The 72,089-nt window shown below is 38.8% G+C and overlaps 3 protein-coding genes across 5 annotated transcripts in view; all 3 read right to left on the bottom strand.

Annotated features, from left to right (window-relative positions):
* Positions 1-3,753: 3,753 nt before the first annotated feature.
* Positions 3,754-17,284, bottom strand: LOC108707913 (zona pellucida sperm-binding protein 4). The gene is made up of 12 exons (XM_018246008.2): positions 16,780-17,284; positions 15,446-15,567; positions 14,536-14,632; positions 13,764-13,919; positions 12,586-12,773; positions 11,685-11,782; positions 10,720-10,847; positions 8,821-9,010; positions 6,507-6,648; positions 5,788-5,866; positions 4,833-4,922; positions 3,754-4,445 (listed from the first exon to the last, which is right to left on the bottom strand). Exons 1-12 carry the CDS (start codon positions 17,045-17,047, stop codon positions 4,300-4,302), a joined length of 1,704 nt encoding a protein of 567 aa, XP_018101497.1. The 5' UTR covers positions 17,048-17,284; the 3' UTR covers positions 3,754-4,299.
* A 3,957-nt stretch (positions 17,285-21,241) lies between these two features.
* On the bottom strand, positions 21,242-32,887 carry tmem30cp.L. The gene is made up of 7 exons (XM_018245669.2): positions 32,542-32,887; positions 28,780-28,890; positions 28,104-28,214; positions 26,104-26,197; positions 23,357-23,500; positions 22,474-22,680; positions 21,242-21,449 (listed from the first exon to the last, which is right to left on the bottom strand). The coding sequence occupies exons 1-7, from the start codon at positions 32,752-32,754 to the stop codon at positions 21,259-21,261; spliced, it is 1,071 nt and encodes a 356-aa protein (XP_018101158.1). The 5' UTR covers positions 32,755-32,887; the 3' UTR covers positions 21,242-21,258.
* Positions 32,888-40,379: 7,492 nt separating this feature from the next.
* The window catches only part of cmss1.L (cms1 ribosomal small subunit homolog L homeolog), a 220,009-nt gene continuing 188,299 nt past the window's right edge, over positions 40,380-72,089 (bottom strand). For all 3 annotated transcript variants that reach the window (XM_018245186.2, NM_001094082.1, XM_041581036.1), the window contains 9 exons: positions 60,278-60,372; positions 52,696-52,758; positions 50,579-50,708; positions 48,594-48,653; positions 46,239-46,341; positions 45,938-45,998; positions 43,364-43,451; positions 41,836-41,924; positions 40,380-40,591 (listed from right to left, as the gene is read on the bottom strand). In XM_018245186.2, coding sequence (XP_018100675.1) covers positions 40,508-40,591; positions 41,836-41,924; positions 43,364-43,451; positions 45,938-45,998; positions 46,239-46,341; positions 48,594-48,653; positions 50,579-50,708; positions 52,696-52,758; positions 60,278-60,372 — 773 coding nt within the window. In that variant the 3' untranslated portion in view covers positions 40,380-40,507. The remainder of the gene's footprint in view (positions 40,592-41,835; positions 41,925-43,363; positions 43,452-45,937; positions 45,999-46,238; positions 46,342-48,593; positions 48,654-50,578; positions 50,709-52,695; positions 52,759-60,277; positions 60,373-72,089) is intronic.

Consider the following 72,089-nt stretch of genomic DNA (forward strand, 5'->3'; position numbering starts at 1 on the left):
TTTCTGTTCAGGCCTGTCCTATTCAACTTCCAGGCTCTAATTCAAACCACTGCCCAGCTGCTAGGTTAAATTGGACCATAGCAACCCCAATAACTGCTAAAATTCCAAATGAAGAACTGCCAAATAAAAAAAAAAGGCTAAGTATTAAAAAAAAAACATAATTAACTGCAAATCATGTCAGAATATCACTGTCTACATCATGCGTAAGGTTACTTTAAAGGTGAATGTCCCCCTAGAATATGTACAAGTATGAAATCCATTATCTGGAAACCTGTTATCTAGAAATCTCTGAATTATGGGAAGGGCAACTCCCATAGAATGCATTTTAAGCAAGTAATTCAGATTTTTTTAAAATGCAAACTATGCATCTGAGGTCCCAAGCATTCTGGGTCATAGCCCACCATATCTTTACCAAAATTAATGGGAGGGGTGCCAATTTGTTCTCTACTAAAAAAAAAACATCTGGCCCAGGGTATTGGGATGTACGGTGAGGCACAACCATTTTCTTTCATCTCCCAGGAATTTCTTGAGCAGACTTGGGCTGAGCTGAGTACATTCACAGTATAGCAATTATGGGAAGTCAGACTCAGTTCACACAAGGAATAACACCTGACAAATAGAATATTATGGCATCATTGTGCTCACCCTGAGAACCTTCCATATATAATGTATGTGTGTTATTCCATTTGGTCCAGTGTCTGCTGAGGGACTTTTTTTTTAAGAAAATAGTTTTTTAAAGGAATATTACAACAGGATATAACACCATGACACTGATGAGAATCAGGCTACTGGTGTGCCTATCCAATACTGCTATAGGGCCTTATTTTCAATTAAAGTGCATTTATTTGATGAACCAACATTTCATAATTCCATTGCTCACTGTACATTTAGATATGGTCCCATTTTATGCTTTTCATTTACGTACCTTCTATAGGACTGAATGTATATTGCATTTACTATTTTCAAGGAACTGGGGTTAGCTCATTTAGAAATCAGTTATGGAGTAATAAGGGCTCTTACTGACAAGTGGTTGTAGCTGCGCTCCCCTGCGTTCCGTTTTTCTGCGTTCAGCCGATGGGGAGCGCAGGAATAGACAGACGCATTAAGTTTTTTCCAATGGGGCTGTACTCACACAGGCGCCAAACGCAGGAAAAATGCTAGCATATTGCGTCTCAACCTGCGTTCGGCGCCTACACGCGCCTGTGTGAGTACAGCCCCATTGGAAAAAACATAATGCGTCTATTCCTGGGCTCCCCTGCAGCTGAATGCAGAAAAAACGGAACGCAGGGGAGCACAGCTACAACCGCTCGTCAGTAAGAGCCCTAAGGCAGCGACATCAGTAATCCATGTCATCAATCAAGGATATCCTATCCAGCTCTGTCATTATTTCAGATCAAGCTGCAGTTTACATCAAGGCTGGATCATAAGTTCTCTACTAACAAGCAATTGGTGGACATCTGTTTTCAACATTGTTTTTAATGAACCAGATAATGTTTTGCTTATTGGTGTTATTTCAGTGTTTTTTCCCTTGGAAAAGTAGCAGGGCAAAGCACATTTCTTGGGTTCACTAATCTGAGACCCTGGGCTACTCACAGTATTCCCATTAAGATTAGAAGTGAGCAAAGATGATTCTCAGAGTTTTTTTAAAATACCCACTGCCAATAGTCTAAGGCCAGGGATTTTAACCTATGGGTTGCGGTTTAAAAAAAATGGGTCTGCGTGGTGTGTATAGTTCCCTGCTAATAAAGGGAAATTACTTTATAAGGTTAGGACTACACAAACTATTCTGGCGCGATCTGACACGCTGCGACAAAATGCATGCCTCAAAAATAAGGTTTGTCGCATGCGTTTTGTCGCAGCGCGATGGATCGCGACGGAATCATTTGTGTAGTCCTACCCTAATAGTTTCACAATTTAATTGCTACTAACTGTAATCAAATGCTTTGGTTGACACCAACAATTAACCTGGTGAGGAAACCGTTAAGAAACCGAATGGGAAAATGGTAGAGCACATATAGTATAATTTGTGCATGCAAATTTGAATATGCAAATTAGAGGTAGGAAGGGAAATCACACTTTTGGTCACAAACAAGGACGTAAACAATGTTTGTTTTTTTCCCGCTTCCCGTCACTAATATTATTAATAAATAATATTATTATTAATAATAAATTAGGATTCAGTTTTGTTTACAGCCAAATCTTTCATAAAGGATTCTGGGATTCAGCTGAATCCTGAAATAGTGGATTTATTGCATCCCTACTTTAGAATGATCCACCCAGCAGTCACACAAGTAAATGATGCAACAAACCAGTCATAATTACCAGCTGACCCAATAGAATGGACACGTAACTCAGAAATAACTGGAGATCTACAGGTTGTCTATTACTGCATAATAGCTAAACCAAACAGGGCTTTACCCAACTACTCCTAGTATTACTTATTTATTTGGTCTGTGGTTACTCCAGCAGATAATTATATTGTCACCTAAACACTCTGGCTTTGGGAAGATCCTAGTCTTTTGGAGTGAAGTTTGGTTTTCGGTGAAAGCTCATATTATCACTGGATTCTGTTCCTTGCATTTTTTCTGCAAGTTTTATTTAGGCCTACCCTAGTTAAAGGGATTCTGTGATTTTATTATGTCGTTTTTATTTCTAAATTACACTGCAAATAATTCACACTACCATGTTAAATGTCATTCCTGAACCAACAAGTGTATTTTTTTTAGTTGTAATATTGGTGTGTAGGCGCCATCTCAGGTCATCTTGCCTGATCATGTGCTTTCAGAAAGAGCCAGCACTTTAAGATGGAACTGCTTTCTGGCAGGCTGTTGTTTCTCCTACTCAATGTAACTGAATGTGTCGCAGTGGGACCTGGATTTTACTATTGAGTGCTGTTCTTAAAGGAGAAGGCAAGGTTAAAACTAAGTAAACCTTATCAGAAAGGTCCATCTAAATATATCAGTAAACCCCCAAAGTAATGCTGCTCTGACTCCCCTGTCAAAAGAAACACTGCATTTCGTTCCTTCTATTGTGTACACATGGGCTTCTGTATCAGACTTCCTGCCTTCAGCTTAAACCTCATTGCGCTGGGCAAGAGCATGCTCAGTTTGTTCCTCTTCCCCCGCCCCTCCCTTCTCTGCTGTAATCTGAGCCCAGAGCAGGGAGAGACTCAGGCAGGAAGTGATGTCACACCACGTTAATACTGCAGCTCCTATCCTAAACAAACAGAGAGTTTCTAGAGCTTTTTACTCAGGTATGGTAAAACATTCTACAGAATAAATATAGCATTCTAGCTTGCACTATTGCAGCTAATATATTGGCAATAAAATGCCTCCGTAGCTTTCCTTCTCCTTTAAATCTACCAGGGAGCTGTTATCTTGTGTTAGGAAGCTAGTTACCTTCCCATTGTTCTGCTGATGGGCTGCTGGGGGGATGATAACACTCTAACTTGCAGTACAGCAGTAAAGAGTGACACAAGTCACACGACTGGGGGCAGCTGGAAAACTGACAATATGTCTAACCCCATGTCAGATTTCAAAATTAAATATAAAAAAAAAATCATTTTTCTCTTTTGAGAGTCGGATTTCAGTGAAGAATTCTGCTTGTGCAGCACTATTAACTGATGCATTTTTTTAAAAAAAAAAAAAAGGTAACCCCTTCCCCATATCAACTTTGGCTTCTGAGAGTGACCATGAAAAAAATAATTGCTCTTCTTCTCCTGAGCCACCTATCTTATGAAGAAGATCTGCTGGACTGTGACCAAACAATTTAATTTTATTTTTTGTATAAGATTAATTGACATCTTTATTGCTCTAATACCAGGCTTCTTTGGCAGGCAAGCATTTATTTGTTATTAGTATAGGTATTCTGGGATTACAAACAGAAATTGTGCAAAGAGAGCAGCACTCTAGACTTCTAGTAAGAAGACACTAATAGTTGTATATATAAAAATAATTTCTGACGAAAAAAAAACAATTATTCAAGGGTAAATGCATAGCAACCAGCAAAACAACCTTGGGAAAGTAGACAGACACCCTTTTAATCTTGTGCTATAAATGCCTACTCATTTTGACGGCATCTCTAAACCTTTGCTCATCTCATTTGAGAAAAGGGATTTGTACATGGTTTGGGTTGGTTTTTTTCCTGACTAATTCTTAGCAGTTTACCCGTGTCTTCATTTTGTTCTCAATCATGATTACTTTACATATCATATTAATAATTAAAAAAAAATTAAATCAGCTCCATGCAATTTTAGTTCTTCATTCATTGACACAAAGAAATGTGGTTGGAGTGGTTTAATTAAACATGTTGATTTGGAGTTCTAAAGCGTGTTTGTCTTCTTAATGTCCATACTAAAATGATGAATCCAGTGATGCTTCCAAATAATAGACCAACTGCAGCAACGGCACACTCTGTTCTTGTATAATAACCGGAATGAACAATTTCTAGAAGAGAAAAAGTGATAAAAACAAGATCACAGAGCGGTAAAAGCCAGGCAATATGAGGCATTTGGGGTCAGGCTTAGAAGAGATTGCCGTTATAAACCCAGGCATGTCTAATTGGCTCTGGACCATCAAGGTACCGTTCAAATTTTTTTTTCCCTTAACTAAAAGGAGCTTGCTTTGGATTGAGTCCACTGACAAGTCTACTGGCTGCCCACATTCAGCTGCATCTTTAAAAAAGAAATAGTGTAATATATAGTATATAATAATAGAGTCACTGAGACTTTAGCCTGATAGTAAGTTGTTGTAGAACTTTGTTTCGTCCATTATTACAATAAGCTTCATGTTTCCCCAAACTCCCCAAAGTAAATACACAAATACAGAAAGTACCTTTTTGCTTATGTTCATAGCGATGGAATTCAATCGGTCCCTCTACAGATATAATACTCAGCTGTTCCAAGCTATAGGCACTTCTTTTGGCTGTCAAAATATACACCAGCAAATTAACTCATGTTCACCAATGCAAAAATACCTGTTTATTTGAATTGTGCACTCATGCTTGTATCTTTTTAATCGAATGGCCAAATTAGCAGCAGTTACAAAAATAGAAGTTCACCTATAAATAAAAGTTTATTTTGTTATAGATTGGACCTATTCCAAGCAACTTCTGACTTGGTCTTCAATTCGTTTTTCTGATGTTTTTTTTAATTATTTGTCTTCCAATCCTGCTGTTTTCAGGCCTGCAACTATCTGGTTGTCCGGGTCGCTGACCCCGGCAAAATAACAAACAAACAGCAAGGCTTCTATTTTATCATTACACTTTTTTATTGCTAGTTATTTCTAATATTTCTTATCATTAAGAATATAAAGGTTAGCTGCAGTTTATCATAGAATATCAAACAACCCTATAGATCCCCATTTCTATTGCCAGACCTTAGAATGATAGAGGGGAAATACTGTGATTTATTCAAGAAACACACCAGATTGTATTACAAGGTGGGGCAAAGGGCAACTGCTTTGGAGAAAGCTTGGCCTGTGTTGGTTTCCCCAACTATGGAGGTGTCATTTAGCTTACACTGTATACATTTCCATTTTCTAATTTGCAGCATAGGGTTACAAGCACTTAGGAGCAATGACATCACTAGCAGTATACTCTTGCTAGTTTAATATATACAAAAAAACACTTCATTCTTGCACATATGAGAAATTAAAACAAGGTAACACAGGGGGCAGTACCCAACAGCAACTACCTTCTGTGGGTAAAAAAAAAAAAATGCATGGGTGCATAGTTGCCCACTGTTAGTAAATAAGAGACTTATTTTATATATCTTGGGGGACCTCTTACTCCTTGAAGCTGTGCAATTATCCATGCAGGAGTCCAAAGAGGAAGGTGTACAGGTGGATGCACTGCAGTGTATATATACCTAGAAAATAAACAGGAGATTAGTCTGCATGCAGATTGTGCCGTCCACATCTCCTGTGTACAATTAGGGGATCAGGAAATCAGTTATCCATAAATCTCCAAATTACGGAAATGCCGCCACCCATAGACTCAATTTTATCCACATAATCCAAATTTTTAAAAAATGATTTCCCTTTTCTCTGTAATAATAAAATAGTTGCTTGTACTTGATCCAAACTAAGATATAATTGATTGTTATTGGAAGCAAAACCAGCCTATTGGGTTTAATTAAAGTTGGAATGAATTTCTAGTAAACTCAAGGTACGATTATGGAATGATCAGTTATTTGACAAACCCCAGGTATTCTGGATAGCAGGTCCCATACCTGTATTAAATAGATACTAGAAATTAACAGGGCTGAAATGATATAAGAAGACTATGACAAACACAGCCCTCAGAAATCTCTTTTCTCCGCTAAACACATGCAGCTCTGTTGCTCTTTTATTCCTTATTCTAATCAAATGTGCTATGATACAACTTGCTTTGAATGCAAGTCAAAAATCATCTTGTTTTCCCTATGGTGAATGAAATTCCAGCATCCAAGCAACAGGATAGGTAATCTGATTGATCATCAATGTAAAGAAGCAGATCGTTCCACTTACCAATCCGTCTAAAACTTGCTGTGAGATAGGATTAACAAACGTGAAGGTCCTGACAATGAATCGTTTATAATAGTAAGGAAAGTCTTCTCTGCCACTTAATGGGAGCAGTTCAGTTTTGTAATTGTCCCCAGCAGATGGACACCTGAAGACAGAAATGTGAGTAACTGATCCATATGCAAAATGAATACAGGTGGAGCATGCCTTATTGAAGCATCTGGCGCACACAGCAGCACCCTTTTTCCAGTTAAAATTAATGGTTGCTGTGAGGTCACGGTACATTAAGGGGTAGATTTATCAAGGGTCGAATTGAAAATTCAAAATTTCTAATTTTTTATGGTCAATACTGTCAAATTTGGCTAGGGAGTTATTCAAATTCTATTCAAGTTTTTTTAAAAAATTTGAATTTGATTTTCAAGATTTATCATACTCTGGCCCTTTAAGAATTTGAATTAGACTATTTGCCACCTAAAACCTGCAGAATTGGGAGAGGTCCAGGGATCAATCTGGAGCTATTTGCAGCCTTCCTGAGATTCAAGTTTTTTTGGAGAAAAAACTCAAAACAAGTTTTTTAAATTCGAATCAAATTTGATTCAAATTCAATTCGAGTTTTTGGCCCGATTCAGTTCATCCGATTAAAAAAAATAAATCAATTTTATTAATAAATTTTGAGTTTAGGGGAGTTTTTAAAAACTCAAATGAATGTGAAATTCGACCTTAGATAAAATTGGACCAGACTATTAGAGGCCCATTTGTCAAAGAGTTAAGGTGGCTATATATTAAGGCACAATTTTTTTCTCCCAGCGTCTATTTTGACGCCAAAAACCCCAAAAAGATGCATTTTTTTGTGATTATGCGTTGAATCTGTCCCAAGTCCAAAAAAATATTCCCATCTAAAACCTGCCACATTCATGTAAATGTCAATGGCTTTCTGCAAAAACTCGATTTTCCGTGGTTTTCAGGCATCAAATGCAAAAAATTCGGGTTTGCTGTAGTCAAAATAAAAAGGCTTAACCAACAAAGAAATGGAAGGGGGAAGGGAAGTATACCCAAAAAATTTGTTTGGCTTAATTAATCTTTAAAACTTTTAGCATTTACAACAGTTATTACATATTGTTTCGTTTCAGCCCCCTAACTTAAAAGACAGGAGCTAATTTACTAACATAGCTACTAAATTGCACCAATGCAGTTGCTCATAGTAACCAATGAGAATTCTGATTGTTTGCTATGGGTAACATAGATAGCAATTAGTAGCATATATATATATTAATAAAATAATTTTGTACCAGAGTCTTGCATCAGAGTGCAGCTTTAATTTTCAGCCCTCGTGCAATATAGCACCTGGTAATAAATCAGTGCTAGAGTATTGAAATATATAACGTGGAAGAACTTTAAAGGCTTTATAATAATTTGCATTGGAGTCCATATAAAATATCCATTCAGGGATTTCCTCTGAATATCCACAATGTTTAAGGCAACATTATCATGAGCAAAAATAGGTCATATTGTTACTCACATGAGCTAGCCCGTGTGGGGTCTCCTCCCCCTACATCACTGATGCATTCTAAAAAACCAGAGAGGTATAAGGTCACGTTCCAGAGGCAAATCTAAACAGCGCAATTCTGCAGATTAACAGTGTAACCAAACTGTTCTTATTTTGAGAGGCGCTAAGAACAATATACTATGCATTCCTAGGAGCTGATTTTCTGGGATTGACACTGCCACCCCCAAAAATACATGAATGAACCTGGAAAGTTAGTTTGTTGGACTTGCATAGGGGAATACAGAAATCTACTTGACTTCCTAAGTTACTGTACATAAAGTCAAGTGTCAAAGTTTGGAAGGATCTACAGCTGGAACACGCGTTTCAAAAAAACAAAAAACAAAAGCAAGTCATCCCTAGAAAATAAGGTCTCGGGTTGATATATACGTATCATCATGTCAGTATCCCTTTAATTCTCACATATCTTTGGGTATACTGTCCCAGAGTGAGAATGAAAATGAAACAAAATTCAACACCTATCTTCATCATCCAAACGGTTTTCCAAAACATGTACAGTATCAGTTATTTGCATAGTGTTACAATGAAATCAAAGCCTTATTTTTGGGTATACTTTCCCTATTTATGGAATTGGCAAAAGGAAATAAAAAAAATTCAAAATCTCTTTTCAAAAACTAAAAAAGGCATAAGAGTAGTTTTACTGAATCTCCTTCAGAATTGCATGTGTGCATTTAAAGCCTGTAAAACTTTGATGAGTACCGGAATGAAACAGCATATTACAGAGGTTTTAAATGAAGGATTTATTTTAGAACTCACCGGCTAGTTAGAATTGGCCACTGGGGTTGCTGTAAAGGATTTTCAGAAGGGTTTGCCCAGCAGTGTTCCAGAATTAATGTCAGTGCTGGGTCGTTCCTGTGAAGGATACGAACCTCTACAAAGATAGGATCCCGGAGAACTTTTCTGACAGGGTAATCGCTTACTGTATAGTATTCCACATACTGCTGGTCTGAAAAACAAGAAGCCAAAGAATTAAACCTGCACAGGTATGGGATCTGTTAACCCAGGAAACCTATTATCCAGAAAGCTTTGAATTATGGAAAGTTCATCTCCCGTAGACTCCATTTAATCCAAATGATCCACATTTTTAAAAATGCCCCTTTTCACTGTAATTATAAAACAGTGCCTTGTTATTTATCCAAAACCAAGATACTTAATCCTTATTGAAGGCAAAACAATCCTACTAGGTTTAATTCACGTTTAAATCTAACTTTAGAAGACAAAGTATGACGATCCAAATTACGAAAAGATTTGTTATAGAGAAATCCCCAGGTCCTAAGCATTCTGGATAACAGGTCCTATAACTATTGTGTAACACACACGCATTACAATACAAGTGATATCTATTAAAGGGGAATATTTGTGATACTAAGGGCTTTCCATAAAAGGAGCCTCGCTCTTAAAACATTTAGGGGCAGATTTATTACGTTTCGAGTCGTGTTTTTCACTAAAATTAAAGTTTTCAAGTTTTTCAGTCAAAATGCACATTTTCGGATGAAAAAAAAACAACAATATTTTTCGAGATTTATTATACCTCGACCCTAAAAAAATAGCTTGAATCCGAAAATACACCATCTAAAACCTGTCGAGTTCATGTAGGAGTCCATGGCAGAGGTCCCTTGAACCATTTGAAGACGTTAATAGCCTTCATGCTATTCGAGTTTTTTCAGAGGGTTTTGCCCGAAAACTCGATCAACTCGAGTTCATTCAGGGTATATAAAACTCTTCGACCTTTGATGAATAACCCTCTTAAATGTGGAATTCAATACAATATCATTATTTTGTCATAAGCATTGATTTGTTTTCACTTTGGTAACCTTAAGTAAATAGTACTGGGGTTGATTTACAAACAGTGGGGCAAAACATATGCCTCCATGGGGAGGGGGGGGGGGGAAGAGTGAGAAATACATAGGAGTCTATTATCTGCCTCTCTCGTGATAACATAGCATGGCAGATTCTGGGGGCCTCATCAAAATGTACCCAATGGCGCGAAATTCTTTATGAGGGGGGCTCAGACACCTCTGTTATTAAATTTTAGTCTTCTAAGCACCTAATAAATGTTTTTATGTGTGATATTGCCAATTTGTGTTGTTCATTTTTCAAAAATTATTATGCAGGATCTTGAGCGGACGCTGTTGTTCACACATATAATGACTCATATATTTGCTCTTATTATTTATAGAACTATAGTCAGAGGAATAAAACATCATTATGTGCCGATTTGTTCTTTATCTATGCGGATTACTTTGCCGTGTACAGCTGAACTGCCCATGGATATTACTAAAGGTTAGTTGTGGCCACTGTATTAGATAACTGATATGGTATTGGTATCTAGCAGAGACAGATATATCTGTGTATATAGTTTTCAAGGGGGCTTTGTTGCTGTTGAGTCACAAGATCCACTGTAAATTAGGATTATTTCATCTTTCCTGCACTTATGGAGCAAAATCTGTAGAATTTGTTTCCCTGCTACCTGAAAATACCAATAGTAGTTTTGTGACTTTTCTCCCATCTGTACTTTTTGTAAGCAATTCTAGCACCTGAAACATGAAATTAGCAATTCAGTTACTTGAAAATTCACCACTATTAGATGTATGTGCAAAGAGTGAGGGCACAATATGCAGAGTAACGCCGCGGCAGATAGAAGTGAGCAGTTACCTTTTGCTATCCTCATTTCCAATGTGAGAAGGCCAGAGCTAGAGGCCGGAAGGGGTGGTGGGGGTGTATAGACCACGACATTCACAGGCACAAAGCTGGCAGCGCTGAATCTGCACTGAATGTACAACCTAAATCAAACACAGGCGTTACGCGTGTATAATCCATACAGTATGCTAGCTAGTTTTTAGAATTGTTGCTTAAATACTGTGTAGAATATTTAATTAGGGTTTCTTTAATTAGGGTTTCTTTTTATTAGAACCCGTGTTAGGTATGTTTATCCCATAATAATACACAAAAGGCATGAATATCTTGTAAATTTTATCCTTATAAATCCTTATAAATGGTGACTAGTGATGTCATCAGTTATAAACCGTGAGTTTTTGAAACATACTTGTGTATTATAATAGATAAAGTACTCCTTGTTGGAAAATATGAGGATATTAGAAGTCACCTGTATAAAAACACTTGTTCTTTAATATGGTCAAGGAACTCCTCTGTGACTTATAATATCCTTATATTTTACAATAGGGGTTACTTTATTCACTATTTATTAACAGTGTCTTTTACTTTTCCAGACAACAAGCATTTTATAATAAGTAGAAACTAAATGATAGATAATACCACCCAGTAGGACTTATTTCCTAAAACACTTTTAATAAATATATATCTATATCTTAAATACACAAAAGCCATGAATATCTTGTAAATTATATCCTTATAAACGGTGAGTTCTGATGTCATCAGTTATAAACGGTGAGTTCTGTCACATGACTCACTGAAACGTATGTATTATAATAAATAAAGTACCCCCTTCGGCCTCGTGTTTTTATATGGTCATGAAACTCCTCGGTAACTTATAATATCCTTATATTTAACAAGAGGGGGTACTTTATTCACTATATATAACCATTTATTAGTCAAATTAGTAAAGTTACGAAATTAGTAAAAGTACGGAAGAAACGCACCTAAAAGTGCTGTCCCGGGATATTGATACTCCATTCCAAGTAGAAACATACTTTTCTGCCATCAGATTATTCTCATAGATTATGGTTGATCCATCCTCCTGTTAACAAAACAATTCATCCTTTTTGATGGTGTTAAAATTAGCCAGAGACTCCAGATAAAATATCCATAAATACAAATATCATACTAAATATGATTGTGATGTTGAGATCCTGGTGTATATAACAAAAAAATACTGGGTCCAAAAGCAGTCACAGATATATGTGGCGTGCAAATCACATTATGAAATCAAATCATACAGTTAGAAAATGTGCGACATATTGGGTCCGGGGGATGACATAGAAAGGACTTTTAAAACTGTGTCAGTATGGCTTTAAAGAAGCAAAATGGTGCGGAACAAATAAATCAATAATAAAATAAGGTGAAATACATTCATTTAGGACTGACCCATGGCTGTGAGTTGATGGTGTAATTTTTAAAGGAAAGTTTACAGAAATATCTGTCTGGGAGAATATCAAATATTACTTTTATCACCATTATCCAGAATGCTCAGGACCTGGGGTTTTCCGGATAACAGATATTTCTGTCATTTGGATCTTCATACTTTAAGTCTAATAGAAAATCATGTAAACATTAAATAAACCCAATAGGCTGGTTCTGCTTCCAATAAGGATTAATTCTATCTTAACTGGGATTAACAACAAGTTACTGTTTTATTATAATTAAAGAAAAATCATTTTTAAAAATTTGGATTATTTGGGGTGTATGGGAAACTGCCTTTCTGTTATTCAGAGCTTTCTTGGTAATGGGTTTCCAGATAACTGATCCCATACTCGTATTTAAGTTAGAAATGTATTGATTGTAGCCAGAAGGATAATGTCATTTTATCAAATTCTGACTTACATTACGGGTGGTACCACAAGCTGTCAGTGGGAACTGGAATAGGAGGAATGCATTATTTTGGGCCACTGGGCTGCATGCGACACCGGTTCCACGTGGAAATCGCACAGAGTTGAGAATAATCGGTGGCTGTGTCAGATATTTGCTGATAGCAAGAGAGAACACTCCATCTCTTGTGCACTGAGCAGTAACTGCAAGGCAAAACAAGAATTAATGGAAATGGATCGAACTGGCATTAGTCTAGTCGAGAAATTGTCCCCCACTATTAGATTTTCCCCCTTTTTAGAGTAAAGGCACACATATTGATTCCAGGCATTTAGTCGGAATGAGTAGTCTGCCTATCTATCTATCTATCTATCTATATATATATATATATCTATCATGGCAGCATTGTATTACGCTAAGAAATTGGTTGTGATGGGTTGGCTGGGAAACAGCACCCCAACAGTTGCCACTTGGATTAATTTAATTAACAAAACCTTACCATCCCTTAAACTCACTTGCATTGTCTGGGGCTGTCCTGCCAAATTTGAAAGATATGGAACCCCTGGCTAGACACTAATCTGGTAGAGATGCCTAGTTAATCCCATTGGCTAACTAGGTGTAACCTATTCCCCACCCCGGTTGAGATATGAATGATGCAACCTGCCATGAACAATGCTGTATTTGTCTTACTTTTACAAATACAATTGAGGAATCTCTGTATACTATGCATTTTGGATATGAACCATGTGTTACGTGTTATTACTTGTTTTTTTCTCCCCCCCTCCCTTGAAAACTTAAATAAAAACCTTTAAAAAAAATAAATATATCACGGGCTAGCCCATGATTAAGTGCCCTGGTGGGTACAAAATGCGTAGAGCGGATGGAGATGCAAGTATAGATTTTTAACTTTGTAAAATAAAGATATATTTTTTAACTTAAAACTTTTCTAGTCCTGTGGCTCAGTTTTAGTGCCGAAACAGCCCTGTTCTTTCTTCAATTTTTCTGGAATGCTTTAAACAGACCTAAATATTACTTCAAGAGGACCTTAACAGGGTAGCCGGACACAGTGTAAAGTGTATATAATTATCCAAGCTCTAAACATTATTTACATTTTTTCTTACCAACATATGAGTGATAGCAATCTGTATGCGGCTATTTCCTATAGTCTACATTAGCTTAAGTGAGTTTTTCCTTACCTTTGTTATTATAATAACATGGAGTTACAGAGTCATTTTGGTCATAACAGCAGCCCCTTTGATGACAGAAATCTGATGAAGAGGTGGGGCCGGCACAAGGAAATCTATCCGACTTCGGCACATCAGAGCACTTATTTAGGGCAGGAGCGTCCATTGCTAACGAGGCAGAAAGGACACAGTATATAAAATGTTACTTAACATAATGAAATAAATAACATTTTAAGAAAGATGCAAATACATGCTGAAAAAGTCAGCTGTGACATTTCGGTCTCTGGGCCAAATATCTGGTTTGTAACATTGTCGTCCTAACTGGAAATCAGCAGCTTATTGACCCTCCAGACTAGATATAGACCAGAAAGAGTTTAACCAATAATTGGTCTGAGTTTGGGCAGATATTGATTGTGGAGTCTGGGAATCCCAGTGAACCACATCAAGGTGAGGATACAACCCCTTTCTGATGGGTCTGCACAGGCTTCCCATGTGATCCAATCAGAGGCTAAAGATTTGATCAGCATTATTTTATCCCACCATCTTTATGGAACAATTAGGCAAATACCCCTGGGCTTCCCCCTCCCCCCAACAACACGTTTTTTTCATGGCTATTGTGTATATTATTATTCATAATTTATGTGTGTGTGTGTATTTTATCCAACTGTGAAGCATATTAAAAATCACAGTCACATAACATGGGACTCCAGTGACAAGTGCATGTTTTATACCATTTAGGACAATGTTAAATAAAGTTTAAAACACTTTGTAGAAGAATCTTTACCTTGACAAAATGGACATCTCAGATCTTCCTTCTGATACACCTCCCACTCTCCTGTTGTATTGTGTTCTATAAATAATGTCATCCCATAGTAATTACCCTGCCGTAAACATTAAGCACATTTTAACATTCCATGAACAGCAACTAGAGGGGGGGGGGGTGGTGATAGAGAACCTGGGTGCTAATCAAATATAGAGTAAAAATGCAAAAGCCAAATTTCTCTGTAATAATAAAGCAGTACCTTGATCCGAACTAAGATATAATTCATCATTATTGGTGCCAAAAACCATCCTATTTATTTGTTAACATGATTTTCTAGTATACTTAGTAGACAGATCCAAATTACAGAAAGATCTGTTATCTGGAAAACCCCAGGTCCCGAGCATTCTGGATAACTGGTCCCAAACCTGTATATGTATTTTGAATCAGGTGAAGTACACAAAATGTGACTTTGCTTTGAATATAAGACAGTCCCAGGGTTGACTGGAGCATTTGAGATGCATGATTAGCAATAAATATTTAACAAGAATTCAGATGGGAACCCATTACTGAATTCTGATTTTAATGAGGTCTCAGAGTCTGTCTTGATGGCTAACACAATCGGCAATACGTTTGATCAGGAGTATTCTAGAGAGGTCCAACATGAGAAGTGGCTGCTGAAATGCCCTTTCCAGTATCTGCTCTTGTGCAATGGAGTAGATGTCCCCCTGATATGCTGCCAGTTTAGATAATAATTTGGCTTGGCACAGACTCTAATGATAAGTAGCTGTATGAATGAAGAAACACCTGCCCTGGGAGCCTTTGAGAACTGAACTAGAAACCCGTTAATGCCATCTGTTTTGTTTAGTGGTACATGTCTCTAATACCCTATACTCGGCAACATACAGAAGTGGCTCATTGGTTTTTTATTTACCTGCTTTTTAATGTAGCAGCCATCATAATACATGTCTATGAGCAAAGAGCCATTGGAATTCGAGGTAACCCAAATCCCACAGCTGGAATCATTTGCCAGGATTTTCAGCTTCCCATCATGTTCTGTGAATGAATAGACAGTTTTACATCATTCTGCAATTGCCAGTACAGCTTCAAGTACAAAAAAAAGTCTCCAACTCCATTACAAAGACAAAGACTTTTTCCCCAAAGAGCACTTATTACAGACAGAGATTAAGATCTGGGCCAATGGAAAAGTGAAAGCGGGGTTATCAGAAGACTGGTGATAGGCAATGTGTCCCATGATGACATGCATCTGTTCATATTTGTGTCTAAAACCACCTGTCATCACTCAGAAGTCATCTAAATGATAGGTAGAGACACTATCTGGAATATGCCAGTGAAGAAAAGTTTCATGGAGTTACCAGAATAGAAGAGATTACGAGCAAAAAAAAAAATAGTCCCAATTCACTTTCTGCAGGAAAAACAAAGAATATATAAATATTATCAGCAAAATATATATAACCGATGCACGCAGGGCTGGGCATTAATCAGAGATGCTAAACTGCTGGCAAGAAGTCCAGCCCTGAAGCCTGAATTTTTAAAGTTGTTCCACTGTGCAATGTTTTATCTAGTCTGAATAAATACACAGTGCATACAAACATGTATTTTAAGGACAGCTCAATTATATAGATTATAGTAGGTAGGGATCCCTCTACATGCACACCATATAAAGGTCTCTACTAAGGGCAGCTAGACACCCTCTGGCATACCACCTGTTGCAGAACTAAAATTTGTATTAAGGATGCAGGGTATGTAGTAATAACAGTTTAAAGGGTGCCCTTTTGTCACCCTAAATTCGGGAGCCATTCCTCAGCAAAGAAGATTTAGATGCAGTATAATTGTATGAATAAGAATGAGCCCTATGGCTGTGTGTGCTGGATGCAAGAAAAAACAGAATATAGGTGTTATTTCAACCCTAGTGGGTGCAAAGCTAATTTAAATGTTAACCTTTTTTTGCCCCATAGATTTTACTAATCGGCTTCTCTGTAATATTTGCTGTGTCCAAGCAATGCTGTTGCTTACAACAGAGAGTTCAGCACAGAGTTGTGCTCAGTATAATCAGGTGCCTATAGTTGTTGGTAACCCTAGCTCTGTATTAACAGGAGGTCTGGTTATGGTGCTTCCTATTCACAGGTGCAACATGGAGTGTTGCGCTTTGTTTTCAGGCTCTTTAAGAGGAATACGTTGTTTTATTACAATGTAAAGAATAGAAAGCTTTTATATTATTTGGTAAACGTTACTGCAGACCCTTACCTTGTACTAAGATCCTTAAGGAAGCATTCGGCATGGGTGAAACACTATACTCCATACCCTCATCTCCACAAATCAGGTCTGGGTCATCATAAAAAGAGTCGTCTGTTGTCGTTAAATCCTGAGCAAGAGAGACAACAACTCCCAACACTCCCAGTAAGACGGCTCTCCAGCAGTAGCCACAGTTCCAGATTACAGCCATTCTGCTTAGATGAATAGCAGAGCCGAGCAGAACCACTCCAGTGTATAATGGATAGGGGGCAGGCAGCATTAGAACTAGAGGGCTGTTACCTCATATCCATACAATTAGCCCTGACTCATCTAAATGTTGTATTGTAGATCTGTTGCCTTATGATCCAAGCAATGATCCTAAGCAATGAGAGCCCCAGAAAGGGCAGAAATTCACAAATTCAAAGTAATTTTACTCCAGAGTTGTAACTTGTAGCAACCAATTAGCACTTTGCTCTGTTGCAAAAGTCTAACTGGTCACTATGAGCAACTACACCTTACACCTGTTTGTAACTAGTTCAGGTGCCTTATTTTACACTAATCACTAATGCACCTTAACGGATTAACAGCCCTTAACCCTGCTGTCCCAGCACTTCTACTTTCAAATATAAAGCAAAATCTAGGACCCTGAAGCCATGGGTATTTCCGTATACTTTTTAATTGTTCATTGACTAGGAAAAATGCTGCATTGTGGGTAGAAAAACATGGTAAATTGTGTCCATAACTGCACTTTGCACACTGAACTTCATACATGAGCCCTATTGTTATTCAGATGAACTACAATACCCAGCATCCTCTGCTATTGCTCAAGGATATAAAATAATTTGTAAATAATAATTTGTTTTCATTGTGTATATAGCTACTAAAGGAGATGATCACCTAAAAATTTGCTTTTTTTTTGTGGTGTTGAAAATGACGTTCTAAGATTCATTTCTGCGCTTCATAACTTTCTAAGGTTTTAATATGCTATTTGATTGCTAGGGTCACTTACCCCAGACCTTTGTTTGAATGACAAAAGAAACAATAAACAAGAGCCTAAATGAAACATAACAATACAAATCAAGTCCCACAGGTATCCTAATTTCTAGTTGCCAAGGACACTGATGCTAGTAACCAAATAACAATTTAAGTTTCACCCTAGATGTTATGTTTATATACTTCATAAAAGTGTTAAGAGGCCATTTCTATATTTGTGTATACTGAATGTAACATTTGCATAACTGCATACATTCCTATCAGAAACCTCAAGAAAAGAATATTAAGCTAGTCTTCGAATTGGCTTAGAATTTATTGAATACTGTTGTGGAATTTTAGTTCGATCCCTATCCATTGGTGCATTTCAGTTGTTAAATGTTTGACCATACTTTGCTGCCTTTGGATATAAAATGTGTTGCTTGTATCTGTGGTTAAAAGCTTGGCCATATTGTGCATACCATCTGGTGCGATGATCCTAGGGATGAGGGCTTTTATCATTAGAATTTATCCACTACATCTTTTTAATTGTATGTAATGCTGTTATATTGACCATAACTCATTGTCACGGTCGGCACCCTAAATCAGAACTAGTGCCATGCTCCATGTCTCGGCTTCACCAGTAGCGTGACTGCCTTTGGCTTCAGGAGGAGCCCTCAGCGTACTAAGATGCCACCTGGACGTTACGAGAGGAGCAAGGCGAGGAGTTCTGGCAGGCAAAGGGGCACGACAGTTATTAAAGTCAGTTAGGCCGAAGGTCACGGTACAATGGGATAAGGCAGAATCGTAGTCAGGCAGGCTGGGTCGAGGCAGGCAGATAGCAAGGATCTTCAAACAGGCAAAGGGTCAAAAACCAGGTGATCAATCAATCAATCAAAGCAGAAGAGTAGTCGTAGGCAGGCAAAGGTCAGGATACAGATAGTCAGGAAGCAGGCTGGGTCAAACAAGGATAATCAGATCAGAATTCAAGCAGACGCACAAGGCTCAGGAAACCACAAGAACAAGTTCTATCACGGGCAATGTCTGAAAGCCTTTACTGGCTATTTATACATTTAAATTTGGCGCCATTGTGCGCTGGCGTTATCAAGAAGGTATTTAATTCCCACCATGCCTTGCTTAAATTACACTTGATAAAGGGTTATGCCCGAAACATGTAGTGTGCCTACACTGCTAAATCAACACATTGCAGTTTAAAATTACTGCCTGAAGCTGTTTTGATTCAACTACTATTCTTAAATTAGGAAAACTGGGCAGGATTCCCTATGATTGACATGGCCATAGGCGATAGCCCCGCCCCCGACATCATGATCGCCCCCTCCGCGACCTGCCCCCTCTGAGTCATAGGTCGGGTCTCCATCCAGCTTAAAGGTGGCAACCCTAACAGGGTATAGTATGTTTAAATTAGGTAACTTTATGAACTTGAGGTGGAGAAGCATTTTGACAAAGGTTTTAGACCAAAACAGAAACTTTAATGGAAATGTATTTTTACATAATCGAATAAAAGGAGAATTTATACTTGAGTGAGCACATTCTCTGAGCAAATATTTTACACACAACTTAGTGCTGCACCCTGAACTAGGCCAAAGGATCTTGAGAGTGCGGACTGCTTTGGTAATATATATACTGAATATGCTATTGCCTATGATCACATCACACCAAAATTGTTCTTTTAACATGACCAGCAAACATTGGTTGAGTCATATATAGTGAGTAAAGTACCGCCGATTGCAAAACATAAGGATATTATGGGGCAAATTCACTAAAGTGCGAAGTGACTAACGCTGGCGAAAATTCGCCAACGTGAAGTCATTTCGCAACTTCGCAAATTTACAAAATAGTTGAAATTTTTTCTAAGTCCCAAAAAACGCTAGCGTCTTTTCCTTTTTTAAGGGTGATAGGCAGAAAAAAATCATAATTTTTTTTTGGGGGTACCCTCCTTCCCACTACATTTCCTAACATATGGCACCTAAACTATACAGTGGGCACATCTATAGGGCAAAATAACAACTCTATTTTATTTTATGAAGCTTTCCCAGCCCCAGGCTTGTGTAGTGTAATGTATTTGCTGCTACATATCCGTTCATTTTGTACTTTAACTTGGCGCCGTATTCAAATGAGGCATCGCTATCATAAATTCGCTTTGCTTGACTAATTAACGCTAGCGCAAGTTCGCTACCATTCGTCTCCCTGAGTGCAAGTTCGCATTTTAGTGAATTTGCGTAGCGCAGGCGAAAATCCGCCTGGCGAAGTGCGGCGAAGCTGTCGCTGGCGCAACTTCGGATCTTAGTGAATTTGCCCCTTTGAATTACAGAGGTGTTCCATGAGCATATAAAACCACTAGGCTGAATGCTGAGTTCTTATACAAAGGTCATGAATTCTGTGGTGACTTCTTATATCTTCATTTTTTACATCAGGGGGTACTTTGTTATAACACACAAGTTTACGTGAGACAGATATTAAATCTGTAAGCACCGATCATAACTGATGACATCACTAAGCACCGTTTATAAGTATATAATTTACAGGATATTCATGGCTCTTGTGTATTATAAGGGGGGGTATTTACTTGAACTCAAGTTTCTCATTTTATCAATAATTCTTCTCAAAAAAGTTGGAGCAAAAAAAACAAAAAAAAATCGAGCTTCCATTTGCATCGTACGACTTTTTCGAATTGACAATACAAAAACTTGACATTATCGAATTGTTTCAGCGAAAATTTATCATATTATCGGACTAAAACCAGCGTGTATTACGTAGTCAAAAAACATCTTCATGGACATCTGCCATTGACTTCTACATGACCTTGACAGGCTTCAGATTCGGCTTTTTAGCAGCTTTGGGGTATAATAAATTTGAGTTTTTTTCCTCTAAAAATTTGGGGTTTCCCTTTTAAAAACTTGACCAGAACCATTTGAGGTTTTAATAAATTGGCCCCTAAATGTATTATTAGTGAACTCGTTGACAATAATGAATGTAGTATGAAAATAATAATTACTGATGATGGGCCAGATTCAATTCAGTGAGAAAAAGGTTGATCACGGGAATAGTCATGGATAAGATTCAATTAGAGAAGCGTTTCAATTCAGAAAATCTTATCTCATGGTTTATCACTTGAAAACTTTATTGAAGTCTATGGGAAAAAAACTGGAACTGAACTTGGAGAAAAGTTTTTCTCCTTGAATTGAGTCTCATCTATGAGTTTTCTTGTGATAAACCATGAGATAACTTTTTCTCACTGAATTGACTCTGGCCCATTATTTCTAATAATTACTGTTATATATAATACTATGTAAACTATTCATTAGTGTTGTCATTTGCGGTGACGCCAAATAAATCCACAAGCTTTGTAGCGTGACGTAACTGAGCCCCACCAAATCTGCAGCTGTCCTAATATAATTCTGCAACGAGCACTTACACTTTTATAAATAGCACCAGCTCTTGCAGGACAAACTCAGCACATAGTGAACATGCTCACACACTCTAATGTTCTTTAAAATGTATTTATTGTGTAGAATAACGGCTTTTTTTCTTCTTTTTCTTTAAGTGCACAGCTAGCATGGCGACTGCCACCAGTACAACAACTGCTCCCGTCACTGTGTATGCGATTCCCAGGAACAAGTTCTTCCCTCCACACCAGGTCAGTGTCGTCAGGTATAAGTACTTCTGGCCGTTGAATTTAGAGACTGGAAAATCTGGGGGTGCAAGTTAAGGTTCTGAACAGCAAAAAATAGTTGGAAACGATAAAAACAATGACCGGACCCCTTGCGCTGAAATGCTGAGCTAACAATATCCTGCAATTCACAGTGGTAGCCATCACGAGGGGGGTCCTTTTCCAGCATTATGGGTCAGTATTTCAAATGATCTCTACTTGAGTAAGGATGAGTATCTCAAGGATTCGGTTGTTCTGGACAATATATCATATACAGTAGAACTGACATTTGCCAACACATTATATTTATATATTTTAAATTACAGTATGTAGCATAAGGCCATTGTTACTGTTCTAGTTCATAGACATGGCAAACCTATCACTAAAAGAATCATAGTTTTGATACTGACGTTTTCTTATTATAGTGGACCTTATTATAGTGCATTGTATTTAGTTGTGATTAGACATTGTAACTACTGGAGTATGCCAGAACATCAAGAATATCAAAATAAATACATAAATATAACCCAGGGCTTCAACTAGGGGTAGGCAGAATAGGCTCGTACCTAGGGCGGAAAACGTAGGGAGCGCCAGGCATGTACCTTTTACTGCTGCCTACCCCAGTCCGGTCTGCAGAGTCCAACTAGCTGCGATTGTTTACAAGCATGCGCCCGCATACGAGCGGTGAGGGGGGTAATACTGTTGGTCATGTATGCATGGGTGGTGGAGTGGGCGATGTGACCGGCCGGGTTGCCTGGGGTGCCTGGCCGGCCTGGCTCGGCCCTGATATAACCCATTCTTTTAACCCACACAACAAACAATATGCTTTGCACCTTGTACCTTGACCAACCTACAAGTTTGCAAGTTTGATTAAACAGGAAAAACTACTGCCTGTCATTTAGGAAGTTCCCATTATCTAATATAGAATTTTGATAAATCTGCCCCTAAATAAGATCAGACAGGGGAGCCTTGTAGCTTATGGTTTTCACCCCCTCCCTTTTAAAATGGGCAACTACAATAAATGCTGACTAAAACCATCTACACACAACCTCTGCTGCCCAGGATACTGTAGTCAATGCTGTAGCTGTAATTTCCTGCTGGAAGGCCGTTGGTAAATGGCTGAATACGAGATAGACGCCGATAGAGCTTTCGGAAGTTTGGGAAGGCAGCGACTCTCATCCATATAATAAAGTCGTCATTTTCATAGCCGTTGTTGTAAGGGTCGGAATCAAGTAGATATGGAGGTTTCTGCCAATAAGGTGGCCTGACACTCCCTATAGAAAGGAAGAAATAAATATAGTTAACTCCACCACCCTCCCCGAGGTTACATAGTTAAATTGGGTTGAAAAAAGACAAAGTCCATCAAGTTCAACCCCTCCAAATGAAAACCCAGCATCTATACACACACCCCTCCCTACTTTTAATTAAATTCTATATACCCATATCTATACTAACTATAGAGCTTAGTATCACAATAGCCTTTGATATTATGTCTGTCCAAAAAATCACCCAAGCCATTCTTAAAGGCATTAACTGAATCAGCCATCACAACATCACCCGGCAGTGCATTCCACAACCTCACTGTCCTGACTGTGAAGAACCCTCTACGTTGCTTCAAATGAAAGTTCTTTTCTTCTATTCTTAAGGGGAGGCCTCTGGTACGGTGATCCACTTTATGGGTAAAAAGGTCCCCCTGCTATTTGTCTATAATGTCCCTAAGTTACCCACATAGAGGCCAATCATTTACAATATCTATGCACCCAACCACCACCCTCCTCCCATTTTATATATATCTCCAGTGCTGGGAGCTTGTTTAGGTGTTCTTGAACACAGCTCACTATAATTGCATACCACAAGTGATAAAAAATCTCCCTTTTTTATGTAGTGTAGACCTGCTAAGGGTTGAAATGCTGAACAGTACAATAGTCTATAGCCAACGAGTAGCATTACCTGCAAATGCTTGGACCAGATTGTTTCTTGGCTGCGGATTTTTAAACTTGATGTTCTTATCGGACCACCAGGTATTTCCTGTTCTCAGGAGAGGAACTTGGATTTTTGTAGTTGCGGTTGGATAGTAATAGAATGTTATAGTGTCTGCAGAGATAAAACAACCTCTATAAATGGGGAGCAGGATCATAGAAGGTAGGCAGAAACCTAACCTGCCCAAACAATAGAAGGTAGGCAGAAACCTAACCTGCCCAAACAAAAAAAGCAAGACATATATGCTCATGCCTCTTTGCAAAAATGTTTTTTAAACCCTTCATTACCAACATTAAAATGTGCCCAGTGTAAGTAAATACACCTTAATCTTTTGCCCTGGTACCCCTGTCAATCACATCCAAAAAGTTTGCACTCTGATAGAAAGCAGATGAGGGCTGGGGAACAGTGGAGGTGGACTCGGGCTGTACTAGGGAAGTAGGAGCTTTCATGTAAAAAAAAAACGGCAACAATTATTTTCTAGGCTTAAACAAAGCTTAGCTATTGGAAAATATCAACGTCTGGACAAAACTATTTTATTGGTTGCTTGGTTTATACTTTATCTCGTTGACCAAGTGCCAAGGAAAAGTGATTGCCTTGTTCTGCTGGCAAACTACATTTGCAAAATAACAGAGCTCAGATGGCTTTTATTAGGGTAAATGGAACATCATGAGTTTTTCAAAAGAGCTTTTTCTTTAATTCTTTCCATAGAAATATAATGTTCTTTCGTCCCAGGAGAAGGATTTGGGTCATCGTGGGCATTTTATGATTTCTCTCTAATTTCTCTTCTGATCATTGAAGAGACATCAGTCTCACTAATATATATTGTGAGGAATTTAATAAACTGAGCATTAAGTAATGTTAAAAATCCCTTGACAAGTCCCTGCACAAAGAGAAGTTTAACTTAAAAGGGTTGTTCACTTTCCAAACACTTTTTTCAGTTCAGTTGTTTTCAAATTGTTCCCCAGAAATAAAGACTTTTTTCAATTGCTTTCCATTGTTTATTTACTGTTTTTCCAAAATCTAAGTTTAAAATTGAATCTTCCTGTCTCTGTTGTTTCACTCTGGCAGCTCAGTAATTCAGGTGCAGATTCGAAACACTTTTGCAACATTTAGTTTATACATTTCTCCGCAGCATCTCTGAAGTATTAGCAACTATTGTATCAATTCTAACAGCTGCCTGTAATGAAACCCAGGGATTCTGCAGGGACAAAGGTAAGAAATGTTTCAACTTAGAACAGTTTACAGGGTCGGCGACCCCCTTCCCAGAGCTGCTTTAGAAGATGAAAAATTACACTTTACACTTCAATATTAAATAAACGGTGACACATAGAAAATAGAAAGTAATCGGAAAAAATTGTTATTTCTGGTGATCTGTATGAAAACAACTAGTTATTTGAAGGTGAACAACCCCTTTAAGGTGGTTCACCTTTAAGTTAACTTTTAGTATGTTATTGAATGGTAAACAACTTTTCATTTGGTCTTCTTTATTTTTTTATAGTTTTTTGTTATTTGCCTTTTTCCTCTTACTCTTTCCAGCTTTCAAATGAGGGTCACTGACCATCTAAAAAAAACCAAATGCTCTATAAGGTTACAAATGTATTGTTATTGCTACTTTTTATTACTCATCTTTCTATTCAGGCCGTCCCCTATTCATATTCCAGTCTCATTCAAATCAATGCATGGTTGCTAGGGTAATTTAGACCCTAGGAACCAGATTGCTGAAATTGCTGAACAAAAATATACAAAAAATAAAAAATGAAAACCAACTGCAAATTGTCTCAGAATATCACTCTCTTCATAATACTACAATTTAATTTAAAGGTGAACAACCCCTTTATGAGTCGTTTATATTTCAGGGAATACTTTTTTAAAATGAGACTGACTTATTGAAATATGTCAATTTAATATTTGATGCTGTGCATTTAGTAAAGGAAGCAATGTCAGGCTCTTAGCGGTTAGTAAAGGAAGCAATGAGTAAAGGAAGCATTTAGTAAAGGAAGCAATGACAGGCTCTCAGCAGTTAGTTGTTAGGCAGGGAATCCCCTTGAGAAGGTTCTAGATCAGGTGCCTCTCAGTATTATTCAGGAAGTAAGGGAATTGCCTTAGGTAGTGTATAAGGAGTAGAACAGTTGAGGCTCTACAGAGAATGAAGAAGGTGGCCAGCACCTGGTGGTACCTTGCCAGCCAGGGGCACAGTGAATAGGGGTTGAGTTAGAGAGGTCCTGTAGCTGCAGAAGTGACACCCTTGTCCCGTGCCAAGAACCAGGGAGCCATTAGTGACACCCAATCGGAAAGAACAGTATCACAAGGAGAGTCAGCAGGAAGGCCTACACTGCCTAACAATCCTTGTAAAGTGTTTCTATTTATGATATCAGGAATTGTATGAGGGAGGGGGTTGGGGCAGGGGTTCTGGAAATTGTCTTTTAACCACAGCTGGATGGATAAAGGTCAAGTATTTCAGGCTTTGTACCATACTCAAAAGAGGACTGACTATGCCTCTAATAGTCGTGGTGATTTCAGCAATAATGATCATTGACCCAAATCCAAACAATCAGATGTGCATGATGGGCAGTAGTCTATAGGATTTTTTTTTTCCAGAACTTGGTACCCGTTGGTGTTTTTGTGTCATCATTTATTCTAGGATTAACTGGTGTTTTGCACGTATGCTGCTGAAAATCCCACAGAAAAAAAGTTAAAATATACGTATGAAAACTTACCATTGAACAAACTGTTGGCAATTGCGCCACAGGGAGCCATTGGGGTTCCATTGTTATAGGTGGAAAACGGCGCACAGTAAGATTTCGATATAGTCTGTGCAGAGATATAAATAAAGAACGAGAATGCTTCCGTTTTTTCTTTTGTATGATAATCACCTTCATTACAACGGCAGAACTCTGCTTATCTCTAAACTTGTTTCATGCAAGAACAATGCTGTTTTTATGTTTACATTTATAGAATAGAAAACCTGGTGAAACCACAACCAGTCAGAATTCGATTTTATACACCTTCTTAAATTCTACAGCCATAATAATGCTTTGCTTGCATGGTAATATGAATGTTGCAGTATATTTGAGTCTCTTATAGTCATGCACAGTCTCCTATTTTTGGAGAACCATACAAGGGAGGGCCTTTTACTAATCTGGCCTGTAAAAATGATGCTTGATGCCAATGATATTAAATAAGGAAGAAAGCTTATATATAGGCACTCTGAAGACTGCACACTAACCCTACCATTATTGAACCTTTTTATGGCCATGTCCACCAAGGAAATACCCATAATAACACTCTCCATGGAAACTTTTGGCTTCCCAGGTCGTTCTCATGCTACTGTAACTTGTGCAGAACTGCAAGCCAATCTGTATCTCACATAACAATAATGGGATCTTCTTCATGGCTTGACCTCTTCTTTTGGGGTCAATTTCACCTTAGGATGTACATTCACATATCTACCACACTTTGTTTTTTTGCTGCCCAGTTTGAAATCTCACTCTTTTTCATGTTACTTTAGCTTGTTCAAGACTTAAGCCCAATCTGTATCTCCCATAACAATAATGGGATCTTCTTCATTGCTTGACCTCTTCTTTTGGGGCCAGTTTTGCCCCAGGATGTACATTCACATATCTACCACCGTTTTTTGCTGCTCAGTTTGAAACTATTTTCTCTTTTTCATGCTACTGTAGCTTATACACAACTTTAGCCAAATCTATATCTCACATAACAGTAATGGGATCTTCTTCATTGCTTGACTTTTTCTTTTGGGGCCAGTTGCGCCCCTGGATCTACATTCACATATCTACCATATTGAGACTTTTAGGCTGCCCAGTTTGAAACCTCTCTCTTTTTCTTGCTAATGAAGCTTATACAGAACTTTAGTCCAAGACTTTCTCACATCTCAGTAATGGGAACTACTTTATGGCTCAATCTCGTCTTTTAGGGGCTTATCCCATATACATTAAAGGGATACTGCCATGGGAAAACATGTTTTTTTGAAAACACATCAGTTAATAGTGCTGCTCCAGCAGAATTCTGCACTGAAATCCGTTTTTCAAAAGCGCAAACAGATTTTGTTGTATTCAATTTTGAAATCTGACATGGGGCTAGACATATTGTCAATTTCCCAGCTGCCCCCAGTCATGTGACTTGTGCTCTGATAAACTTCAATCACTCTTTACTGCTGTACTGCAAGTTGGAGTGATATTACCACCTCCCCCCCCAGCAGCCTAACAACAGAACAATGGGAAGGTAACGAGATAGCAGCTCCCTAACACAAGATAACAGCTGCCTGGTAGATCTAAGAACAGCACTAAATGGTAAAAGCCAAGTCCCACTGATACACATTCAGTTACATTAAGTAGGAGAAATAACAGCCTGCCATAAAGTAATTTCATCCTAAAGTGCAGACACAAGTCACATGACTGGGGCAGCTGGGAAACTGACAAAATGTCTAGCCCCATGTCAGATTTCAAAATTGAATAAAAAAAATTTGTTTGCTCTTTTGAGAAATGGATTTCAGTGCAGAATTGTGCTGGAGCAGCACTATTAACTGATGCGCTTTGGAAAAAACATGTTTTTCCATGACAGTATCCCTTTAACAAATCCATCCTTTACAAATGGGTGAATTCTACTGTGCGCTGCACAAAAATATATTATAGAAACTGTCAGTCCTCATAGACAAATACAATAGATTTGCAAAGGAGAAGTAAGTACTGCTTTTCACCTCAGAAGTGGTCACGTTTCTCCCAAGCAACTGAGTGTCATATCTGGATATTACATAACGGCGATGGTTCTGGAAAAAGTTATTGAGTCCATAGTATAGAAACACATCCCCCTGCGGTACAAAAAGAAGACACAGAAAACATTAGCGCAACGTGCATGGGTAGGGGCTTATCCATTATGAAGCTTATATAGGTGTGTGTGTTCATACATAACATACTTTGTGCTGGTGCCATAATTTGCACATATATGAGCTCACATAACCAGAACTGAACCCAGATCCAGTAGCAAATCTTGGAGAGGCAGGGACAGAAATAAGAAAATGCTTTAGTGTCATGGTTTTTAGCTGTTGCAGACACAGAAGTCGATTGGTCATAACAAGGAGATTAAAGTGTTCTGCAGTATGATTGCCCATATATTTTTATTATTATTAGCATAGTTATTGATATCATTATTTTTACCAATGGTTTATCAGTGTCCAGGGGTAGTTATAATTACAGTCTGATGCTAATCAAACTGGGTAGATACTTCAGTGAATTATCCCCAATAAATGCACTGACTGTACTATATAACTAATAGGGTGGTCTGGGAGTCACTTATAAAATGAAGTTCCGCTGGGGCAGGCATAACTGTCAGGTACTGGAGTGTGGGGGGCGTTAGTTTGCTCTGGTTCCACCTACCTGCAGTTCCTCGGGCACTGTGAAGTTCACAATGCAGTTACAGGGTTTCTCTGAATTGGAGGAATTTTGCCGAAGCTCCGAACAAATTGTACAGGCGTTGGAATAATTGATCTGTGAATACAACAGAACAATACATTTATTTGTAAGTGATGCAGTTACATATTTTCCCAATTTGTACTATGTTGTATGGTTATTATAAGCAATTGCCTACGTCTCTAATAGCAAACTGTCCCCCTTAGGGCAAGAAAAGTTCAAATGCTATCACTAGTTGTTTTCACTATAGAAACTGGAGGGTGGTTTGCCTGCTGCTATGGAGGTACAACTTCCAACCACTGCTATGGGGGCATGCTGGCAATTGTAGTTTAACAACTGGAGGGTTACAAGGTGGACATCACTCGTTTTTATCAGCCTTCTGGAATCCACTCCTTCTCAAACTCTGGCCCTGAAGTAAGACTTATGCATGGTTTACAATAAGTACAGTAGAACCCCCAATTTATGTTTTTCATGGGACCATAAAAATTGTGTAAAATCTGAGAAAATGTAAAACCAGGGAAATGCATTATGCATAATACATAGGTGGGGCCATAAAAATGATGTAAAATGAAGGGGAACTTCCCAAAAACATACCTTTAGATTTTTGAAAAGTAAACATAATTTCAAGCAACTTTGCAATATACATTTATTAAAAAAATATGCAGACGTTTCATGATTTTTAATGGTTTCTGACAGTTCCTTAAGCTTAGCCCCCTGCTCTCCTGCTGATCTGTCTGACTACTTTGCTGAGCTGACTGACTACTGTTACTTTGTATCAACAGCCATCTGTCCTTAGCCTGCATCCTCCAAACCCCACAATTCCCTGCACACGTGATTTCAATAAGGAAAGGAACATCACAGTGCAATGCATTGTGGGTTATGTAGTTCCTGCATGCTGTCTGTAAGCTGTGTTTTAGCGCTCCCTTCCCTGCCAGGATTTCAAATGATGCAGAAAGAGAAGAACTGTTAAACAGCTGGATTTCAGCATAGAAAATGCAATTTATTCATACTTTTTGAAGAAACATGTATCAGTGATGGCTATATTAGGGGTTTGTGTGTTATGTGGGCCTCTTTATCAAATTTTGGTTTGGAAGCCGGAGTTCACCTTTAAAATTAGGGGATGTAAAATGAAGGTTTTACTGTATATACAATCTGAAACTTGCACTACTTGCAGCAACAGACAGGGGGCAGCAATCCTGGCATAAAATGCAATTCAGCTGGTGTCACCAATAAAGGCGGCATTGAAATATATTGGAATGTGAAATATTATTTTGAGCCATAGTTATGTTAGTGTTTCTATGGTAAAAACATATATTTTGACCATATCTTGTTACCTACCGATTTATTCTTGACATTTTTCTTGAATCCTGATTTCTGAAAAACCCTAGAAACATCTGTAGCAATTTATAGGGCTTCCTTCCATAACCAATGAAGTTGTTTACAAGCAAAACAAAATCAATGGTCGGGATTCTGAGATCATGACGTGAGCAGGTTCCAGGGGATGGGCACTGAAAGCAGCATAACAATAGGGGGCAGATTTATCAAGGGTCGAATTTTGAAGTTAAAAATACTTTGAAATTCGACCATTGAATTGTAATACTTCGACTTCAAATATCGAAGTCGAAGTTTTTTTCATCTAATTTGGGTATCCTGCGGTCGAAGTAAAATTGTTCGATCGAACGATTAAATCCTTCGAATCGAACGATTCGAAGGATTTCAGCGATCGATCGAATGATTTTACTTCGAAAAACTTAGAAAAATGCTCTAGAAGGTCCCCATAGGCTAACATAGCACTTCGGCAGGTTTTATTTGGCAAAGTATTGAAATCAAAGTATTTTTAAAGAGACAGTACTTCGATTATCGAATGATCGAATATTCAAACTTTTTTTTACTTTGAATCAAATTCTAAGTCGTAGTATCCTATTCAATGGTCGAAGTATCCAAAAAATTACTTTGCATTTCAAATTTTTTTACTTTGAAAATTCCCTCGAATTCACTTTGACCCTTTATAAATCTGCCCCTAGGTGTATGCTTTTATTATAGTGGGACAGTTGGGGAGAAACAACATTGATGGGAACTTTCCATATATGCATACTAAACAGGCAATATTCCAAAAAGGGTTATAACCCTTTCTGTGCTGGTCATCTTTTTACTCTGCTGCACCATAGATTAAAGGACCAGCAAAGGGTGAAAAGATCTAGCCTGGTGGGACCAGTAACTTCTGACTGTTGATGGTCTGTCCATGAGGAACACAGCTGCACCTGAATTTGCAATGATCATTTCATTAAAGGTATTGTTTACCTTTAAATTAACTTTTAGTATGATGTAGAGAGTGATATTCTGAGACAATTTGCCATTGGTTTTCATTGTTTATTATTTGTGGTTTTTGAGTTATTTAGCTTTATATCCATCAACTCTCCAGTTTGCAATTTCAGCAATCTGGTTGCTAGAGTCCAAATTACCCTAGCAACCACGCTATGATTTGAATAAGAGACTGGAATATAAATAGGAGAGGCCTGAATAGAAAGATGAGTAAAAAAAAAAGTAGCAATAACAATACTTTTTATCCAAACAGAGCATTTGTTTTTTTTTACCCCCATTTGAAGGCTGGAAAGAGTCAGAAGAAGAAGGGATATAATTAAAAAATAATGAAGACCAATTGAAGACCATAATAATGAAGACCAATTGAAAAGTTGCTTAGATATTGTCTTTCTATAACATAGTAAAAGTTAACCACCCAGTTACTGTATTTTCTAATCTACTTTCTTTTCTGCCCCACTCTTGTTTAGTCCCCACCCAGTTGATATGATTGTTGTTTCTACCATGTAAACCTGTTGCAGTTTCTCCTATTACCAGCATCTGCAGCATACAGGGGCGTAACTACAGAGGAAGCAGACCCTGCGGCTGCAGGGGGGCCCAGGAGGTACAGGGGGCCCCATGAGGCTCTCATTGATGAGCAATTTGAACATATATTGGTAAAACAGGACAAACACTGAATATGTTGGGGGCCCTAAAATTAATTTGCTGTGGGGCCCAGCAACATCTAGTTACGCCACTGGCAGCATACATTTTGTATGTGTGCCTTTATTTGTTGAACTCCCAAATACTTTAGCACCAGAAATGGTGATGATTGAGACATACAGGTATGGGACCTGTTATCCAGAATGCTTTGGACTTGTGGCTTTCCGTAATTTGGATCTCCACACTTTAATGGGTAGATTTATCAAGGGTCGAAGTGAAAATTCTAATTTGGAATTCAAATTTTCCCGTTCTTTTATGGCCAAAACTGTCAATTTCGACTAGGGAATTCGATTCCAGTTTTTTAAAAAAATTCTAATTCGATTTTTGAGATTTATGATACACTGGCCCTTTAACTCAAATTCGACTATTCACCACCTAAAATCTGCCGAGTTGCTGTTTTAATCAATAGGAGACACCCTGGGATCAATTTTGAGTTGTTTGTAGCCTTCTTGACATTTGAGTTTTTTTTCTGAGAAAAAAACTCAAATCGAGTTTTTAAAATTTGAATCGAATTCGATTTGAGTCTTTGGAGTTGATCCTATTCACCCGAGTTTTGAAAATGCGATTTTTTTTAAATAAATTATTTGATTAAAATGGAGTCGATGGGAGATGGACTTCCCGTAGCTTTCTAGGATAAGGGGTTTCCAGATAACAGATCCCATACCTGTACAATAGTTTAGACCTCTGTGTGATATTCCTGCTACTCACCGATATTTCTTTAACGTTGACCGTTGCCACAATCCAGCTGATGCCCACGGCCAGGCAGAAGGCGCCGATAAGAAAGAAAGAAGAGAGGACGGCCTTGGCAGAGAGGGTGAGTCTCCAGGCTGGGACGCGCTGCTGTTTGAATGCAGTGTTATCTGGGCACTTGGACACTGGCCCCTTCTCTTTCAGCTCCTCTTCCTTCTTCTTCTTCTTCATGCTTTTTCCACAAAAGAGGTTAATTAATTAATTTAAAAAAAGGGATTTTACTTAAATATAAGGGTGCCGTTTCATAGTCGTGTCAATGCATATAATGGCAGCACCACTTCCTGGAATTACTCATTAACTCTGATGGGCAGGTAGGAGTCTCATTGTGTGCTCGCACATTACTATTCACCTTTATCAGTGTAGGACGATCCCACTTGTACAAAGTGCTGTACTTTGCTCACATACAATAGATCTTATCCCTCTGTTTACTTTCCAAAGAGCTTTATGGCTAATAGAAGGCTACAGTTTTAATGACTAGTAGTTTGTTTTTTAAAGGCGAACTAAATCCTAACTAAGTAGGCTAGAAATATTGTACATTATGTTTTGTGCTTCTGTATCAGCCCAAGGCAACCACAGCCGTTTAGCAGTAAAGTTCTGTGTCTGCAAAGATGCCCCAGTAGCTCCCCATCTTCTTTTCTGCTGATTCACTGCACATGCTCTGTGCTGCTGTCACTTACTGAGCTTAGGGACACACTCACAATATACTGTATATACAGAATAGAAATGTCACAATATAAGGCTGATTAGTAATTAATACAGATAATTACTACATGGCAGAACAGAAACCAGTGCAATTAGCATCAGAATTTAATAATCAGCCCTGTAGCATCAGCTTATATTACAGACAACCTAATTTTCTGCTTGATAATTAGTGACGACCCCTAAGCTTAGCTTCTCAACAGCTGCTCAGAGCCCACTGAGCATGTGAGTCACAGACACTTTCCAAGATGGTGACCCCCTGTGACAAGTTTGAAGTCCTGGATCATTGCTGCTATTGACAAGCTAAAACTTTAGGCTGGTGCAATAAGTTCAGTATATAAAATATGGCATTTTTAGCCACATTCATTTTTAGACTTTAGTTCTCCTTTAAAGGTGAACAAAATAAAATATAAAGTGATTGTTATGCGTATATTATAATTCTGCTGTTCATGGATGGGGAAGTTTCTAAGCTGGGGTAGCTTTATGGTACAGGTATGGGACCTGTTATCCAGAATGCTCGAGACCTGGGGTTTTCCAGATAAGGGATCTTTCCATAAATTGAATCTCTATACCTTGTCTACTAAAAAAATATTGAAATGTTAATTAAACCCATTAGGATTGTTTAGCTTCCAATAAGGATTAATTATGTCTTAGTTTGGATCAAGTACAAGCTACTGTTTTATTATTACAGAGAAAAAGGGAAATATGTTTCAAAATTTAGAATTATTAGTTTCATTATAATAGAGTCTATGGGAGATGACCTTCCTGTAATTTGGAGCTTTCTGGATAACAGATCCCATACCTGTATTTGAAACTGTGTAACAAATTCTCCATTTTCTGAATGCTGCCTGGAAATGACCATGGTAATTTGAAGTTGCATTGTACTATTCTATTGGCTACATATAACGTGGGTTTGCTTATATGACCTGCAAAGTACGAACAAAGACTATTGAAATTAAAAAAAAAATAGTGTAAATGTACATGTATATTACATTTCTAAAAGTATAGAGACTCCTGACTGTCCAACATCTCAATTCAAAACCAAGGGCATTAATATAAAATTGGTTATCCCTGCTTTCTCCCATTTTAAAACTTTGTCTTAGGGTTTGCATTATGTAAATACAGGTATGTGATCCGTTATCCGGAAACCCGTTATGCAGAAAGCTCAGAATTATGGAAAGGCCGTCTCCCATAATCTCCATTTTATCCAAATAATTAACATTTTTAAAAATTATTTTCTAGTTCTTGATCCCATCTAAGATATAACGAATCCTTATTGGAAGCAAAACCAGCCTATTGGGCTTATTTAATGTTTACATGATTTTCTTGTAGACTTAAGGTATGGAGATTCAAATTACATAAAGATCCCTTATCCAGAAAACCCCAGGTCCCAAGCATTCTAGATAACAGGTCCCATACCTGTACTAAAATCTGAATATATTTATTTTCTATAAGCTTTATTTATGCAAAGATATTATTAACTTTTTATTGTTTGTTATTATTTGTGGTTTCTGCGTTATTTAGCTTTTTATTCAGCAGCTCTGCAGTTTGCAATTTTAGCAATGTGGTTGCTAGGGTTCAAATTACCCTAGCAACCAAGCATTGAACTGAATAAGAAACTGAAATATGAATAGGAGAGGCCTAAATAGAAAGATACACAAAAAGTACAAAAAAAAGTAACAAAAAGTAGTAGTGATGGGCGAATTTGCGCTGGCGTCTCGTTTTTTTTACGGCGGGGCCCGTTTTTGACGCCGGCGTCTGTTTTTCGAATAAATTCGCCCATCACTAAAAAGTAACAATAACAATACATTTGTAGCCCTATAGAGCAAGGCAAATGATTCTAAAATAAGTGGCAATCTGTAGGTTGTGGCAAATTGCAGAGGGGCTGCTGTAAGATGCCATAGACATTATTTATTTGGAATAGCAAAAAAAGGATTAGAAGGCACACATCCTACACATCAATGTGAGGTGCAATACTTACTGGACTCCCCAGGAGTCACCAAGGTTTCTGGAACATTCCAAAAAAAGAGAAGATTGCACACTCAAAAATAAAATAAATTCATTTTATTTCATCAAAAGAAAATAGCTACAAAAATGGCCCCAAAAGCATAGGCCCTACGCGTTTCGACCATTAAGGTCTTCATCATGGGAAAATAATATAAAATACATAAAAGAAAAAGGCAGGTATATTTATTTATGTGCATTGGGGCTAGAGATATGTCAGGATTAAATGAGCACTAAACCCGAAAAGTTTATATAGCTAAAATACCATATTTTACATACTGAACTTATTGCACCAGCCTAAAGTTTCAGCTTGTCAATAGCAGCAAATGATCCAGGACTTCAAACTTGTCACAGGGGGTCACCATCTTGGAAAGTGTCTGTGACACTCACATGCTCAGTGGGCTCTGAGCAGCTGTTGAGAAGCTAAGCTTAGGGGTCGTCATAAATTATCCAGCAGAAAATGAGGTTGGCCTGTAATATAAGCTGATGCTACAGGGCTGATTATTAAATTCTGATGCTAATTGCACTGGTTTCTGTGCTGCCATGTAGTAATTATCTGTATTAATTACTAATCAGCGTTATATTGTGACATTTCTATTCTATATGTTGTGTACTGCATACCTCCAAACTGTCCCTTTTTTGGAGGGACAGTCCCTCTTTTGACAGCTCAACCCGCAGTCCCTCATTTGTACTGGAAAGTCCCTCTTTTCTCTGCACTGAACAGCCAGAAAAAGAAACAAAGTTTCTCACTCAATTGGCTTTTAGCAGAGAGCCCAGAACACCTAACAGGTGCAAATAAGATACTTTGTAACAATTTTGAGACACAAAAACACAGTTTAGATAAGGAGAAATATTTTCAAACTTTCATAAACTGCCAAATTTTGTAAAACAAACATGGTAATTAGGGATGTGGCCACAGAAAGGGGTGTGGTCAAAAAAGTTGCTGCGCTATGTGCGGAAAAAAATTTTTTGTCCCTCTTTTTACTTCCAAAATGTTGGGAGGTATGGTGTACTGTATATTGTCAGTCCCTAAGCTCAGTAAGTGACAGCAGCACAGAGAATGTGCAGTGAATCAGCAGAATAGAAAATGGGAAGCTACTGGGGCATCTTTGGAGACACAGATCTTTACTGCTAAAGGGCTGTGGTTGCCTTGGGCTGATAGCTACTTCTTTAGTTAGGCTTAAGTTCTCCTTTAACATCCTGGGGTGCCCTCCCCCTGCCTGATAATGGGGAATGACTAATTGTTCCCTCAGACAGGCTTCATGATATCAGGAATAGAAATTACATTCCATACCATCTTCTCTGTATCAGACTGCTGCTGTATTTAATGCTTTTAGAATTAGGAGCACCGCAAAAGCCCATTGGCCTGTCCCAAAAACTTTTCTAGATCTGAGACAGTGGCCCAATAAATGTGACATAGCAAATATATCTAGTGGCAGTATAAAGTGGAATAGCTGATCTAGTGCCGACTAGAATTCCCCAGTAACTTGAGTTCTGCTCAGGAACGGTGGGGGAGCAAGGTGAGAACAACGAGGCCAGGTGAAAGCTCAAAGATTGTCACTGGGCTATGTGATAAAATGTTTGGAGCACTCTGAGCTACATGAGCTTTTGGTTGTTGTACTCTGGGCCAATAGATTTGATATCAGTGGTCTATATAGTGTTCTGTATATGGTGCTCAGGGCTTTGCACACTGGGCTATAGGACAGACCACTTTAGGTGACTGGGCGCTGTTTGAAGCACTATTTGGGGTGATCTGGTGAACCATAACCTCTGACATCCAATTCCTCTTGCAACTAAGAACAATAAGCATTCTAAAGCAAATATTGGGTTATCGCACTCACTGCAAGACTTGCAGCCTAACAAGTTAAGAACACCAAAATATGGCAACATCTATACACATATATATAATGCTTACTGGCTTATATATATTGGCCCTCTATGTAATGTACTTAACTGCCACAGGGGGTGAGTATTGAGCTTCTCTACATTGTGGCTTCCATGCTGTGGCTCGAGTTACAAGGCAATTTGCAATGAAAACACTAGGAAAACTCTCATATTTACATAAAAAGTTATTACGTTTGTTTGTTTGATGGGATGAGTGAAACTAGCACTATTTTTAATGTGAGAACCAGACCCTTTATGATAGACACAATATTCTGTGTCCCCCAACCTATATTATTTCAGGAAAGGTAACTGAAAGGTACACTATGGGGCACATTTACTATTAATTAACCCTCGATATTCGACCATCGAAGTTAAATCCTTCGACTTCAAATATCGAAGTCGAAGGATTTACCGCAATTCGTTCGATCGAACGATTGAAGGAAAAATTGTTCGATCGAATGATTAAATCCTTCAAATCGAACGTTTCGAAGGATTTTAATCCATCGATCGAACGATTTTCCTTTAATCAGAAATTGCTAGAAAAGCCTATGGGGACCTTTCCCATGGGCTAACATTGGTGCTCGGTAGGTTTTAGGTGGCGAAGTAGGTGGTCGAAGTTTTTTTTAAAGAGACAGTACTTCTACTATCGAATGGTAGAATAGTCGAACGATTTTTAGTTCAAAACGTTCAATTCGAAGTCGTAGTCGAAGGTCGAAGTAGCCAAAAAAATACTTCAAAATTCAAAGTATTTTTCATTCTAATCCTTCACTCGAGCTAATTAAATGTGCCCCTATATGTATATGTATAAATTGAGTTTCCTTAAATGGCCTGTCAGGACTGAGTTTATATGTACTTGTTACTGTTGAATTATAATATTTGGTTGAATTTAAAAGGAATGTATAGACCAAATTAGTATTTATTGTAAAACTACTCAGGAGTTCTCTCATGAACACATTTATATTTTACTATATATATAAATTAAGTCTACTAAAAATTATTTTAAACATGAATTAAACCCATATATATATATATATATATATATATATATATATATATATATATATATATATTCTTTTTAAGATATCATTATATATCATATCATTATATATATTTTTACACTGCAGGAGAAGACAGGAGAGGTCTTGCCCATTATCTGATCGGTTCTATGGCTCCTGTCACATTGAGCAATACAGCTGATCAGATAATAGTCAACAGACGCTTCCGGCCTCAGAGAGACAATCATTTGCTCTTCTGGCCAAAAGTATCTGAACACCTGCCTGTCCCACCTCTGAAAATATGGTTGTATTATGAAGTTGGTCTTCCCTTTGCTGACAGTTTTATATTGGATGTTGAAACATTATTTGCATTTGCTTCGAGTAGGCCCTAAAAGCATTTATGAGGTTGGGCACTGATGCAGGGTGATTAGGCTTAGCTTGCACTCAATGCTTTCAAACAGGTCTGGACTTGGAGTCAAAATAAGCCCTGGCATTCCAAGTACACAGAGGCCCAAATAGTCCTCCACCTGCCCACTAAACAGTCTATGGCAGCAGGCCGGACTGGCAATCTGTGGGTTCTGGCAAATGCCAGAGGGGCTGCTAAGTTCCAATAGAAAGGCCATATTTAGGGGGCTGTTTGGGCTTCTATGTGGGCTGATTGGGCCTCTCTGTACCTGAAATGCCAGGGCCTATTTTAATTCTCAATCCGGACCTATTAATGGCAGGCATGTACAAAGTGCGGCCCTTTTGGAAATTTACACTGACCCTCAGCCTCCATCATGAAATTAATAATAATGAGGCCCCACAGCACAATCAGGAATCCCATAGCAGTAATATTTGGACACAGTGAAATGATCTGCCACTTGGTCTATACTGCTGCCTGTGTGCTGAAGGTGTTAGTAATAGACATGTACTGGCACATAGAGACGCGCTGTTTTCGCATACTTCTTTAGGGCTGAAGGTGTCAATAGACGTACTGACGTGCCAATACAGTACTAAACTAAAGAAGTATGGCGTCACTATGTGCCACTACGTGTCTATTACTAACACCTTCAGCACACAGGCAGCAGTATAGACCAAGTGGCAGATCATTTCACTAATGTGCCCAAATATTACTGCTACGATTACTCGATTCCTTTAATTTAATGTTAATGGTTCAAAGGATGTCTGGCTGACTGGTTGGCCCCCACACATTTTCACCTCACCAAATCTGGCCCTCGTTGCAAAAAGTTTGGGCACCCCTTGTCTATGGGAACTTACAGCAGCCCATCTGGCATTTGCCAGGACCCGCAGATTGCCACATCGTCCCACAGGTTTTCATGTAGGCTGATGTCCGGGTTCTGTGCAGGTCAGTTAAATTCAGGTCCTGATTGTCTGTGATTGATCTGTGGATTATGACAAGTGCCAGTGGGGCTGCTGTAAGATGCCATAGACTGTCACTATGTATTGGGTGATGGGGGCTTTTTGGGTCTCTGTGTAGCTAAAAGCTCAAGGCCTATTTTGAATCTTGGTCCAGACCTGGTTAAGATGTTTCACTCCCATATCTGCAAACATACTACACAGACCTTGCTTTCTTCATGGGAGCATTATTGTGCTGATAAAGGACTGTTGTCACAAAGTAGAAAGCACAGAATTGACAGGAATGTCTTTATACTGCGAAATCAGAAAAACACTGTATGCAACACATACAGAACTCCCTCTCTGTCCTTGTCTCTTTCTTTTGTTGCTTTCAAACAAGTCTACTATTTTCCTCAGCCAAATCTACCAGCTATCTCTCAGTGTCCATTTATAGTTATGCTTGTTATGTGCCCATTAATAAAAAAAAATCATAATTTTCCTTCCTAAACTGTGTTCCTTTTCTTACAATAAATAAGTTACAGTCTGATGTTGACCTTGCCCAAGAACATCTACAGACCCTTTGCAATATCCAATAATGCATTTAGAGTTACAGTTAAAATTGGGTTATCAAAATGGGGACCCTCCACTTGTTAGTGTACTGCAGATCTGTACACCCACTAGTGTACACAACAGGCATTATAGAGGATTCTGGGAGCTGTAGTCCAGCTGGAAAGGGGCAAATCACAGCCATTGGTTGTCAGTGGAATGCTGAAGGCTACAGGGCAACAACAGTACATAGAGTAAATACCTAACTGTCCTTGTACCTACCCTAAATCCATCCCTGTGATACTGACACATATTTGTGACACAGACAGGTTATTTGAGATAAAACTTTATTACACACGAATGAGGGATAAAGATTAATATGCAGATTGGGGACACATTTCTCCGTTGGAAAACACATCATCTAAAATGAAACATGGAGGCAAAGGAAACGTCTTTATTTAAAAGAGGCCAATCTTCAGAGTCCCTGCTCTACTCGCACGGATAAGGCCGCTGTCCAAGAGTTCCAACGTTTCTTTCTTCACCTGTATTAAAACACACAACAACAATCATTACAGGGTGCTCTCAGCAGTTTTCCTTCATGGTTTATAGTGACACTTAATATTAAGCACAGACACCTTTGAAATGAAAATACACAGAGGCTGGGAATACCTTGTGTTTTTTGGAGCAGAACCATTAGGGCTGGGGCAGGCTGCTCCGGATACAAGGCCATGAAATAAGAGCTCATGAGAAGTGGACCATTCTGCTTGTAACTGGAGAGCAACAGACTGATAGAACTGATGTATAATTTGGTTCCACCCAGTGGTGTAACCATATTATATAGGAAACAGACCCCATGGGAAAGGTGGGCCCCAGGGAAAAGGGTGCCTGGACTACAGGGTCTGCTTCTTCTATAACGTTTGAATCCGCCTCCTCACCACTTTTTCCTCTTCTTCTTCTAGTTGACGCACTTGCGCCTGTGCAAGCTTGCGGCTGCGGAGGGGGGTTGCGAACAGGACTATGTTAAATGTTAATACTAATCAATGTTTCAATTGGCCTTCCTTTTTTCTTTTTTTTATAGTTTTTAATTATTTGACTTTTTTTTCTGACTCTTTGTAGTTTTCAATTGCGGTCCTATTCCATTCAGGACTCTCCTATTCATATCCCAGTTTCTTATTCAAATCAGTGCATGGTTGCTAGGGTAATTTGGAACCTAGCAACCAGATTGCTGAGATTGTGAACTGGAGAGCTGCTGAATAAAAAGCTAAAGCCACAAATAATAAAAACAATTGCAAATTGTCTCAGAATATCACTCTACAACAGTGATCCCCAACCAGTAGCTCATGAGCAGCATGTTGCTCACCAACCCCTTGGATGTTGCTCCCAGTGGCCTCAAAGCAGGTGATTATTTTTGAATTAAAGTCTTGGAGGCCAAACAGAGCCTCCTGTAGGCTGCCAGTCCACATAGGGGCTACCAATAGCCAATCACAGCCCTTATTTTGCAACACCAGGAACATTTTTCATGCTTGTGTTGCTCCTCAACTCTTTTTACATCTGAATGTTGTTCACGAGTGAAAAAGGTTGGGGACCCCTGCTCTACAACATACTAAATGTTAACTCACAGGTAAACAACCCCTTATCCCACCGGGGTGATAATACCTCAGGATGAGACATAGGTGTGGACCATGTATGTTTCCTATAACCCTTACCAATGGAATTATTACATACAGTATACTGACCATACAGTTCTACAGAATATTTCTGGCCAAAAAAAATCCCACCAGCCTACCTCTGGAATATCCATCATCCGCCTCAATTTCTGATCTCTCCAGTTCCAGTCAAACACCAGGTATTTCATGGATTCCAAGCTTAATCCATCTGTGGGAAAAACAAGTGGGAAACAGGGGAATATCACTTTTAAACTAATGTACAAATAAAGGGATACTATCATCAACTTGAAAAAAAATCAGTGTCTGTGCCATAAGAGGAGTTAATACAACGCTTTAGGTTCTCTTCAAGAATAAATCATATTTCTGGGAAATTTACCGGTGGAATATTTTTAGATGAGTTCTGTGGAAGTTGTGGTGGCACAAACGCTGCTATAGGGCTGCCAGCACTAAATTAATCAGATGGAAACAATTAAGTACACATTAAGTACCCATTAAAATGATATTAAAGGTAATTGATGAAATGAAGGCAAAGACAGGGCTGGAGGTTAGAACAACAGTGGGGGCATTTATCACCAAGCTGCACTTTCATTTTGTTTTCTTTAAAACATGTTAAAACGTTGCACGTTTTGTAATTTGGGATGTGATTATTTGTCACGGTCACATGTATTAAACTGTATTATTTGCAATGTGCAAGTGATTTAGAAAAATCCCAAAATGTATTTAAGGCTTCGCTGGAAAACAGCTACTTTGGTCAACTATAAACAGACAGTGCTGTATTTCAATTTACGAATATTCCAGTAATTTAAAACCAGTTGGGTAAGCAATAGCAATGTCGCATACAAATATCGGATGTTGTCGCAGGGTTCATCCGACACGACTGTTGGATGCAGACGCAGCATGTAGCCTCTGCATCCGACAGTCGCGTTGTGTGGGATGAATGCTGTGACAACATCCGACATTTGTATGCAACATTGCTATTGAATCCGCCGGAATCGCAGGGAAGCCGCCTGTAGAATTCTGGCCTAAATGCCTTCCTGCCGGTTACAATCGTCGGCAGGATGGCACTTGGAGCGATTCCTTTTCCGAAGTCCCCGAAGTTTCCTCGCGAGTGCCATCCCACCATCGATTTATATTCTAGCTGGCAGGAAGGAATTTAGGGGAGATTAGTCGCCCGAAGAGGCAATTTGTCGCTGGGCAACTAATCTCCCCAGAATCTTAGTGTGTGTCACCACCCTAAAGAGAACATAAAAAAGTGAATGGCTATTTATTATTTTGTTCTTGCTTTGTTTCTCCTAGCTTTTGCAGTGTCTGAGTGTTTGCTGCTCGAATAAGACTCCATTATGTATAGGCTGTCTGGCTTCAACTTCCTTATTAATCCCCATAGCTAGGTTTGCCACATTTTTTGTTGAACTATACCGGCCGGTCTGGGGGTGCGTCCATAAGGGGGCAAGTTGTGGTGTTAAAAGGCCAGGGTTGTGCCATTAAGTGGTTGGGAGTCATGAAGTTGAGGGTCGGGTTGTGATGTTGAGAGGCCACACTCATGAAGCCTGGAACTGGCTGGGGATCTTGTAAGTATAGAAGCTAGGATATATTTTTAGTATATATTTTGTACTTGTAAAATGTATAATGAACGGTAACTTTGCTTACCTTGATCTATCAAAGCCTTAATCCTTCCTGGCGTTCCTATGCCAATATGTGTAACATTTTTTTCCAGAAGATTTATTTGATCTTTTATCTAGGCAACAACAAACAAATTGTCATTTTAATATCCTAAACTGAGACGTGCTCTTGAATATGTGTATATATGTGAGTAAGTATACTTTATACGGATATACATACACATTCACACACACAGATTGTATTCAGACACTCACAAAGACGGGACATTTCATTGAATAACAAACCCTGCGCTAAACTCTTGTTCCCTTTTAGCCACGTTCCTCACTGTGAAGTTTTCATGTTGAATTTGGAGACAGTCTGCTTGAAGGCATCTCAATTGTTTGTCTTTCCTGATTTTGCTAAACTAGAACACCCATCGTCGTTATCCCCCCATCTATTGGCATATGCTGGGATATCATCATGCTTGTTTTGCCATAAAAAGAGAGTTTGATACATAAATTAAAGGTTGGATTTTGGCTAACCTCATGAACTATTCCCTCTCCTCAATGTATTTACTCCCTTGAGTGGCTTTTAATAAGCAGAGTTCTCTTTTTATTTATTAGCTACACTTGCTCAGTTAAAATAAACCGTAATTAATTTGCTGCAATGAAACATTACACGGCCAAACAAGCAACGTCTGGCCTTTCCTCTTATCCAGTTCATAGATCAGCCCATAACTAGGACATATTTATCTAATTACTCCAGAGACAGTGGGGGTATTTATTTATTGCCCTGAGAATAAACTTGGTGCTATTGAAAAAAAGGACTGAGAAGAGAGCAAATGTAACAGCAACACAAACGGGGTTATTTATCAAAGTTAGAGTTGTGTTTCAGTAAAAACTCAAATTTTTGGGATAAAAAAAGCGGAAAAAGCTTGAATCTAAAAATACTCCAGCTAAAACCTGTCGAGGTCATGTAGAAGTCAATAGCAGAGGTCCCTTGAACCATTTGAAGATGTTTTTGGTTATTTTTTCTGTGGTTTGCATCGACAACTCGATCATTTTGCCGATAACTCGATCACTTTCGAGTATTCAAGTTTTCCCCCCCGATTTCATTCATTCAAGTTTTTTCATAAATAAGCAAACATTCGAGTTGTGAGTTTATTCGAGGTAGAAAAATCCTCACAAACTCAACCTTTGATAAAGAACTCCCAAAGTGACATTATTCCCTGCTTTACTATAATGACACAATGCCATGTCCATTATCCAGAAACCCATTATGCAGAAAGCTTAGAATTACAGAAAGGCCATAGACTCCATTTTAATCAAATAATTCTAATTTTTAAAAATGATTTCCTTTTTCTCTGTAATAATAAAACAGTAGCTTGTACTTGATCCCAACTAAGATATTATTAATCCTTATTGGAGGCAAAACAATCCAATTGGGTTTAAGTAATGTTTAAATGATTTTTAGCAGACTTAAGGTATAGAGATCCAAATTATGGAAAGATCTCTTATGTGGAAAACACCAGGTCCCGATGTTCTAGTCTATGGCAAATGCTGAAATGTAGAATAGTGACAGATAAAGCTTATGATATTGTCTGCCACCACTTTAAACAGCAGAGTGCAATGATGTTAACTTTTCCATATGATGGGTGATTTTTCTGCCCATCCTTTCCACCCAGGCCACTCCTAATTCCACCAAGAGCACACCCTGTCCTGATGGAGACTTTTGCATACTTTGATTAAAAGAAAAGCTGAAGCAGGAGATTTTGGGTATTTTGAACACCGTTATTCTCTGCATGGTCATCAATGCCCCATTTGTGATAGGCCTAAGAGTTAAGTCCCTACTGAAATTATATAAGTATAATACACAAGAGCCATGAATATCCTGTAAATCAGTGGTCCCCAACCAGTAGCTCGTGAGCAACATGTTGCTCTCCAACCCCTTGGATGTTGCTCCCAGTGGCCTCAAAGAAGGTGCTTATTTTTGAATTCCAGGCTTGGAGGAAACTTTTGGTTGCATAAGAACTAGGTTCACTGCCATACAGAGTCTCAATGTCTGTTGACAATCCACATAGGGGCTACTAAATGGACAATCACAGCACTTATTTGGCACCCCAAGAACATTTTTCATGGTAGTGTTGCTCCCCAACTCCTTTTACTTCTGAATGTTGCTCATGGGTTCAAAAGGTTGGGGATCCCTGCTGTAAATTATATCCTTATAAACGGTGACTAGTGATGTCATCAGTTATAAACGGTGAGCAGTGATGTCATCAGTTATAAACGGTGAGTAGTGATGTCATCTTTGTCACATGACTCACTAAAACTTTGTGTATTATAATAAATAAAGTATCCCTTGTTGGAAAATATGAGGATATTTGAAGTCACCTCGGAGTTCCATGACCTGTATAAAAACACTTGGCCTTAGGCCTCGTGTTTTTATATGGTCATGGAACTCCAAGGTGACATATAATATCCTTATATTTGACAATAGTGTGTACTTTATTCACTATATAACAATACCCCTCTTGTTAATGATAAGGACATAGAAAGCCACAGAGATAAAATACAACTGGGATGGGTTGTCAGAGAAAATGAACTGTTCCTAAATCCTTCATACCTTTATGTGCTTTGCAAACAACTTCATCACCTTTGTGTCAGCTTTGAATGCATTTATCAACCTGAAACAAGAAAAAAGACATGTTAACAAGGAATTATGTCAAGCATATAAAAAAATATTGCCCTACAGACAATAATAAAACATGGCGCATATGAACAGAGATTCCTGCATCTAGAAACATTCAGGACTTGGTTGACTAGGCATCATTGATTAGAAGAAGACAAAGCAAGAGACAGCTGAAAGGTGCCAGTAATACTAAATACAGGGTAAAAGCTTGGGCAGAGATCACAAATATATATACTTAATAAGCTCCAGAGTACGGTGGGCTGAGCTGCAGACAACCAACAGCAGGACAGACTTCTTCTCCTTGTGGTTCTTGGACAGTTTTGACCATTTGGGACAGACTGGAAAAAAAATGAATGTTAGTTTTGTGTTTTCTCTTGTGACTACAGGTATGAGACCTGTTAGACCCAGAATGTTCGGGACCTGGGGTTTTCTGCATAATGGATCTTTCCGTAATTTGGAACTTCATACCTCAGTCTACTAGAAAATCATGTAAACATTAAATAAACCCAATAGGCTGGTTTTGCTTCCAATAAGGATTAATTATATCTTAGTGGGAATCAAGTACAAGCTACTGTTTTATTATTAGAGAGAAAAAGGAGATCATTTAAATTTTTTTTAATTATTTGGATAAAATGGAGTCTATAGGAAACAACCTTTCTGTAATTCAGAGCTTTCTGGATAATGGGATTCCTGATAACGGATCCTATACCTGTACTAGAAACAAAGCATGAAGCAAGCAGACCTGCCTCATCTACATAGTTGGAATTTGCAATATAAAAGAAATCAAATACCGTCCCAGCCGACCAACTGCAACGAGGGTTTATCAGACAAAATTAAACTGTTTCTGGGCACACTGCTCGCCAGCAGTTTTTTTCTTTTATATGGGACCTATGAACACTTGTGTAATGGAATCTGCAGGTTTCTCTATTTTTATCTCTATAATTGGAAGTCTCTTTGCTCATATTTCTTACTGTATGGGGCATTTCCAAGCAACTAGTAGGAAAGCACTTAATTGCTGATGGATGTGGTCCATTATGCGTTGTACAACACATAAAACCTGCTGCTATGTGAAAGGAGATTATAACACAATAGGAGGGCTGAGGGTTGTCATAAGAAAGGCTGCTGTCCGACAGTGGAGAGTGGAGGGTTAGGCAAGGAGTTGCATTCACCACTTATAATTCTGAACAGACAAATACAAAGGAAATATCAATATATCAATGTACCTACTCTGGGGCCGTGTAATGTGCTTTCAGCTCTAATATTCTGATGCAGTTTCTAATATATCACTTAAATATATGATAAAACAAACAAAAGCCAGATTCTCTGAGAGGGGGGTTGGTCCCCTCTTCACTAAGTTAGAGTCCTGTAGCGAGTCGGGTACCTGTGGGTTACCCGTAAAAAAAAAAAAAAAAGCGGGCACCCTGCTGAATAGGGTTGCTACCTTTTCTGGAACAAAATACTGGCTTTCCTATATATTTATCTTTTTTCCCTATTAATAACATTGGGATCATCCATAATTTTTACCGGCCAGGCCGGTAAAATACCGGCCTAGATGGCAACTCTACTGCGGAATGAGGGGAGGATTTTCAGGTGCGGGTATAGATGCGGGTCTCATCTAAATGTACTATTGTCCATATTTTACTTCTTTTAAAGTTTTACAAAACTTGTTTCTGCCCGCCCACTTTTGATGATGTCACGTCCGGTTTGCAGCAACGACACTTCCTGTTTGATGGTGGTCGGCGGGTTGCGGATTAGGCTGTTGCGGGTCCGGGTCAGGTAGTGGATCAAAGTGGGTAAATATGTGGTTTGCAGTTCGGGTTGAGGGTCTGGGTCTTAGAAATTGGTTCTGTGCAGGACTCTACACTAAGGAACTGGCAGTTGGCTTCTATAGGACCTATGGCACTAACACGATGGCACAGAGAAGGTACAGGTATGGGATCCGTTATCAAGAAACCCGTTATCCAGAATGCTCCGAATTACTAAATAGCCGTCTCCCATGGACTCCATTTTATTCAAATAATCCAGAATGCTACGAACTACCGAATGGCCGTCTCCCATGGACTCCATTTTATTCAAATAATCAAAATTTAAAAAAAAACTATTTCCTTTTTCTCTGTAATAATAAAACAGTAGCTTGTACTTGATCTTAACTAAGATATAATTAATCCTTATTGGATGCAAAACCAGCCTTGTTGGGGTTATATAATGTTTACATGATTTTCTAGAAGACTTAAGGTATGTATATCCAAATTATGGAAAGATACATTATCCGGAAAATCCCTGGTCCCGAGCATTCTGGGTTGCGGGTCAGGTTGCGGATTAGGCAGTTGCAGGTCCGGATCGGGTAGCGGATCAAAGTGGGTAAATATGCGGGTTGCAGTTTACATGATTTTCTAGAAGACTTAAAGTATGTAGATCCAAATTATGGAAAGATCCGTTATCCGGAAAACCCCTGGTCCCAGGCATTCTGGATAACAGGTCTTGTACCTGTATACAGACATGATATGGCTCAATATAGCAAATATGTGAGCACACTGAGCATCTGGCTCATGTTATATATGGTATATAGTATATGGTATATAGTACTTACTCTCTTTCAAGTACGAGGACAGAGTATGTGTAAGGTCGTTTTCTTTCACAAAGCACGTATCTAGAATAAAGAAAACCAGTGTAAATCAATTCAGTCAAAATAGACAATTCAGTCTAATAGAGAAATGCTGTATTATATCAATATAGAGATTCAAATTCTAGGCACAGCTGTCAGCACACATTGTTACATTAATTTCACAGAAACGATTGTAACAAAACTAGGACTTCATTTTTTCTTTTTTAATTATTTGCCTTCTTTTTCGGACTCTTTCCAGCTTTCAAATGGGGGTCACTGACCCCATCTAAAAAACAAAAAGCTCTATAAGGTAGCCTAAGCTGCTTTTTATTACTCATCTTTCTACTCAGGTCCTATTTATATGCCAGTCTCTTATTCATATCAATGTATTGTTCCTAAGGTAATTTGGACCCTAGCAACCAGATTGCTGAATAAAAAGCTAAATAACTCAAAAACCACAAATAATAAAAAGTGAAAACCAATTGCAAATTGTCTTAGAATTTCACTTTCTACGTTATAGTAAAAGTTAATTTGAAGGTGAACAACCCCTTTAAGAATATACTGAAAGGTACTGTATGCTGAAGGGGGAAATCATAGCAAGTAAGTAAAGGAGCTTTTACTTGGACCATTATAGGACTGTGACTTTATGATCCAATATAACATCAGATTTCCACAAAACTTTAATAACATAAATAATATAAAATGCCCCTTTGTCACTCATTGTAACATGGCTAACATATGGGAGGCTTGTCTGTAAAATATAAATTAAATATAGCAGACTCTGCCATTTGTAGATTACCAAAGATCTTTTGTGTCTCAAACATTGGTGCGTCTGAAACCGAATAATCAGATATAAAAGAGACTGGAAACAAGGCTATTATTTATAATTCTATTCATAGCAAACAATGTCCACTGTCTGACCCTGAGAAATAGGATCTGACTGATGCCCACAGCAGAACTGCCCAGGGCCACTCAATGCTGAAATAATAAAATGTTGCCAAGCAAAGTAGGTCATGTCATTCCGACCAACAACCTATTTTGTGAATATAACCCACTGATCCCCTTAGTGTGGAAATAAACAGACAATAGAAGCATCTTTCTTGCAGACTGTAGCTGTAAATACAAAAGTATGGGAGAATATTTCTGGAGAGGGGTCGATAGAGGCAGTACATCGAGCATGAAATGAATGTGTGGAGGTTCCCATTCTTGGTTCATGCCGAGTGCAAGCAAACAAATGCCGAAAGACACAGCTCAGCTTATACTGGGATTTCACCGCAAAGAAAAATGTATGTGGTTTCCAACACTGCGATTGTTACATTTTGTGTGGTTTTTCAGCCTGTAGAAAGAGTTATTCTGGAAACATGAGAACTAAATGACATACAGTTGGATCACGCCCAATGGAGAGTGTTTCATTCCTTGTACAATGCCCAGTAAGTAGGGACATGAGACTTTAGGAACAGTCCTTTTTTTGAAATGATATGAATTTGTATAATTTCTTAAGCAGAAGGAAAGTCGTATTCCACTTGGGGGTGACAAATGTTAGGCACCAAGTGATTGTATTTACTTACCTGAAACCCCGGGCCAGTGCTCCTATCAAGAGAAAACTGCACCGGGCCAGGTTATTGCACCACGGAGCGATCCTCTTCCGGCTTCTTCTTTCTTCTCGCGGCTGCACATTTGCATTAGAGTGAAAAGTTGAACTTTTACAAAAAAGCTGACTATTTCGTTCTACTCCGAATGTGTCTGCCCTGGGAAATTTGAAGAAAGAAGAAGTTGGAAGAGGATCGCTCTGAGGTGCACGCTGGAAGAACCACAGGCCAGTGCAGTTTTCTGCTGATAGAAGCACCGTCCCCGGGGTTTCAGGTAAGTCAATACATTTACTTGGGGTACCTAACATTTGGCACCCCCAAGTGGGATACACCTTTCTTTCTCCTTTAAGACAGTAAGTAAGATGAAAGTGCTGCCCCTACCTGGTATCTGTAGTTCCTCCAGTTCAATCACAGACCGTTTGTTTTCAAAGTGCTCTAGCACCAGCTTCTGCATATCCTCTGGTGTGCCTGCTGTTGGAGCATGTTGAGCAAGAACATCAGAAATTGTCTTCTACAATAAGAGGAAACAGCACAACTTATATATATACAGTAGATGTAGGCATAAAAATGAATAACATTATTTTGTTCTATATGGCATCAGTTTGTTTAAAGGTGATTCGGAGCAGCTTGGGTCAGGCAATAACAAATGCTTCATCAATTCTGCACATGCTGGAGAGCTAAGGGCCCATACAGGGAACACATGTGGTTATGGCATTTCTCAGTGCATTAGGGTTAGTATAAACTTCAGTTTAAATTATTTTCATGCATTGCACCCCAGCTGTAGTTCTTAATGGATTGTTTGTGATGGTATGGTCAGCTGTCTACCCTTTACTGGAAATCTCCCTAAATGGGTGCACTGTGCATACTGTATGTATGCTGGGGGATCCAGGAACTAACAACTGCAAGTACCTAGCAGTAATTTTTAGGGCTGTCCTGGAGGGTTATGCCCATGAACATCCACCAAGTGAATTTGACATCACCGATGCTATTATTGTGCATTTTGCGCCTGCATTTGTAAATGGGCAGACCAAAAGTGAAACATATGGGAGATACGAGGACCGCAAATTTTCCACCACTGCTCTATTCATCACTTTGTGCACACTAGTGCTGGTGCATTCCTGCACTCCACTATCAGGGATACAATACATCAGTTGTCCCCAACCAGTAGCTCGCGAGCAACATGTTGCTCTCCAATCCCTTGGATGTTGCTCTCAGGGTCCTCAAAGCAGGTGCTTATTTTAGAATTTCAAGCTTGAAAGCAAGTTTTAATTGCATAAAAACTAAGTATAGTGCCAAGTAGAGCCCCTTGTTGGCTGCCTGTCAACATAGCCAAATAGCCAATCACAGCCCTTATTTGGCACCCCAAGGGACTTTTTCATGTTTGTGTTGCTCCCCAACTCTTTTTACATTTGAATGTGGCTCACAGGTGAAAAAGGTTGGGGACCACTGCAATACATTCATCTCTGGAACACAGCAAAATTGTAGCCACAGCACCAACCCCTTTCAGACCTCCTTCACCATATAGTTTGGGTGTCTAATATAGAGTAGCCTCAATTGTGTGGAACCTTGAGGGTGTAATGTGATATTGCCAAGCCAACCAGCAAACGTGAAGACAGCTCTGATCTAATAGCCACCTACTTGGTTTCAGAAGTACAGCCAGTAGTTTCATAATTAAGTAGCCCAGTAGCCCACTACCTTCTTGTCTCTTCAGCCAGGTGCCCTTTAAGTTGTTTTGAGGTTCTTGAGTAGAAGAACCCTAATCTGTGGGCTTGCAAACAAATTGGCCAAATCTTTGTCCTCATTATATATGCAAAAAAGTAATTCTCTGGAGAAAGTCTTGGAAAGACCATTAAATAAATGATTTTCCTTCCAGAGCGGAGTTGGGTCTGTGGTCCCATTAAGCTTCCAGTTTAAATAGGACACAGGAGAAGGAGTAAACATCTGTCTTATTTGTATATTTCTCTATGTTTCTTACATCCTCTCTTACAGTTCCTTTGTGAATTTGGTAATAGCAGCTCGATACTTTGGTACCTCTGTATAAGTCATTATAGGCAAAGCTTGGGCCTCACAAGGGGATTCCAGGAGCATTCAGTTTACAATCTGAGACTTACCCTGCCCTTCTGCGAAACGGACACAATACAGGACAGACAGCAGGATTTATTGCTTAGGCATTAGTAGTATGTTTACATTATATTAACGCTATAACTCATTCCCCAAAGTATTGTAATGCTTTTCCAAAAAACAAAGCCTATTGCTGGCATCAGTTTGCAGAGATCGGATCAATTCTGACAAATAACACTTACCTGTAGCAACCAATAAGCTGCTTGCATTCATTATGTTTACTTAACTATATCAGCCTTTTATTTCTACAGATTGGTACCACCACTATTTGCATCACTATCAGAAAATACCCTACAACCTGAGCAGATAGTAATTCTTTCTTTAAGAATACAAATCAAATCCACCCTAACAGACTTATTCTTCATTCATCTCATTACCTTCTTTCTTCTTTTCTTCTTTGGCGCCGAATCTTCTTTTTCTGCTTCTTGCGACACTTTTACCTGAAGAATGTTTTTAAGAAAAGAAAATGAATGCCGTCACATGTTACAGTAAATATAAATATTTATATTTAGAATAAATTACTAGCCAAACTAAATATTTTATTCACAAGTAAATATAAATATATATAATATTTATCCAAGATCCCTAAAGTCATTACAGACAAATCTCTGCATCCTAGATGCTGTACAATCCACACCCAGTTGGGACCCATATTCACTCAAACCCTGCCCACTTCCAAACCAGGTTTTACCAGCGTTTCTGTGCTCTACTAGCAATTACACATTGCCTAAAGATACAAAGGGACACCAAATAACATTATGATCAGAAAATAAAGTACTTATTTCCTTAAAGCTGGCCATACATGGATAGACCATTGTTAGATCTGGCCACCCAAGCAGTCGACCACGCTAGAGTCCTGTATCAGGTCGGGTACCAGTCGAATACCTACAAAGTGGTTGAATTTTGGGAAAAAAGTTCAGATTCCCTTATCGTGTGGGTATTACGCAGGTAAATCGCCTGGGTACCTGGCTAAGGTGTGAGATTGATCCCTTTTACCCTCCGCTGAGGTTATCTCACAATTTGTCCCCTTACCCATCTGATTAGGCTCTGGTGTGATGTCACTTCCGGTTTTGCAGGTCCCCAGGTCTTACAGTAAGTTAGTTATGTGTGGGCCTGGTTGGATATAAATAGAGGCATATATTGGGTGGCGGTTGCGGGTCGGGTTGCTGTTTGTGTGTCTGGGTCAGCCACGGGTCTGCCGGGTCCGGCCCATGCAGGATTCTAGATCATATGGTGGGTCTTATAGATAATTGCAAAAAAGAAAAACTTACACTCGCACACCCTGGCCGTCCAAACTCAAACGACTCCCAGGTGCTCGATGTAAGAGGGATTGGGCAACCTCAAAAACAGCGTAGACACAGAACACACCGGCACAACATGGGTAATTCTAGCAGGTATAACCTTGCTCGTTTATTGCGGATGCAACGTTTCGGGGAGTGACCCCTTTCTCAAGCATGAGAAAGGGGTCACGCCCCGAAACGTTGCATCCGCAATAAACGAGCAAGGTTATACCTGCTAGAATTACCCATGTTGTGCCGGTGTGTTCTGTGTCTACGGGGTCTTATAGATATTCATTCCACAATGATGCAGTCTTTGCCCTAATGGATTTTCAAACCTGAAATATATGACCATTCATTGGACAGGCTGCCTAATCAGAGGGCATAATACATAGGCTTTGATCGGCCAGTTTTAGACATAGAGGCCATTGTTTACTCACCAGGTATTGTTTGTGTATCCATAACATCCCATTTACATGGAGCTCCTATCATATCTATCTGCCCCAGTTTCACCACAACCCCCAGACATTACAGTTATTAGTATAACAGCATGGCGCTACTCCAACAGAAACCAAAAGATTCTACACTTTTTTCTACTGAAACAAAAGTTTATTAATGTATGTTTTCTTTCCTTTTTCCCAGTCCTGCGGCTGAAAGTTAAGCGTTAGATTATACAAGTCATTTTGCATGCGCGTGCTCCCAGCCTGGATTTAATGTGACCTTTCTGAGTAAATCCCTGGGACTTTCCGTTGAGGAGAGATATATTAGTTCTACACATCTGAACTCTCACCACACGCAAACAGCAGACACCGCAAAATCACTTGGATCTATGTGCAGACCTGACTGAAATGGTGGCTGTGTGCAGTGTGGTGAGGGTCCCGAGGCAATACAGCAAAGCTGGGGCCTTTACTCCAGAAAAAAGCAACTTAAACCAGTCAAATTTTATTTGCTACCCTTTTACTGGTGACTACAAATCCCAGTACCACCTAGCAGCTGCATGCTATCCCTTAAACAGGGATTATTGCCCTCAGGGATGTTTTAGGGTCTGCTGAGGCAGTAGTTCCAATGCACTAGAAGAGCTGAATTTCCATTTTAAAAAACTGAGATTTGGCCTGCTGTTGCTCTATGCCACAAAAATTTGAGTCCCATTGCAGTCAAAGATGTGGGAAGTGGGCCAGGGAGGGAGGTCAGGGCAGGGAAGAGGGCCAGAGAGGCAGGTCGGGGCAGGGAAGAGGGCCAGGGAGGGAGGTCGGGGCAGGGAAGAGGGCCAGGGAGGGAGGTTGGGCAGGGAAGAGGGTCAGGGAGGGAGGTCGGGGCAGGGAAGTGGGCCAGAGAGGAAGGTCGGGGTAGGGAAGAGGGCCAGGGAGGGAGGTCGGGGTAGGGAAGAGAGCCAGGGAGGAAGGTCAAGGCAGGGAAGAGGGCCAGGGAGGAGGTCGGGGCAGGGAAGAGAGCCAGGGAGGGAGGTCGGGGTAGGGAAGAGAGCCAGGGAGGGAGGTCGGGGCAGGGAAGAGAGCCAGGGAGGGAGAGAGGCAATGCATCAAGAAGGAGCGGGTCTGGGCCGGCCGAACCAGTCTCTGGATCAAGACCACTGTACATCTGGTACCCTGAACTCTGGGTTGGCAAATTGCACATGTGCTTTGCCCTGCAACCAGCAGAAGGAAGGCCAGGACAGAGTAAGATTATCTAAATCGCTCAAGGGGGTCTATCTTAAGTGGCACAGGGAAACTGTTGGCCATGGGAAACAACCCCATGTCATGAGTCAGTGGTACCCAGTACCAGCATAGCATCCCTGCATTTTTGCCAACAACCAATGAGTTTATCTTCCAGAGGTTTTGAAAACACTGACTTGATGAATGGGTTGTGGTTCCAATAAAGCACACAGCTGTCAGTTTGCTCTCAGTGGACTTTATATTTTCCATGTCAGTATGACTCCTGATATGGCAGATCCAGATGCCATAGTTTCAAAGACTGATCACCTCCATCATAAGTGTAATAAAACAACCAAGATAATAAGGGAATTTAGTTGTGTTTTACTCTATGATAATATGGCTTTTGTTATTTTCTAAGTATCTGGGTGCTCATTAGCTTTTTTTCTTTTAGATGATCTTCTCAAATAGTGGATATGCAGCTGAAAGGAATACTGTGGCACTACACCTTTAACACATGGGCTGTTTAAATTTAATAGTGACAATATTCAATATATAACACTAGCATGTCCTTTATCCCCCTTGCCAAAAACCTAGCATATAAGTGCTTGGCAGTGCTGTGTAGTTACACTCTTGAACCTGAGGAGTGAGTTGTTCCCCCAAAAGGACTCTGGGGCCTTATCAATATTTACTCCAAACCCGAGCATTAAAGAGGTAACAATACAATAGGGTTGTCACATTTTCTGGAAAAAAAATACCAGCCTTCCTTTATTTTTATAATAACTGCCTAATAATAGCATTGGCCTTTAAGCATCGTTTTTACCAGCCATTCCAGTACAACACAGGCCAGGTAGAAACCCTAAATACAATGACACATGATGCTTTTAGTATATGTGAAATTGTATTGCTTAACTTATACAGGTCCTCAGATTACTTGTATGGTCATGTGCCCCTACAAATAACTAAATCCAGTCCTTTATGGCTCCTAATTTGGTATAGAAGCTGTCACTCAAACTAAACAGAAGCAAATTGGACATATCTAGAATAAAAACAAATACATAACAATACAATACATACAATAGTTTATCATTATTTTTCCAAAGATCTTTTCTTTGCATGGGGCCCCAGCAAATATCCACAGTGACCTTCCATAAAGCCTTGGTTCTTTGCCGTCATGTAAGATGACATATGAAGCACCCTTTACAATAGGATCCCTGCCAAACGCTGCCTGAAATAACTGTAACATGGATGCCGTGATGCCTCTAACAGCTTCCTAATAAAGCTCCTTGTAGGAAAATCACATACACTGCTGCCTTGGGGATTCGTGATGGAAAATGAGCCCAACTTCATTAATTCTGGCATTCCAGTGGTGATATGGAGCAAACTCTGCTCCTTCATGACACCTTGGGAACACATGCACATGCATTGTTTTACACCACGGAATATGCTCAGGGTCATATAAATATTGAAGCAGCCCTTAAAAGGGTGGTTCACCTTTAAAGGGATACTGTCATGGGAAAAATTTTTTTTTCAAAATGAATCAGTTAATAGTGCTACTCCAGCAGAATTCTGCACTGAAATCCATTTCTCAAAAGAGCAAACAGATTTTTTTATATTCAATTTTGAAATCTGACATGGGGCTAGGCATATTGTCAATTTCCCAGCTGCCCCAAGTAATGTGACTTGTGCACTGATAAACTTCAATCACTCTTTACTGCTGTACTGCAAGTTGGAGTGATATCACCCCTCCCTTTTTCCCCCCAGCAGCCAAACAAAAGAACAATGGGAAGGTAACCAGATAGCACAAGATAACCCTAACACAAGATAAGAGCTGCCTGGTAGATCTGAGAACAACACTCAATAGTAAAAACCCATGTCCCACTGAGACACATTCAGTTACATTCAGAAGGAAAAACAGCAGCCTGCCAGAAAGCATTTCTCTCCTAAAGTGCAGGCACAAGTCACATGACTGGGGGCAGCTGGGAAATTAACAAAATGTCTAGCCCCATGTCAGATTTCAAAATTGAATATAAAAAAATCTGTTTGCTCTTTTGAGAAATGGATTTCAGTGCATAATTCTGCTGGAGAAGCACTTTTAACGGATACGTTTTGAAAAAAACATGTTTTCCGATGACAGGATCCCTTTAAGTTAACTTTTAGTATGTTATAGAATGGCCAGTTTTAAGCAACTTTTCAATTGTTTTTCATTATTTTTTATAGAATTTTTTTTAGAATTATTTGCCTTTTTTGTTCTGACTCTTTCCAGCATTCAAATGGGCGTCACTGACCCCATCTAAAAAGCAAATGCTCTGTAAGGCTACAAATGTATTGTTATTGCTACTTGTTATTTCTCATCTTTCTAGTAAGCTCCTCTCCTATTCAGATTCCAGCCTCTTATTCAAATCAATGCATGGTTGCTAGGGTAATTTTGACCCTATCTAGCAGATTGCTTAAAATGCAAATTGAAGAGCTGCTGAATAAAAACCTTAAATAATAAAAAATGACAACCAATTGCAAAGTGTCTCAGAATATCACTCTCTACATCATACTTAATGTTAACTCAAAGGTGAAAAACCCCTTTAACAGCAATTTGTGTTTTATTAAAGGGTTGGTGTACCTTTAAGTTAACTTTTAGTACATTACAGAATGGCTAATTCTAATCTACTTTACCATTGGCCTTCATTGTTTCTTTTTGTAGAGTTCTTGAATGATTTGCCTTCTTCTTCTTCTGACTCTCTCCAGCTTTCAAATGGGGGTCACTGGACCCTAGCAACCAGATTGCAAAATTTGTAAACTGGAGAGCTGCTGAATAAAAAGCTAAATAACTCAAAAACCACAACTAATAAATTGTTTCAGAATATCACTCTCTACATCATACTACAAGTTAATTTATAGGTGAACAACCCCTTTAATCAAAATGTACGTCCCTTGATGCCACACTCATTATCTGACAGAGCGTAAGGTGCAAATAAAAGCAAACTACTCTGTGTTCTGTTAATTATATCCATAAATATAACTTGGGCCTGCTGTAAGAGACCTTCCACCTACATTTTAATAAAATCCAAAGTAGTGCAGTAGGGTTGGCAGCATCTGTCTGCTTGAGTTCCTCTTCCCAGCTGTCTGGCGTCTAGAAGTAGTTGAAGCCAGTCTTTTCCTGACTTCGACTATTCATGCTTTTGGTTGGTGATCACCGCCAGAGATTTGGGAAAAGGACGTCCAGCTGTCAGAGATGGTGGGCCCCTGTTTCCATGAAATCAAACCTTAAGGCTACAGCATACAATGACATTCTTGACAATTCTACGCTTTCTACTTTGTGGCAGCAATGAAGGCTTTTTTCATATTTTAGCACAATAATGGCCCCATGCAGAAAGAAAAGGTTGGTACAGAATGGGTTTACTGAGATGGCTAAACTTATCTGGCCTGACCTTAACCCAACTGAACACCTGTCACATTGGAATGCTGAATGTAAGCCAGGCCTGATCCACAGCATTAGTGCCCAATTAAATGGATGTAAATCCTACCAACAATATTCCAATAGCTAGTCTATGATTATGCGCCTATTGGCACGAAACGCGCAAGGCTATGCGTTGATCTACTTTGTGGCCTTAGTAAAGTTCTCAGTTCTTTTACAAGCCTGTTTGTGAGTGCCTGCCATTTTCTCTTTTGGTTTAATATCTAGTGAAAACCTTTCCCAGGAAAAATAGAGGCTGTTATAGCACCAAAGAGAGGACCAACTTCATTTTAATCCTCCTGGTTTGTGAATTCTCAGCCAGCTTGGTTTCTTGTTTCCTACCCCCTAAAAAGTGCAGAAAACCCCAAAACACTATTGCGCATGCACCTTCCTTCCAGTTAATTTGCATTTCAGTGTTCCGATTGGCTGGCACACTTCAGCCTATAGGGTTGGATGCACAGTAGCACTTGATCCCAAACTTACTACTCTGTCATCTAGTCTGTCCACTGTTGCAAGCAGGGGGTCGGGTTCAGAGATTTATTTAGGTAGGCCTGGCAAAGAGGAGCTGTAAAGCTAAATATCATGGTAACGTTCAATTTTTAAAAAAAACAATGTCAATTAGAAAGATGTTTGTAATAGCATGGGCTGGTCACTTTCAGACATTTGTCTGAAGGTGAAAATCCCCTTTAAAAATAAAGGTAATTATATGTACTAAGCTCCATTCATCCGTGCATTTCTCAAAAAACAAGTGGACAATTTGCTAATTTTCCAGTTTACCCAAAGCAACCAATCAGCCGATAGTATTTACTGGTCTACTGTTTGAAAGCAAAATACTGGTCAGTTGCTTTTAGAGTTGCCACCTGGCCGGTATTTTACCGGCCTGGCCAGTAAAAATGATGGTTGATCCCAATGTTATTAATAGGCAAAAAAGAGAAATCTATGGGAAGGCCGGTATTTTTTTTTCCAGAAAAGGTGGCAACCCTAGTTGCTCTGGGTTACTAGACCTGAAGAACTAGCTATACAGGTTTGTATATTAAACAAGTGTTTTGTTGAAACCTGAAGACTTTTACTTAATATTAAGGAACAATATAAAGAATGGCAACTTATGCTGCAGCTCCAGTGTCGGACTGGGCCGATGGGACACCAGGAAACAACCCGGTCGGCCCAGGTCCGTACCCACATCTGGCTCCTAATGCCGCAACCCTCTTTATCGGAGGTCGTGGCAAACAAAGGTGCCGCTCGCATGCATACAAACGTGGCGCCAAGTGCATGCACAGAGACGGGCCGCACCCGCTGGCACAGTAAGGGAGCCGGAGGGGGCCCTGGGGCAGTAGCTCCAGTGGGCCCCGGTCCCCCCAGTCCGACCCTGTGCAGCTCTGACTTTCTCACTTTGAAAAAATAAGCAGGTGCTCTTTTGGAAAATAGATATTTGGAGGTGATAAGGAGAAGTCCCTGCTCTGCAATTTTCACAAGGGCCACTAGCTACACACCTAATACAAATTGATTTGTCAGCCACATCTTTCTCAGGTTACTCTCTGCAGCTAAAACGGCTGGCTATGAAACATGCCATAAACTGAGAGATTACCTCTTTCTTTCTCTTCACTTGGGTTTTGCCTGATGGGATCTTTTTCTTTTTGTTTCCTTTAGATTCTTCACTTTCCTTCACTTCTTCTGCCGGTTCTGTGAAAATAAAATGTTCATTTTAGAAACAAGATTTCGTTTAGTCACCAATTACCGTAGTTGTACTACATTGTAAGCATGTGTTCAAATTAAGGATTATATTGATGGCATTTGCAGTTGTGGAATATATAATAACAGTATTGTAAAACCTCTTATCATGTGCTGATTTATGAGGTCACACAGTATTTTGGCAAACCACAAAATTACATACGCATGCATTTATGGTTGAAACTAATTTATTATCAAATATTAAAATCCATTAGACCCCACAAAAAAGCCCAATGTGTTTCATGTTTACCCAGCACTTTATCATAGGCATCCACACTGTACTTTGGGATTATCTAGACCCTCTAAAGGGATGACAGAATTTTAGATATCTCTGACCTAGGAGAATATGGTGAAATCCTTCCATGAACCATACCCCAATGCTCTCTCAATCTGCAGAGACTCCCTTAGTGGGTCATGGTGATGACCTTCCCTCACCTTGCTTATATCGGCTGAGCTTGAAGGCTGCACATACCATATCTCTTATAAACACAACCCGTATCCCAGTACCCAATGGAGCAGCCGTGCTGAGCAAACTTTCAGCAGTTAAAGGTTTTATGATTGTAACAGATACCCAAACCCTGGATGGAATGACTTGCATGTCCCTGTACTCCATCTGCATGGGACATATTGATTGCTGGCTCTGCATGAAAGGAAATATTGCAGCCATTGCAGCTTTACGCATTATATGAAATTGGGCTGCCTGGCTGATGGATTTCTTTTTCTTGGCATGAGATAACTATTTTGATAACTGACCCAAAATGCGGATGAACCAAGAGAGAAAAACATTCTAATGCAACAGGGAAACAGTTCTTCCTTGGCGGGCATTGCTGGGTTATAAAGCGCCATTAGAATTTTTGTTTTCTCCAAGTATGGCCAGCGCTGGTTCTACAAAGAACAACATAATTCATTGTTTATTTATATATATATATATATATATATATATATATATATATATATATATATATATATATATAAAGGAATAAAGAAGCTCGCACTCACAGGGCTTATCAAGTCAAAAAAGGTGTTTAATTTAGATCAAAAATCAACTGACGTTTCGGCTTGCACTCAAGCCTTTCTCAAGTGCAAGCCGAAACGTCAGTTGATTTTTGATCTAAATTAAACACCTTTTTATCTATATATATATATATATATATATATATATATATATATATATATATATATATATATATATATATATATATATATATATATATATATATATATATATATATATATATATCCTGATGACGGCTCCAGGTGAGCAGAAACGCGTTGATACCAGCCTATTGAGTTTATTTCATGTTTACATGATTTTCTAGTAGACTTAATGAATGAAGATCCAAATTACAAAAAGTCCTGAACATTATGGATAACAAGGTTTAATGCCTGTAACATTAATAAGAGGGTCCTGTTTTTGAAATTGTATTTAATGGAAGAGACAGAGAATGCCACACACAAAATGAATCCAAAGACAAATCTTCCAATATATATATATATATATATATATATATATATATATATATATATATATATATATATATATATATATATATATAGACAAATACAAGAGGTCCTCTGCACTCAACCCATTATCAATATATTTAAGACAGCGACATTTTGTGCATACTGCTACTGAAAAATGCCTTACCCTTTAAACAACACAGGGATTGTTTGTCCATATATTGCAATATATTTAAGCTGGCCAACTACGTCAAAGTCATCCCATATCTGGCCAGTCCTACGCTTAATTTTCATCTCATTCATTAAGAATTCAATTGCTTAATTATACATTTTACAAAGGGACTAAGTTTTACCTGCAACTTACTAGCTGCTTTCAAAGTAAAACTTCCAAACTTGGCTGCCCTTTTATTAGACACCAGTGGGATCACCTGACTATAGCTGGGAAGGGTGGGAGCTACAACATGGAGCTGGTCACTGCTCCTGTATAACTATATAGTGGTGAGCACAACTTTCCCTTGTTTGTTATATATATATATATATATAAACAAGGGAAAGTTGTGCTCACCACTAGTTTTTAAAATCATTAGGCGGGGGTGCAATGAGGGTGTGACCACAAAATACATATAGACAAATACAAGAGTCCTCTGCACTCAACCCATTATCAATATATTTAAGACAGCGACATTTTGTGCATACTGCTACTGAAAAATGCCTTACCCTTTAAACAACACAGGGATTGTTTGTCCATATATTGCAATATATTTAAGCTGGCCAACTACGTCAAAGTCATCCCATATCTGGCCAGTCCTACGCTTAATTTTCATCTCATTCATTAAGAATTCAATTGCTTAATTATACATTTTACAAAGGGACTAAGTTTTACCTGCAACTTACTAGCTGCTTTCAAAGTAAAACTCCCAAACTTGGCTGCCCTTTTATTAGACACCAGTGGGATCACCTGACTATAGCTGGGAAGGGTGGGAGCTACAACATGGAGCTGGTCACTGCTCCTGTATAACTATATAGTGGTGAGCACAACTTTCCCTTGTTTGTTATATATATATATATAAACAAGGGAAAGTTGTGCTCACCACTAGTTTTTAAAATCATTAGGCGGGGGTGCAATGAGGGTGTGACCACAAAATACATATAGACAAATACAAGATTCCTCTGCACTCAACCCATTATCAATATATTTAAGACAGACATTTTGTGCATACTGCTACTGAAAAATGCCTTACCCTTTAAACAAAACAGGGATTGTTTGTCCATATATTGCAATATATTTAAGCTGGCCAACTACGTCAAAGTCATCCCATATCTGGCCAGTCCTATGCTCAATTGGCCAGATATGGGATGACTTTGACGTAGTTGGCCAGCTTAAATATATTGCAATATATGGACAAACAATCCCTGTTTTGTTTAAAGGGTAAGGCATTTTTCAGTAGCAGTATGCACAATATGTCTGTCTTAAATATATTGATAATGGGTTGAGTGCAGAGGAATCTTGTATTTGTCTATATATATATATATATATATATATAGAGATATATATATATATATATATAGAGATATATATATATATATATATAGAGATATATATATATATATATAGAGATATATATATATATATAGAGATATATATATATATAGAGATATATATATATATATATATATATATATATATATATAGATATATATATATAGATATACACTATGTGTGTATCAAAAAGGTTGTTTATTGGTGCATGGTGTATCAACGTGATACAATTTATGTAAAATGAGATATGTTTGATCAGAGTATTACATTTAGGCTTTTATAATAATAATGTACAAATGTATGATTGTGAGTCACATTATATCTGTTAATATTATATGGAGAGTACAACATGAATGCTGATAGCTTGCATTGCTCTATTTCTCAGCCTACCATGTGCAAAATGGCTTCCTTCCGGTAATCGTCTTTCTGCTGATGATACATGCAATCCTGCCTTCTGCTTTAGGATTATAAGAAAGAGATAGTGATGCCAAGGAAGCTTAGGCTAAGCCTGTTACAATTGGATGCATCTGATCCTCTTGTTTCTAATGCAGTCAATAAAGAAATATGATATGCAGCTGATCTGACTGGCAGCTCTGGAATGGGGCAAAGTAAGCATCCATGTACATAAAGTATTTACATGGTGTCAGCAATGCACAGGCCTTTAAATAGCCATTTCCTCCTGGTGCAATAAGTGCAGATCATTGCCTGGCTATCCAAGGATAGTCTGTCTGTCTGTGTGTGTGTCTAAGACAACTTTATAAACACAAAAAAAGGGGCAAATTTACTAAAGGGCGAAGTGACTAACAATGGCATTGATTTTGCGTAGATTCGCCAGGACAACACTAATTAATCAAAATCTGAAGTTGCGTCCAGGGCGCCGAACGCTGGCAGCGTTACTGCGCCAAACAAATCGAAGTTTCGCTAGTGTTGCCTAATTTGCATACGGTGGAAAGTTAAAGTTGAATGGACGTATATGTTGCAGCAAATACATTACATTACACAAGCCTGGGAAACATTAATAAAAGAAAATAGAGTTGTTACACAGTTGTTGTCCTACACATGAGCCCAATGTATAGTTTATGTATGGGGGAAGCGGGTTACCCCAAAAAAAAATTGTGCTCTTTTGCAAAAAGGAAAAGACGGTAGTGTTTTTTGGGACTTTGAAAAAATTTCAACTAAATTTTTGAGGAAGTCCTATCTACTCTATTGCACTTCGCCTGGTCTGAGGTTGCGAAGGCAAGTCTGGCGCAAGAAGTAACATTCAGTAAAATCCGCATCTTAATGAATTTGCATAGTTACTTCCATTCGCCAGGTGTTATGGAGCGAAGTACCTCCAGAGTCCATCTCCTTCGCTAGCGAAGTTAAGCCAGCGACCGTTAGTAAATTGGCAAAGTACCGAAATTACGTCACGCTGGCGAATTTTCGCCAGCGTTAGTCACTTCGCCCTTTAGTAAATTTGCCCCTGTGAGCGAAGCCGTTGCTGGTGAATTTTCAGAGGTTAGTAAATTTGCCCCTAAGAGGCACATCTATGAGACAGTTTTTATTTACAAAAACTAAATGAGTCAGCTACAGGTATGGGACCTGTTATCCAGAATACTTGGGTTTTCCGGATTTGGATTATTTGGATAAAATGGAGTCTATGGGAGACAGCTTTTCTGTAATTCGGAGCTTTCTGGATAACGGGTTTCCAGATAACGTATACCATACCTGTATTTACATTTTTAATGATCTTATAAATAAAGATACACATGGTAAAAAAAAATATCACTTCCTTGTTTGTATGATGAAGTCACATGATTTTAAGGATTCAGATTTAGTTCGGCCAGGCACTTGGATTTAGCCAAAATCTGAATTCTGCATAAAAAGGCTAAAACTGGATTCAGTGCATCAAAATGGGCAGGATATATATTGTTAGGCTGTGGAATGCAAATCAATGAATTAATGTTTATAGGGGGCTCTGAAAAACTAGTAATGAAAAATATGACAAACAATTTGCTCTCTTTGTGTACCTTATCACTATATACAGCGTGAGTGGACACATTATTTGGTCCTTCTAACATGCTATGGAAATGTAGTAACTAATAAAGGGGCAATTATGTTCACATCTGGTCGTAGTGGATCTAAGAAAGTGATCTTATCTCATTGTATCTCATTGTCATGTTCATGAAATAAAATCTTTTAACTTTGTGAATGAGTATTTATCCAAAATACTTGGTACCTGTGAGTTTTGTCTTTATGTGGTGGTGAATAAAAGCACTTTTTGCAGCAGCATCCTGGTGCCTCATGGTATCAATTCCCTTACACTTTATTGCCTGGATGAATTGCTCTTGATGAGAGCAAGAGATTACAATACCGAGTAAAGCGTTAATATACTAGCTAAGGCTTTTTTTGCTACATTCTTCCAATAAAGCTTGGATAGGTAATCCCTTACACATTGCCATCATCTGCCCCATTTAGATTGTTGCTTGACTCAGTGTTGAAATAATAAGCATGTCTAGTAATGTTAATAGGGCTATTCAAAGGAAAACTATGACTTTAGTACCTGTTGTGCCTATATGGCAGCACATTCTGTAACATTCATTTAAATGAGTTTTCAGGCCTTTGACAGAGCTTAAAGGGATTGGAAATAACAATCAGTATGATGTAGAGACTGATATTCTAAAACAATTTGGAATTAGTATCCATTTTTTTATCATTTGTGTTTTTGAGTTATTTAGCATTTTATTCAACAGCTCTCCAGTTTGTAATTTTAGCAAACTGGTTGCTAGGGTCCAAATTACCCTAGCAACCATGCACTGATTTGAAAAGAGACTGGAATTTGAATAGGAGAGGCCTGAATAGAAAAATGAGTACTAAAAAGTAGCAATAACAATATGTGTAGCCTTACAGAACATTTGTTTTTAGATTGGGCCAGTGCCCCCCATTTGAAAGCTGGAGAGAGTCAGAAAAAGAAGGTAAAAAATTAAAAAACTATAAAAAAAAAAAAAAGTGAAGGCCAATTAAAAAGTTGCTTAGAATTGGCCATTCTATAACATACTAAAAGTTATTTTGAAGGTTAACCGCCCCTTTAAAGTGTACTAAAGGGACACATTAAAAAATCTTATAGGTACACGTTCCTTCTTAGGAAGTACACTAGTATTTAATATAGGTATTTAATATATGTATCATATGTATTACAATGTATTTATTATTTATCTATTTAGTTCTTTTTTTTTTTCTTTATCTTTCTCTCTCTTTTTTTTTTTTCTTTTAAGTAATGTTTACAACAATGTCGATATTACCTTTTGTAATTTGGAAAAGTTAATAAAAAAAAATCTATTTATTTTCCTGTAACTATTCAATAAAACATTTTGCCTTATGCACAGAAAGACTTATTTACCAAATGTGCTTCAAACTTAGATATTAGCCATATATCAAGGCCAGTCATCAGGGGCGATCCTGGCCCCTCCACCGCCTGAGGCAGCAGCAGTTGCTGCTGCCCCCCCCTCCCCTGGAAATTCGCTCTTAAAGTACCAGGAGCTGCATTTTTGCTGCTCCTGGTACCTAGTGGGGCGCTGCCGCCTGAGGCAACAGCCTCAACTCGCCTCATTGGCGAAGCACCCCTGGCAGTCATGGTTAGAGAATCCCAAATGGGCAGGATCTTACTGTAAAATGGGCATGTTAGGGTGTGGCTGGATATAATTGGGAGTGGCCAGGGACAATTCCACGAGGTCACCCATTCCGATTAGAAGAAAAGAGGTTCCGCCTAAATATTCGGAAGGGGTTTTTTACAGTGAGAGCTGTGAAGATGTGGAATTCTCTCCCTGAATCAGTTGTACAGGCTGATACATTACATAGCTTTAAGAAGGGGTTGGATGGCTTTTTAGCAAGTGAGGGAATACAGGGTTATGGGAAATAGCTCATAGTCCAAGTTGATCCAGGGACTAGTCCGATTGCCATTTTGGAGTCAGGAAGGAATTTTTCCCCCTCTAAGGCAAATTGGAGAGGCTTCAGATGGGTTTTTTGCCTTCCTCTGGATCAACTGGCAGATAGGTAGTTAATAAACAAAAAAACAAAAAAAAAGGTTGAACTCGATGGACATGTGTCTTTTTTCAACCTTACTTACTATGTAAATGGGCAGGATCTTACTGTAAAATGGGCATGTTAGGGTGTGGCTGGATATAATTGGGAGTGGCCAGGGACAATTCCATTTTCCACATATGCTACACATGGAAGTGTATTTCATGGCAGCAAAATTCCTCTTCTGCCAACATTTTTCCCCCATCTCAGTGTGCATTAGTCTGGCCGTGCATAAGATTTATGGACTGTGGAATCATTTAGAAAGTAAGATATGATATAACAAGTATGGTTGCCAGGGATTATTTGTATTAATGGGGATAAACATGCCATTGCAATATTACATCACTTTGTTTCTCGCTGTGAGATCTGGCAGCCCTGCTAACCAGAGTGCTGTAGATGTTTTTGGTATGTTCTTTGAAGGAGATCGCTACAAATAGCAGATAAGTGGCACAGGCCAACTGAATGACTGTTTCCTGATCTTGCTGTGAGAATGGGGCCGCACTCTGGGAAACGCTGTACATTTCTTTCTCGGCACTTACGAATATTCCTCGTTCTCTGCCAAATCTCGCTCATGACTTCCATCAGCCAACGACCTTAAGCTGCATGCCCTAATTACTGGAATGTCAGCACCGCAGAAAGCTGCCATGCATCCCTCGTGATGACAAACCGACCAGAGCAAGCTCATTTATCTTCATCAAACACGCAAAGCCATTATTATAGTTGTTAACGGGGAAAACATCAGTTTAGGGTTTTTTTTTTTACTTTTCTTTTTGTGTAGTATTTGTCATTTTAACAATTTACAACATGCACCGCAGTGCAAGAACAAAAATGAGAAAGAAAAAGGTGGAAAGAGTAGAAATATGATGCTTCCTCCAGGGGTGAAGTAAAATTTGTATGTTATGTTCCATTGGTTCTATATATAAAGTCCAAAGGGGGCCCTATGCTCCAAACTGTCCTGTCAACTTCTGCCAAATGCAGTAAATATCCACTTATGTGAATGGAAGCTGCAAGTGGGGAAGGACCATTTGGACACCACTGTATTCCCTGAGAGGACCACTGCAGTCAAAATGCCTGGAAAGCCTTAGCCTTATTTATTGCTGGAAAGTACCCTTTCCAAAAGGTTTTATCCAACTGTGATTCTGGACACGGTTCAGGTCGAACTTCCTTCTGCCAATCCACAAGGACAGATAATCCTCAATCCACTAGGACATCAGAATTATCTGTTTTTTATGATCATGTTTTAGTGAGTTTTTAGTCCGTTTACACGATTATTTCATACCGTCATATTTGGATCAGTTGATGAAATATAATCCAGGCAGTTAACAAAAGCTTGGATCGTTAGGTCTAGGGAGCATGCAGGAACTAATTCATCTAATACCATCTGCCAGTGGATCACATTCAGGGGAACAGGAATAGGAGGAGGGAATGTATTTACCAGTGACGGGTGAATGGAAACATTTCTAACCTCTACAAGCACGGTGACACCGGAAGTTAATTTCCTGATGGCAGAAACGTGTTGAAGTCTTTGGCAGGTCACATTATGTATAGTATTAATGAGAAGGGAGACCAAGAGCAAAACATTTTAGAAAAGAAGAGCTTGCCTTGGCCACTACTGATGTCAAATAGTCAAAAACCTGATCAAAATGTTGCATTTGATCCCTGAACACTGTAGAAAGCATTTCTCATGGGCCCTTGCTTGTCACTAGGGAAACCTCAATATTCAATCCAGGTCATATGTCAACACTAAAGATACACTAGACACCCCACAAGTGTTTATTACCACCTCTGCCACCACATTCTGTGTAATCATTGGCAGATTTTGGCTACATACTGGACATCCGTCTGGGTGTTTAATGGCACATTACAGAATTGTCTTCTTCTCTTTCCATTATCTTAAAGTGATACCGACATTTTCAAAATATTAATCTACGTTAAAAGTTGCCAAAAGGTCATGCAGCCCCATCATAGAGGAACATGGGGGTAAGAAAGGTACTGTAAAAGCATCAGGCAAATACTTTTATGGCAATTAGAAATAGCATTCAAAGACAATGTTATGATAATTAAAAGGTTATTTTCTGGCGTCACTATCTCTGTAAAATGCTTATTACTTTTACAACAAAAATGGAGTACAGGTATGGATCCTCAACCTGCTATCCAGAATGCTCAGGGCCTGGGATATTTCAGATAAGGAGTAGTAATAATAATAATAAATAATAATAAAACAATAACAATTATTTTTCTGTTAAGCAACCTTACAGTTGTATAGGTTAGGCATCTGTATATTATATAAGGAGAGCCCCTAAAACACAGGCCTCAGGGCCCCAAATCACAAAACCTAGCCCAAATAATAGTTTTGTGACTACGACTAGGAATTAATTTAAAGTAATTGTTCAGTGTAAAAATAAAAACTAGGTACAGTAAATAGATAGGTTGTGCAAAATAAAAAATGTTTTCAACATAGTTAGTTAGCCAAAAAATGTAATGTATAAAGGCTGGAGTGACTGGATGTGTAACATAATAGCCAGAACACTACTTCCTGCTTTTCAGCTCCCTTGGTTTCCACTGATTGGTTACCAGGCACTTAAGGGGGGGCACATGGGTCATAACTAGGGTTGCCACCTTTTCTGGAGAAAAATACCGGCCTTACTATATATTTCTTTTTTTCCTATTAATAACATCAGGATCAACCATCATTTTTACCGGCCAGGCCAGTAAAATCCCGGCAAGGTGGCAACCCTAGTCATAACTGTTGCTTTTGAATCTGACTGAGCTGAATGCTAAGGATCAATTGCAAACTCACTGAACAGTTATGTCCCATGTGGCCCCCCTTAAAGTCGCTGACTAACTCAGCGTTAGAGAGCTGAAAAGCAGGAAGTAGTGTTCTGGCTATAATGTTAGCATCCAGTCACTCCAGCCTTTATACATTACATTTTTGGCTAACTAATGATATTAAAAAAAATTTTTATTTTGCACAACCTATCTATTTACCCAGTTTTTTATTTTTACACTGAACTGTTCCTTTAAAGTGGAACCCAAAAGGTGCATCTTTCATATATTAAAGCGGTTGCACTATAACTAGCTCTGTACTACTGTACCTATCTTTAAGATACTAGAGAACTGTTTCTCAGAAGAGTCTAAAAGTGACCTCTGCCGGTGCTAAAACTGTAATTTAACCTGTTTGCTTCCAGAGGGGAATGTTGCCTGTTGGAGAGTAGGTGCCCCCCTGCTGCCATTTCCAGCAGAGCACTTCAGGCTTTAATGAGTTATGTGAAAAATAGCTGCCCTGTCACAGACTAATATATGTGTCCCACAGCAACTGACTTCTCTTTTTAAGGAGGGCAGGCACAGATCATCTAAAATAGTCTAGCAGAGCTTGGAACAGGCAGACGAGATCTACCTAAATACAGTGGTGAATGCAAGATGGAAATAAAAGAGCAGATAGGTGGGAACACTTCATGTAAGGGCCAACCCCAAGGGGGAAACTATGCACAGGGCACTCTCTATGGCAAAGAGAAACCACTGTGTTGTGTTCAGCACTGTGAGGCCATTTTGTTGGTGGTGGGAAATACCATCTATATTATACACAGGAAGTTGTCACACTGGGCCCTTGTGACACACCAGTTACCAGGAAGAGTTTGTATGCTCTATAAGATTAGACTCCTCATTACCTTATATATAGCCACATATATCCCTAGGGCAATAAAGATATTTCTCCCAAGCCCATATATATAATATATATATATATATATATATATATATATATATATATATATATATATATATATATAACAATACTGCACAAAATGACAGCACTCCAAGGAAGTTCACAGTGAGTCGATGTTGCTAAAGTGGAGGTCTTTATTGAAGATCCAACGTTTCGGTTCCTTACTGGAACCTTCGTCAGGGATTATCCCTGACGAAGGTTCCAGTAAGGAACCGAAACGTTGGATCTTCAATAAAGACCTCCACTTTAGCAACATCGACTCACTGTGAACTTCCTTGGAGTGCTGTCATTTTGTGCAGTATTGTTCTATATGTTATGGACTAGCACCCAGGTATCGATTTTTTCTTATGGTTGTGCACTCCATTCCCTCTACTCTATATATATATATATATATATATATATATATATATATATATATACACATATATATATATACGGATAGATGCTGGTGCATACAGGCAGTTTTTTCTTCAAAGTTAATCTTTATTTGATCTATGTTTCGGTCCTCCATTGGGACGTCGATTAAAATAAAGATTAACTTTGAAGAAAATGTTCCCTATGTGCACCAGCATCTATCCATTTATATAACTGAATTTATGGTAGCACCAGGGTGTGAGCAACAGCCAACTCTATATTTGTATATATAAAGTAACATAGTACCGCACTCAACGGGAATACTTGTGAAAAAAAAATCAAGATTTATTGAAAAAAATTTTGATCACCAACTGTGCTCTTTCTCAAGCATAACAGGAACCGAAAGAGCACAGTTGGTGTTCAAAATGTCACATTTTTTTCAATAAATCTTGATTTTTTTTCCCCACAAGTATTCCTGTCGAGTGCAGTACTATGTTACTTTATTTACCAGCACCCGGGCAAGTTGCTAAA

The sequence above is a fragment of the Xenopus laevis genome, chromosome 2L, assembly GCF_017654675.1.
Source record: "Xenopus laevis strain J_2021 chromosome 2L, Xenopus_laevis_v10.1, whole genome shotgun sequence".
In the NCBI taxonomy this organism is placed as follows: domain Eukaryota; kingdom Metazoa; phylum Chordata; class Amphibia; order Anura; family Pipidae; genus Xenopus; species Xenopus laevis.

Bases quoted from the DNA above. Each gene is read 5' to 3' on its own strand.
- LOC108707913 (XM_018246008.2), bottom strand. From the start codon at position 17,047: ATGCTGCCTGCCCCCTATCCATTATACACTGGAGTGGTTCTGCTCGGC. The intron at 15,568-16,779 runs GTAAGGGTCTGC...ATTCATTCACAG, and splicing joins CTTAAGGATCTTAGTACAAG to AACATGATGGGAAGCTGAAA. The intron at 6,649-8,820 runs GTGAGTTCTAAA...TTCTGTCTTCAG, and splicing joins TGGCCAATTCTAACTAGCCG to GTGTCCATCTGCTGGGGACA.
- tmem30cp.L (XM_018245669.2), bottom strand. From the start codon at position 32,754: ATGAAGAAGAAGAAGAAGGAAGAGGAGCTGAAAGAGAAGGGGCCAGTG. The intron at 28,891-32,541 runs GTGAGTAGCAGG...TTGTATTCACAG, and splicing joins TCAACGTTAAAGAAATATCG to ATCAATTATTCCAACGCCTG. The intron at 26,198-28,103 runs GTGAAAAGCAGT...ATCTCTGCACAG, and splicing joins GAAACGTGACCACTTCTGAG to ACTATATCGAAATCTTACTG.